At 39.3% G+C, this 57,967-nt stretch overlaps 1 protein-coding gene across 3 annotated transcripts; it reads right to left on the bottom strand.

The window, feature by feature from the left end:
- Positions 1-5,980: 5,980 nt before the first annotated feature.
- On the bottom strand, positions 5,981-51,190 carry Malt1 (MALT1 paracaspase). Of its 3 annotated transcripts, XM_029547153.1 has the most exons (18): positions 50,799-51,190; positions 44,194-44,360; positions 37,544-37,665; positions 34,455-34,614; positions 33,680-33,858; positions 33,026-33,122; positions 32,426-32,458; positions 29,757-29,783; positions 27,454-27,483; positions 24,496-24,543; positions 23,153-23,356; positions 18,693-18,870; positions 17,798-17,872; positions 17,089-17,216; positions 12,555-12,704; positions 9,855-10,012; positions 7,865-7,990; positions 5,981-7,257 (listed from the first exon to the last, which is right to left on the bottom strand). In XM_029547153.1, the coding sequence occupies exons 1-18, from the start codon at positions 51,023-51,025 to the stop codon at positions 6,820-6,822; spliced, it is 2,547 nt and encodes an 848-aa protein (XP_029403013.1). In that variant the 5' UTR covers positions 51,026-51,190; the 3' UTR covers positions 5,981-6,819. The 3 variants fall into 3 exon arrangements, with proteins under 3 accessions (XP_029403013.1, XP_021070367.1, XP_021070366.1); XM_021214708.2 differs by lacking the exon at positions 24,496-24,543; XM_021214707.2 differs by lacking the exons at positions 24,496-24,543; positions 32,426-32,458.
- Between the last annotated feature and the right edge of the window lie 6,777 nt (positions 51,191-57,967).

The following is a 57,967-nucleotide window of genomic DNA, read 5'->3' as shown; positions in this document are numbered from 1 at the left end:
TTTTGAGACAGGGTTTCTCTGTATAGCCCTGGCTGTCCTGGAACTCACTTTGTAGACCAGGCTGGCCTCGAACTCAGAAATCCGCCTGCCTCTGCCTCTTGAGTGCTGGGATTAAAGGCGTGCGCCACCATGCTCGGCTCGGTCCTGTGTTCTATAAGAAAGCAAGCTGGGCAAGCCAGGAAATGCAATCCAGTAAGCAGCACCCCTTCATGGCCTCTGCATCAGCTCCTGCTTCCTGCCCTGTGTGAGTTCCTGTCCTGGCTTCCTTTGGTGATGAACAGCAATGTGGAAGTGGAAGCTGAATAAACCCTTTCCTCCCCAAGTNGCTTCTTGGTCATGGTGTTTTGTGCAGGAACACAAACTCTGACTAAGACAACCCATCTGCAAAAGGATTTTTTTTTAAAACCTGACTTCTTTCTCAGAAAGTTTACTATTGATACATACAAAAACTACTGAGTTTTGTGTGTTAATTTTGTATCCTGCTACTTTGTTGAAAGTCTAAAGATTTTCTAGTAGAGTTTTTAAAGAGTCTTTGATTAGAAAAAAAAAATGGGTAGCAGTCTACCTGCTGGGACCTCTCTTTCCCTCTTGTCACATCCCCAGGGGACTCACAGATCTTGCCCTTCCTTCTTCCTCCCTCATCCCATCCCTTTAACCAGCTGCTCACATCGGGAGGCACCACATTCTATGCCTGGAAGCCACCCCGCTGGTTATGGCGCCTGGTGATCAGGCAGGCATCTTCTTTCTCCTTTCTGTCCTCTGTGTTCAATTCCCCAGTCTCACCCCAGCCTTGCAGCAGATCTCAAAAAGGGATCATTTATTGAACACACACCCTAACACTGATCAATCAGGGCTATAGCTCAGAATTCAGGGGCTGAGCCACAACCATGAACATTTCTCAGAGCTGGTTTATAAAAGAAAAAAAAAAAAAAAACAAAACATGTGCAGGTGCAGTAAGTGCTGCCCAGTGGTTGACTTAGACCAGTGCCTGGCAAATACAGAAGTGGATGCTCATAGTCAGCTATTGGAACACAGGGCCCCCAATGGAGGAGCTAGAGAAAGTACCCAAGGAGCTGAAGGGGTCTGCAACCCTATAGGTGGAATAACATGAACCAGTACCCCCAGAGCTTGTGCCTCTAGCTGCATATGTAGTAGAAGATGGCCTAGTCGACCATCATTGGGAAGAGAGGCCCCTTGGTCTTGCAAACTTTATATGCCCCAGTACAGGAGAATGCCAGGGCCAAGAAGTGGGAGTGGGTAGGTAGACAAGCAGGGTGGGGGGGAGGTATAGGGGACTTTTGGGATAGCATTTGAAATGTAAATGAAGAAAATATCTAATAAAAAATTGAAAAAAAAAAAAAAAAAAAAAAAAGAAAGAAACCCACCAAGCTAAATTTGTTGTCTGTCCTTACAAAGGCAGGCAGATTTCTAAATTCATTTGCAATGTTAAGGAAAAAAAAAAAAAAAAGAAGAAAACCCACGGTGGATTTTCTGTGTTTTTCTAAGAAACAGGGGGCTGGGGTCAGGGGTTGCTGACTCATGAGATAATCAAAAGGGAGTCTGGGGTAATGGTTGAGTTGATATGTAAGTAAAAGACTAGGCTTTTGATTTTGCAAGAGCTGAGCTTTCCAGAGAGTTTGAAGATTTTTTTTTCCCTAGCAAGAGAGGTGTCTCAAGCAGAGAGCTGTCTGGAAAATTGTCTCAAGTGGAACACAGGCTGTCAGCATGTATCCACGATTTGTTCCAGTTGTTTCCCCCCTTCTTCCACCACTCCCAGACACCCCTTCCTCAGAACCCTTCTCCATGCAGAGGCTGGTCCTTGGCATGATACTCCTTAAATTATTTCACAAAATAGAAATAGAAGGAACACTACCTGATTATTTTTATCAGGCCACAGTTACCCAATACCTAAAGAACATAAAGACACAACAAAGAAAAAGAATTACGGACCAATCTCCCTTACGAACATGGTGAAAAAAAAAAATCTCAATTGCAAACTGAACCTGAGAACACACCAAAAAGGTCATCCACCATGATCAAGTAGTCTTCATCCCAGAGATGCATGGGTGGTTCAACATATGCAAATCAATAAATATGATCCAGTATATAAACAGATTGTGGCTATATGTGCGAGGAGACTTGCCAAGCTAAAGCTGGACTACTGAGACTAGAAACTCTTTGTCTGAGAAACTTCATGCAAACCACGGCTTACCTGGAAAGTAAAAGAGATAACAGCAGACTTGTTCTGTGAAGCAGAAGGGGGAGCCCCTCTTCCTTCAAAGGAGAGCTACTAGAACAGTCTGAAAACCACCGGACTCCACTGGGAGGTCAAGTTGTGTCTGAATGAGAAAGTGAGAAGAGCAACAAAGAGTACTTACCTGATGTGAGAAGAGAATGGAGGGCAGAAGAGAAGAGAAGGTCAGATAACAAGGTCAGGATAGTATGTAGCAGATTGTTACAGATTATCAAAATTAGAGACACACTTCGTAATTCAGAAAGGACCATTCCACATGAAGTTGGAATAAAACTAAAGCTTATAAACCTATGTTAAAGATGAGATGGTTTGAATGAGAATGGCCCAAATAGGCTCATATATTTGGATGCTTGGTCAGCATTTGGATAGAAAGGGTGTGGTCTTTTTGGCGATGTTGGGATTTAAGGTAGAGACTTAAGGTTTCAAAAGCCCACACCACTCCCAGTTAGCTCTGCTTTGCCTCCAACTTGCAGGTAAGGATTTAATTTCTCAGTTACTGCTCTGGCACTGTGCTGACCTGCTGCTGTTCTTCTATCCATCCATCCATCCATCCATCCATCCATCCATCCATCCATCCATCCATCCATCCATCCATCCATCCATGTATCCACCCACCCACCCACCTACCTACCCACCTACCTACCTACCCACCTACCTACCTACCTACCTACCTACCTACCTACCCACCCACACCTACCCATCCATCTGACAGTTTCTCTGTGTAGCCCTGACTGCTCTGGAACTCACTTTGTAGATAAGACTGGTCTTGAATTCAGAGATTTGCCTGCCTCTGCCTCCTGAGTACTGGGTTTAAAGGTGTGCCAATACATCCAGTTTAAGGGTTATTTTTAATGTGGCCCATGGTTTTCATCTGAGAGATGGTAAATTATTTTCTTCTGTGAAAATGTCAACATCAATAAGGCTTTTATTTGGTTAGAGTAATGGCTTACTTTGTACAGTGCTTGCTATATAAGCATAAGGACCGGAGTTTGAATGCCCCAAACCTATGTAAAAATCCAGGTGTGGTATAATCCCAGCACTGGGTAGACACCGAGGATCCCTAGGGCTTACTGGCAATTAATCTTGCTGAATCAGTGAGCCCTAGTTTCAGTGAAATATACTGTCTAAAAGAGGGCTGCACATACTGTTTTTACACTGGATTAGTGTTGGATGCCTGAAAAATGGATGCTACTTCAGCTCCGGGGGATCTAACACTCTATTCTGGTCTCTGAGGGTACATACATTCATGTACACACACACACCAGGGGTGGGGGAGTATTCTCATTAAAACTGAGCTATTAAGACACAGTTGACATGTTTTCAGAAACCTGGGCATAATGTCGCATGCCTTTAATTCCAGCCCTTGGGAAACAGAGTCAAGTGATCTCTGAGTTTGAGACCACCCTGGTTTACACAGAGAGCTTCAGGACAACTAGGACTAGAGACCCTCTTTCTAAAAACAAAACAAAACCAAAAACCCAAACCAACTAAAAAAGTTATTTGAAGCCTTTTCCTGTTGTGGTTAGAGAAAACCAAGATCTTGCATGTGAGCTCTCCTAATTCAAGACATCATTCTTCTGCTGTCAAAAGATAATGATTTCTTGCAGACTTCAAAGTTTTTTTTTTCTTTTGTCTCTTAGACATAAAAATCTTTATTTTTTCTTCCATCAAGTGTGAGCACCTGATGTAACACAGCTTTGGCACTGATTTATAGTCATTGCAATACCTCCCCCATCATTTTGTAACAGCAGCAACAGCACTGTGGTCTAGATCTGAGTCATCATTTCAAATCAGTTCAACAATCAGTTTTTTCGTCTGTAGCTCCAAGCCTGTTAAAGGTTAAACGAGGCTGGATAGATGTTCATCTCAGCAAACAGAAAGCAGTGCTGTCCACGGCTCGCAAGCCTAGCCACTTAATGGAAAATACTCACGTACCAGTTTTATTACTTACAATGCGTCGATCCAACATGTTCAAACTTCATGAGAAAGGTGTGTAGGTAAGAGAGGGTTTCCTTTGTTTTGGTGATGTTGTGGACCAAACCTGAGACTTTGGATGTACTAGCAAGCACCCACACCCTGACTGAGCTATAGCCCCAGCTCAGGTTTACTCACATTGTAACATGAATTAGAAACAAATACCTTTAGAACTCATGACATAAAAATATGCATGCTCCTCCAGTGCTCACATATAAGAGTGTGTTTATAGAAAGGTAAACTCAAGAGATGCGTCCTTAAGAGAAAGTTATCAAAACTGAGCATTTTATAATAATTGCATTCATCTGTATTTTAAGTTACACAACAGCTGTTCAGTATATACAATTAGGAAAACACAGCTAAGCAAACAAAAATATAATCCCAATGCAGATAAACTGTTATGCTGTTCTGGGTTGCTACACAGAATATTTTATACATTAACAACTGGTCATATTAAATATGCATTTTTGTTTTTACAAAGTAATTCTGGAGTGAATACAATTCAACTGTAACATCTTTTTTTTTAAATCTTTTTTAAAAAAGATTTATTTATTATTTACAGTGTCCTGCATGCATACATGTCTGCAGGCCAGAAGAGGGCATCAGATCCCATTACAGATGGTTGTGAGCCACCATGTGGTTGCTGGGCATTGAACTCAAGACCTCTGGAAGAGCAGCCATCTTTCCAGCCCCTGTAACATATCTTTTAAAATTAATTTTATCTAGTGCCCACCCCCCATCTTTACAGATGTTTCAAATAACAGGAAACAATTTACAACACACTAGGCTGCTTGTTAAGAACGCCCACAAGAGTAAAACAATAGGTATGTTAAACTTGTGTCCATGTGCACAGCAGCTACCTAAGGTCTGGCTGTGGGATTTGACAAGAATTTGTGACTTATTTACAAGGTCACCTTTGTGCTCAAGCCAGAGACTTGAAAGGTCTCACACTTTAAAGATGTTGAGGGAAACGTCCATACTCTGGCCATTTTTCTGTTAGCTTGACACAAACTAGTCGTTTTGGAAGAGGAACCTCAACTGAGAAAATGCCTTCATCAGATTGGCCTGCAGGGTGTGTGGGGCATTTTCTTGATTGATGAGTAATATGGGAGGGCCCAGCATACTGTGGGATGCTAGTCCTACGTGCTATAAGGAAGCAGGCTGAGCAAGCCCTGGAGAGCAAGGCAGTAAGCAGCACTCATCCATCACCTCTGCACTGGTGACTTCCCTCAGTGATAGGGTATGACCTGAGCTGTAAGCTGACATAGCCGTTTTCTCCCCAGTTGCTTTTGGTCGTGGTGTTCTCTCATAGCAATAGAAACCCCAAGGCAGTCCAAATGCCTATTCTCTGTGCTAGCATTCTTCCAAGACCTTTGTATGTATGTTTTTATGTGAGCACATGTGCATACACACACAACGGGACACTGAAGGTCGACACTGGTTGTCTTCCTCAGCTGTTTTCTACATTATTTTAGACAGTCCTTCACTGACCCTAGAGGTCATTGATTTGGCCAGCCAAACAGCTCAAGGATTTGCCTGTCTATATCCCCAACCTTTTATGAGGTGCTGGGATCCAATCTCTGGTCTTCACACTTTGCAGCAGGCACTCTATTAACCGAGCCGTTACCTTAGCTCTAAGAAAATGTTTTTGACAGGTTTCTCAGTGTAGCCCTGGCTCTCCTGGACTTTCTTTGTAGACCAGGATGGTCTCAAACTCACAGAGATCTACTTGCCTCTGCCTCCCCTCCTGAGTGCTGGGATTAAAGGCGTGCGCCACCACACTCAAAGACTTTTTTAAATGTCTAAACCAATTGAAGAGTAGAAAGCACTGGAAGAGAAATTGGAGACCAGAACTGAGATTTCAACTGTGCTCCAGTGTGAGACAGATTGCCTCTGCTTTTCCCATTGAGAAAATGAAGTTATTAAGCCTGATGACTGAAAGGTTCTTTCTGCGGTTGAGAGATATTAAGAGCACTTGCAGGGGAAGTGGGTTCAGCTCCTAACATTCACACTGAGTGGCTCACACCTGCCTGTAATTCCAGTTCCAATATCTGATGCCCTCTTCTGGTCTCCATTAGTACACATATCCACTCAGGCCTCTACATATACACACAAATAAAAAAACTCTGAAAAAGAGAAAGGGTTCTTTTTCGGTGCTAATGACACAACACAATCTATAATAATGCCATTTTCATGGCTCTATGAGTGGTCAAAATGAAAATATCTGATACACATACATATTTACTCTAATAACTCATTTTCCCCTCTAGTAATGATGAGCAAGCCCAGAACCTTCCACACGTTAGCTGAGCACTGTACCACTGAGCAATATTTACAGGCCCCACACTTCATTCTTACAGAACAAATTAATTCACAAAGTCTTACAACAGGACAAAAGCAAAAGATAGTCACTGCCCAGCTTAAATAACGTAATTCCAATATCTCATATTCCTGAGAGCTTGCTATAGAAAGAGTTGTTGCTAGTTTTCTCTTCATACATACGTGTTTGCCTTTTCACCACACCTCACTTTATATAAGTGTTAATTTATGTGAGATTACTATAACTATTCTAATTTTCAAAACCACGAAGGTCAGTTTTCAGAAATCATAAGCCTGTCAGAAAAACTGAATGGCATTTCATCAGTTGTCTCTACGGGCACATTACTTCTACCAAACTGGCAGTAGTGCTGGGGGGGATAATTTGAAATGAATGCATGCGGAGTCCGGCTGCAATGACACCTGTCTGGTGGCATACCACTGTCTGCATTGCCAAGATGTGAATGGTACACGTCATGGAATGAGTCCTGAGAGGAATGGAAATGCCCCGCTCCCGCTGAGGTAGTTGTGGAGCTGTGGTAAGGCTCATCAGGCATACGACAAGCTTGGAAGCAAGTCTTCCTGCCCAATCCTCGGTGCATGTCTAGCTTGGCAATAAGAGGCTTCCCCACGTTCACCTCCTGCTTCTCCTCCACAGTGTCTTCTAGTCCTGAATACTGATACGACAGACAGATTGTGAAGATCAGATGTTCCTAAAAATGAGAAGAAGTGTACCATGTTTACTAACTGTGGAAACTGTAACGTATCACCCCTGCCCTATCCTAAAGCCCCACTCAGCTCCCTCTCTGAGGTTCCAAATCCTGAAGGCATCCTTTCCAACTCCCCAAAGCAAACAGGCAGGCTGTATCATTCCATTCTTATCTGTTAATAGAATTCTAGTTCTTGCTAAAGTAAGTTGCAAAACCAGAGCTTTCTTCCCACCTCTGCTGACTGTGAAAGGCATTTTCCAGCAGTCGAGGCACTGGGAACTCACCCTTCCCTTAACTAGAAACAGGCTCCCTTAATGTGAAAATGCACACCCCTGCTTTATACACACATTTAAAGCCTAAGGTGCTTGTACTACTAGACAGTAACTCAATCAGATAATGGGAGAAGGGATGAAATAGAATCAGAGTCTCATTTGTTAGTCGGCAAGAATTAGAATAAAGAACAATTCCTATTTTAATTTGAGAAGACCACTGTAGTTATTGCTGCTCCAAGTTAGTTCCCAAATGAAGCAGCTCATTCCTGGATGCTGCCACAATCAACTTTAGCTCCACAGCATTTTTGCTAGCTGCTGTAAACAGGAAAAGCACTAACCTTTAGTTTCTGTAGTGAGCTGAGTCTAGTGTAGAGGCAGTGCTTGGGAAGCTCTTTTGAGACTAAGTAGCTGCCCGTTTCCTCAGGAGTCCCCTTGTTTGCATGTTTTGGATCAATATCTAGGTCCTATATATAAAAAAAAAAACCCAAGACAGTAAATGTCAATGATGCAATCAATGGAAGTTATAACTGTGTATAACGTAAAGTATCTTCACAGATACTGTTCTCTCATGAGCACTGGCTTGAATAGGTAATCCCCTATAGAGGACTAAAGAAACATGAAAATCATTTTCTAGGGCCATAAATTGCCATAGGTATTCTAGATTCTATACATTTTTTAAGTAGCTACATTAAAAACACTTCAAGTTATTTCTAAAAGGATAGTTGCCTTTTAAACTATTCTTTGAAAAACTTTGTAACCTGTTCCAGTTTTTAGTCTTAGATTCTCTCTGTTTTTATTATCAATTTGGGAAGTTGCAGGAAGATTCATATGCATAGAATACTTAGAAAAAATAAATGAGCAAGATAAAAATTAGCTCTTCTTCCTTCTCCTTCTTCCTCTTCCTCCTCCTTCTTCTTGCCAACCTACTATTGAAACACCAGGGGCATTCTGCTCCTCCAGAGGGAAGCCTATTGGTCTTTCTGGACTATCACTAAAGGCAGGTTTACCTTACACACTGTAGCCATGACAGCAGGCAGGGTGGACCTTTCTACTTTGGGGGTTCCATGTTACATAATTCACACTCACATGAAACTATGCCCTTCACGAAGCCTCTATAAGTAATAAGTGATATTTGTGATTTCTTTTTCTCTTCGTCCTTACTTCTTAAATTGTCACTCATACACAGGGGAAAAAATAACTACTTATTGGTTTCTTTAAAGTAGTCCAAAGTGTGATAAGCAGAACTAAATGTTCTTCCTATAGCTACCATAGCTTGACAAGTCTTTCTTTCCTTTTTTTCTGTGTATATATTTATATAATATATAATATATAAATATAATATTTACATATATATATATTAATTTATGTATATGTATGTGTGCCTGGGCGAGTGTATATCATCACATGGATATGGGTGCCTCTGGAGGCCAAAGGATGCTGGATGTCCTGGAACTGGAGCTACAGGCTGATCATGAACTGGCCGATGTGGGTGCTGAATTCTAGTCCTCTGCAAGAGTAGTAAGTGTCCTTAACCTCTGAGACATCTCTCCAGCTCTAGCAGTAAGTTGTATGTTCTAATAATGTCACCCATGACATTTGTTTATACACACATCCACACCCACACACCCCTTCAATATATAAATTACATTTTTCTCACATTTGAAATTCTATTTAGAGAATATACTAAACACATACTTTCTGAGTGAATTAGAAATTAAATTTAGACACTTCTGAACTTGACAAACTTAAGGTATTAATGGAAGTTATTAAACACTAAGATCAGTGTTACACAAGTAAGCATGCATATAAGCACATAAACTTCTTTCACACTTATCACTGACTTTTATGGATTTTGTTTTTTGGTTCATTTGGCTTTTGTTTTTGTTTTCTGGAACAGAATTTCTCTTTGTAGCCTTGGCTATCCTAGAATTCACTTTGTAGACCAGGCTGGCCTCGAACTCACAGAAATACACATGCCTCTGCCTCCCAAGGGCTGGAATTAAAGAAGTGCGCCACCACTGCTCAGCTGAACTTTTTTTTTTTTTTTTTTTTTGAGACAGGGTTTCTCTGTATAGCCCTGTCTGTCCTGGAACTCACTTTGTAGACCAGGCTGGCCTCGAACTCAGAAATCCGCCTGCCTCTAACTTATGTTTTTAGAAGTTTATTATTTAAGTTTATTATTTTCTTCTGATGCTGGGGATAGAACATAGGGCCTTAGGCCTACTAGGCAAGCACTCTCTCCCCAAGCTACAGCCTCATTTCAAAGTCCAGTCTTTAATAAGTGAGAAGTTATCAGTGTATTTTAGACATAAGAAACAAGAGACTTACTAGAGGGAAATCAGTAACATAGGCGTCACACATTATTATCTCAGGAGGTTTGTGGACTATACTTGTGTAGATTATCATGACATTGGAGAACTCTGCGGCAAATCCTAATTGAATATGAACACCACACTGAAATTTAAGGCACATACTTTCTGGAAGTTCTGGAAAAGAACGGTAGAAACAACTTATAAAAATATCACTTAAAGAGTAGTTGGTAAATTTTCTGATAGATAATAAATATCTGCATGGGCAGAACAGGTTAGATTCTTCACTTAAAAATATTATGTAACGTTATTACTGAAACAGTCACACAAAAACCAAAAGCCGAAACTTTCATTTACTCTCTTTGCCATCTGCATATACGGTTTTTCTAGTGGTAATAAAATATACAGAGACTTTTATTAATGACGTGATCTTTATGACAAGAATGTGTGTGTGTGTGCGCCTGGGGTGTGATGTTGGGGATAAAGCCCAGGGTCTTGCACATTCTAGGTAAGCAATCTAAGATTAAGCTAAAACCTCACATGCTAACAAGAATTTTTACAAACTGTAATGTCACCAAGCGGCCATGATAATTTGTTAGTCATTCTGCTACTCCTGAATAGCCTCAGTATTTTGGAGTTTTGATATTTTTCTATTAGTCAATATTTCATAGATTTAATGCTTAGGAATTGTTGGAGACTACTATTTGATTGTTCTTACATATGCCATACTGTTTTTAATTGACATAAAATATAAACATACTAGTTTCACTAAAACATTTTCTTTTTTTCTTTTTATTAGATATTTTCTTTATTTACATTTCAAATGTTATTCCCTTTCTCCTGGTTTCCCCTCTGAAAATCCCCTATCCTCTCCCCACTTCCTTTTTTCTTGAGATAAGGTTTCTCTTTGTAGAGCTGGCTGTCCTGGAACTTGCTGTCGACCAGGATGGCTTTGAATTTACAGATATCTCCCCTGCCTCTGCCTCCTGAGTGCTGGGATTAATGGTGTGTGCCATCACCATCCAACTTACTAAAATATTTCTAAAATAGGGTTATTTTTTAAAAGTCTGTGTGGGATTAAAAATTGAAATAAATGATATACATGATTTAAATATCTCTCTCCCTAGTTTTTGAGATAGGGTGATAGGGTCTGTGTAGCTCAGACTGACCTGGAACTCCCTAACAAGACCAGGATAGCTTTTAACTTTCAATCCTCCTGCCTCAAAGTCTCAAGGGCTAGGATTCAGGTGTGTACCATTATACCCATTTGGTTTTGTTTTATGAAAGGTTTTGTTTATTGTTGATTTTATTTAATTTTATTCCTGTGGTGTGGTGCTGACACCTCGACTTCAGACTGCATCTGTGTCAGGTAGCTATACCCTATCCCTTCATGTTCCTCTTCACCATTATAATTTGTTTGTGGTGTTCAGATAAATATATGTACACATACACACACACACACACATGAATATATACATACATATATATATATATATATATATATATATATATATATATATATATATATGGAAAAGACAATGTTAACTAATTGTGCAGTTATCCAATGGTGATATATTTATAGCATTTTACCCTATAATGTGCTCTAACATTGTTAATTTGCCAAAAATTATGACTTATGAGGACCAAGTGTTATAAAAGATTTTTAAAAACAGAAGTTTAAGGAATACATTATTTTTCAACCTTCTCCATAAGAGATTCAGAGTAGATATTGGAGAATTTTACAGAAAATCCAAAGTCCATCCTTCAGGTAGTAATTCAAGCTTATTTTTTCTATACCATAAAAAACTACCAGAAGGTCATTAAACTACAAATATGATTTTCTCTTCATCTTTTTGTCTTTGCCGCTCCGTCCACCAATTAAGTGTCATAGATAGCATGACAATAATAGTTAGGAGTGTGTTGGCTCCCTAGGTGACCTTGTAGTCACCTAACAACCCTATATGACAGGGACTCTCCTTAACCTTAGACAAGCTGAGTACACAGTAGGCTCCAGGCCTGCTGACTCCTGACAGTTGCATATTTCAACAGTCACAGTGTGAAGAAGTTAAACGCTTGTCTGCATCCCACAAAAATAAAAAGTTATGCTCACTTTGAGAACAGAAGAATTAAACATGGTTACATAAGTTTTGGAGTTCTAGGCTACCTTTTTCAAAAGACAAAAACAAACAAACAAAAATCAGGTTTCACTAATAGTAAAATAATAAATGAAATAACTTGGCATTTCTAGCATAAATCAATGTAATATGTACAACTGAAACATTAGTTTTGGACTTGCGTACTAGATGAACACTTGTTCTTTTGAGGTAGTATCTTGTCATGTGTCCAGACTGGCCGTGAACTCATGATCTTCCTGTCTTAGCCTTCCAAATGCTGGGATTATAGTGCACACCACTATACCTGGCCCCCACCCATCTCAATCTCACTGTAAAATTTAGGAGAAAACTGTTTACTTAGAATAAAAAAGGTTTAGGATTAAAAAGATAAGCTTACAGCTAGCTGAGCATGGTATCACCTTTAATCTCAGCATCCAGGAAGCAGAGGTAAGTGTATTTGTGAACTGGAGGCTAGCCTGGTCTACAGTTCAGGCCAGGCAGGGATACATAGAGAGATGCTGCCTTAAAAACCAAAGCAAAATAAACAAACAAGAAACAAAGTAAAAAGAAAAAGAACACTGTCACAAGAAACCGATTTGGCTTACCATGAGCCTTGGCCCACTGTAGATTGCGCACCAGAGCCTCTGCAGAGCAAGGTGCTCCCTGGACTGGATCAGTAAGTGCTCTCTTTTCAGACAAGCTGCTGCGAATCTCTAGAGCTTGTCTGCCTTTGGTAAGGTGACATTTACCCATATCTGAAAGACAAGAAGGTGAACATTTTTTAGACTGATTCTTTTGTTATATCTAAAATATTTAAGCCAGGCAGAATGGTAAACACTTTCAATCCCAGCACCCAGGAAGGAGAGGCAGGAGGATCTCTGCGAGTCAAGGCTAGCCTGATCTGCAGAGTAAGCTCCAGGGCAGCCAGATTACATACAGAAACCATGTCTCAAAAACAGAGCAAAAACAAAACAAAATTTAGGTTATATTCTCAGTATCATCTACTAACAGATACTCACTCAGTGTTTACTATGCACCAAGCATAGTTCAAAGTGCTGGGACAGAGCAGTGGGGAGACACATCAAGTGATAGAGAAAGTGCCAATGGGGAGTGGGTATAGATACATCTTTTATAAAACATTTTGGTATTATCTCTTATAACTGGAAACTGATATGCACTATGACCCAGCAACTCCAAATCATAGGTTTATAACTCTAAGAGACTCTATGAACATTTCAGGGTATGTGTATGAGAATGGGACAGTAGTTAAAAAAAACAACTATTGCACATTGTCATGATGGAATTTTATATAGAATTCACAATGAAACAACAATATGAACTAACCAGTACCCCCAGAGCTCATGTCTCTAGCTGCATATGTAGCAGAAGATTGCCTAGTCGGCCATCATTGGGAAGAGAGGACCCTAGGTTTTGCAAACTTTATATGCCCCAGTATAGGGGAATGCCAGGGCCAAGAAGTGGGAGTGGGTGGGTAGGGGAGCAGGGCAGGGGGAGGGTATAGGGAACTTTTGGGATAGCATTTGAAATGTAAATAAAGACATTATCTAATAAAAAAAGTTGGAAAAAAAGAGAATTCACAATGAATGAGCTACAGTCATTCAACAGTTGTATTAATGTTAGAATTGAAGATGTTCAAGTCTTAGAGGATTGTACAGAGCACAATTATCTATCATCTATCTATCTATTGATCTATCTATCTTCCTTTCTTTTCTTTTATTCTTTTTTTAAACTAAAAATAATCTAAATATAAAGATATAATTTTGGAGAATATATAAAACTTCTATGAACTGGGGCTGGAGAGATGGCTCAGTGGTTAAGAGCACTGACTGCTCTTCTGGAGGTACTGAGTTCAAATCCCAGCAACCACATAGTGGCTCACAACCATCCTTAACAAGAACCAATTCCCTTGTCTAAAGACAGCTACAGTGTACTTATATATAATAAATAAAGTAAATCTTAAAAATAATAGATTTTCACAAAAAATTCTATGAACTATATAAGAAGAAAATGGAAGAAATGATAAATAAAATCAGTACAATAGCCACGTGTACTGGTTCACACCTTTAATCCCAGCACCTGGGAAACAGAGGTAGGCAGATCTCAAGAGTTGAGGCCAATCTGGTCTACAGAGTGAATAATTCTAGAGCAGTCAGGGTTATACAGAGAAACCATCTTGAAAAACCAACCAACCAACCAACCAACCAACCAACCAACCAACCAACCAACAACAACACTCCAAAAACAAACAAAAAAAAGTCAAAGAAAGAGGAAACACATAGTTGTTACACAGAGGTTACTGGCAAAGTCCCAGATGTAGAATCACTAGTCATTGATAATAAGGTTGTTCTGAAAGGTTCAAAAATACAGGACTAGGCTACAGACTAAAGGCTGCATGCTGCCTTATAAAAGCAGGAAATTTATTTCATATTTCATTTCATTTGTACACAGTATACGGCTGAAATTGACAAGGTATTTCCCCCACCAATAACATACAATCTTCAAACAATTCCCACCATAAATATTTTTTTATTCATTAATCAGAAGGTAAGCTGGGAAGGGCATAAAGCTGTATTTCAAAGTTGGATGATTTTTGAACAATCGAGATAATTAGTTAAAACGGCCATTTGGCTATTTTAGAATGACCTAGAGAGGGGAGTCTCAGTGAAGGGTTAGGAGTTAGGCTGGTCTGTTGGGGGCTATAATGATTATGTTAATTGAGGCAACAGGACCCACTTATTGTTGGTGACATCATTCTCTATGCAAGGGATTCTTGACTGTCTAAGACTGGCGGTAGCAAGCAACAGAATGCACACATTAATTATTATACTACTTTTTTTTTTTTTTTTTGACCGTGGATGAAATTTGAGTAGCTGTGTCAGGTTCTCACCACCTCACCACCTTGTAATAATGAACTGTAACCTGGAATTGTGAGTCAAATAAGCCCTTTCTTAAGTTGCCTTTGTTAGGATATTTTGTGTTACATTGAACTGTTATGATTTTGTTAAAATCTACTAATTGTGTACAGTTGGTTGGCTATTACTCATGACAGGAACAGTGTATCTAACACTGAACTCTACATTCTACACTAGTATGCTCTAATTATTTTTGTCTGGACAATTTTGATTATGGAGGCGTGCCAGGTCTGAGTGAACAGCAAAGCTTAAGAAGCTGGTGAGATGTTCAAACACACTCACAGCATATGGCAACTTGGTAAACATGCCAGGTAAGCAAGCATGTGATTTTTATTAAGTTTTACATAGTTAAAATATACTTTGGGCTCCACCTCCAGCTTTAAAATATACCTCAGTACTGCAACTGGCCAGAGCATGGTGGCTCATGGCCCCCGTATGAATACTTGGGAGGTTGTGGAACATCAATACAACTGCTGTTCCAGGATGGCTTAGGCTCTCTGCCTCCCACAAAGAGAGTGAAAACACCCAGAGAGCCTGGAGCACCTTCAGACCCCTCGGTCTGAAGATAACTGAGAAATCCAAGGGCTCTAGTTTGAAGAAGCAGAATGTTTTCAGATAAAAGCTTAAAAAAGAGGAAACTCAGCATGTAAAAGAGACAAAAGCAGAACTTCTTTGGTTGAAGCAGGCAGGAGGAAGTCTAAAGACCTGGCAGGGTGTGTTCAGTGTTAAGTTTTACCTCTCTCTCTCTCTCTCTCTGTGTGTGTGTGTGTGTGTCTGATGAACAGCTGTTAGTAAAATATTTTATTCTTGATGGGCAATAGTAGTGGCATGTGACTTTAACTCCAGCACTTGGAAGGCAGAGGCAGGAGGATTTCTGAGTTCTAGGCCAGCCTGTTCTACAGAGTGAGTCCCAGGACAGCCAGAGCTATATAGAGAAATTCTGTCTTGAAAAACCAAATAAATGAAAAAAAATATTTTATAGATTAAAAAGATTTATATATAAAGATACATAAAATTCTTAGTGTATATCTCAAATATATATATTCTCTCTCTACATATATAAAATTCTCAATGCATTGTATCTGAGCTGTGTGTGATGGCTCATGCCTCTAGTACCTGTACTCAGGAGTCTAAGACAAGGGGACTGTTGAGCAATTGAGGTCAGCCTGGGCTAGAGTGAGACATTATCTCAGAAATCAAAGACTCAAAAAACCCCAAACATAACCCATCAACTGTGGGGGATCTGTAAAAGTTCAGTTTTTAGGGTTTACAAAGGGTATATCATCTTTTTGATGTGGTTTATAAAAGGTCATTTCAAAACATACACTGCAAAGCACAACACTTGAACAGCTGAGACTGACCGGGACTGGAGGGATGGCTCAGCAGTTGGCTGTTCTTGCAGAGGACCCAGGTTCAACTCCCAAACTCACAACCATCTGTCACTCCAGTCCTAGGGATCCAGTGCCCTCTTGTAGCCTTCTGAGGCTCAAGGCACTCACGTGATGCACAGGCATACATGCAGACTAAACAGCTATACATATAAACACAATTAGTTAAGAATAAATACATTAAAAGACTAGGACAGAAGGACTGTGAATTAGAGGCCAGCTTGGGCTACACAGTGAGACTCTATCAAAAAACAAAAACAACAAAAAAAGTCAACAAAACAAAACAAATTCCACCGCACTGTAACCTACGTATTCAAAAGGTACAGGTTTGGCCTTGTCCTGAGCATCAGCAGTAGTGGGCAGACAGGGACGAGGATGAGAGGAGACGGAAGATATGTAAATACATAAGGTCATGCATTTACAGCAGGACCTAAAAACACCTAAGGTTGGCAATGAAAGAATGAGGGTGTCAATGTCTTTGAAATATAAAGTGTAGACAAAGATAGGTAGATATGCTCACTGCACTTTCCCCACCCTAACAATTAGATTGGGAAGCAGCAGGGCACCAGGTTGACACACTCTGAGGACTGACTCCCATCTTACCACTGCTCAATGCATTCAGCTATGACAGCAAGGAAACAGAAGAACTGAGTAGCAGCAGTGCGGTGAACATTAAGACAAAACTGCTGAAGCACACACTGATTCCAAACTCACACAGTACTGATAAGAATAAAATAACCAACCAGTAGAGGCACCCCGAGGGGGTTTCTCTTCACTGCTGGGATTTTCTGAGTGGATTACACTTTTAAAAATTTTACCTTCTGCAACTTCATCCAGTAACACAGTAATTTTCTTGTCTTCTAATAATCTATCTTTTAAAAATTTCATAAAAATCCCATTTGCCAATCCAGAATGCTGGATTTCAAAGGCTTCTGCTCCTTGGCACCTTAAAAACACCAAGAGAAAAAGGTGAAATAAGGCAGGCACAGAACAACACAACCACGCGCTCACTGACAAAACTGAGCACACAACAGAAGCCAAAGGCAGAATGATGGTATCCAAGGCTGGGAAGTGGGGTGGGAGGGACATGCTAGGCAAAGGGCGGAATGCTTCTTCCTCCTAGCGAGGCTAAGTAGATAGGTGTGTAAGTAAATGGAACCCTAATAGGCTTCATGCAATCAGTCTATGCTGTGTACATTGTAGCACCCTACACCCCACAAATACATACACTTATAATTTGTTACTCCAATAGAAAAGAAACCAACAAAAAGAAAAGCCAGCGCTTGCTAGTGGAGGGCCCACACCCACAAATAAGCTTCTCTTTCATCTGCCTTCAGCGGCTCCCAACTAGAACTCAGCTAGAGGCAGAAGTGGAAGGTTCTGCTGCTCTGTGAGAAGGCACCGAGATGGAAGTGCATGGCTAAAGTTCTCTATCAAGCACACCAAGAAGGGCACCCATGGCCGCTTCTGTCTCTAATTTACAATCAAAACAAAGACACAACGGACATTGAATACAATGATGCTTACGTGGCATATCCAAACACAATGTTGGCAGTGACTTTCAGTGCGTCCAAGATTGGAATGGTATCATCGTAGTCATTTCTATTTATATGCATGGAAAGGTAAAATGGGCAGATGCAAGTATGAGAAATTACACAGTGTTCTTCAGTGAAAAATATGCTACTACTTTCAGTATATATATAAAATATAAAATTACAGATCCAAATCCACCCCCACCCCCACAGGGTTTCTTTGTGCACTGGCTGTCCTGGAACTTGGTTTGTCAACCAAGAAGACTTGCTCTAGGGCACTGCTATACCAGAGAGGGTCTCACTATGTATCCCTGCTGGCCTGGAAGTCACTATGTAGACCAGACTGGCTTTGAACTCACAGAAATCTGCCTGTTTCTACTTCCTGTGTGCTAGGATTAAAGCCAGTCTACACTTGACTTCTTTGTTAGCTTTTAAAAGGAAGTTGCAGCTGAACTCCCCTCATTGAATTCTGACTGGTAAAGAAAGCAGAAAAAAAAAAAAAGTGAATTTGGGAGGAGTAATCACTGCGTCTGACCCTTGGGGACACAAAGGCAGACAAACAGTTCCAAGATTTCCAAAGTCTGTGTCAATGATACGTCCCACTTGTAAGACAAGACTGACTGGTGACTACATGCTCTAGATCCACAGGTGTGGTTTGTTAATGCCTAGAGAGAATCTGCAGTGGCTGCTAGTCACATGGACATGCATTCGAGAGAGAGTATATAACTTGTACCTTTCACAGCAAACAGAAAGTATTTTAACTAAAAATATATTTTTATCAAGTCTGCTTCCAGAAACTCACAATCCCTGGTGGTTCTTACCACCTTACAGAATTGCCTTACATAGAATTTGTCAAGGCTGCTACTTGATAGAGAGATTAGACATTTTACCTTTTCCGACACATATCCAACAGGAACACATTCAGTCCAGTCTCCTTTTCTTGCATTAATTTCAGTATGTTTTGTACACATAGGCAATTTTCAGACCTATACGGGTTTGGAGCATCAACAGGGACCATAAAACTGTTTCCAAAGTTTTCATAACCGTGCCCTGCATAATATAACAATCCTGGCAGTGGGGAAAGGAAAGATGTCAACTCTAAATGCACTTTCAACATTGTAAATAGTCTTATGTATACTTAGGTTTTCTGACAGAAAATGCTCACGTTTTAACATTTATCTTTGTGTAACATTTTCATGGTTTTCAAAGCATTTGCATATACACAACCTTCTTTTAATTCAGATTTATTAAATTTATAATTTTAATTCAATTTATAAAAGATATCTACCCCAATATCATTCTGGGCTATTGAGACATTTTGTAGTTTGGCTACCTGGAACTCTATGAACCCAGGCTGGCATAAAAAATTGTGACAATCCTCCTGCCTCAGAATCCTGAGTGCTGGGATGACAGGTGTGAATTTCCATGCCTGGATCCTATTCCTTGTCACAGAAGAGAAAACTAAACAGCTCTGCCTCAAGTCACATGGCTGGGCTCTACAGGTGGTATTTCCACCATTGTATTAAGTTTGTAATTTTCTCGACTGACCACATCTTTGTCTTTTTCTGTTCTTTACCTGCATCTGTCTTTTGTTTTCACACTGACTCTTGTGTATTTGTAGAGATGTAGCAGGAACTGGACACTAACAGTGCATCAAGACAGTCTAGCAGGAGCCCTCAGGGAAGGACTATTTAGATATCCAATCAGAAAGCCTGGGTGCTGCCCCATCTGGCTTTAGCAAGATTCAGCTTAGGAGAAGCAGCAACGCTGAGGGAGGCTAAGCTTTCATTACCACAGATAAGAGAGGTGTGGTCTATCACACAGTCGCTATAACCTCAGCAACTGCTCACAGTAAGGCACTTAAAACAAACTAGGTGTCCTCCTTTCCAAAATGACGTGGACAAAGTGCAAGCCTTTTGTATCGGAGTCTACAATGATACTATAGCAAGGTGGGATAATCTTTATATTAAAAAAATAGTGAAAATCATTGTATTTTAAGAACTCCATCTCTGACACTGCTAATTTAATTATTCAAGGAAAGGGGAGAATACATCAAGAAATTTAATGTAGTTAGAAATTCAACTATGCAAGTTAGATTATTAGAGAATTTGTTTAGTCTTGGCTGTATGATTTTCAAGAATGTAGTTTGGGGCTGGTGAGCTGGCTCAGTGAATAGGGGTGTTTGTCACCAAGACTGATACTTAAGTTTGATTTCTGAGATCCACCTGGTGAAAGGAAAAAACGAACTCCTGCAAGTTGTCCTCTGATCAGGTACCATGGCACACACCAACATATATACAAATGGACACACACTAAATAAATACAGGTAATTCAATGGGGTTTTTGAGACAAGGTCTCACCATGCAGAACTAGCTGGACTAGAATTCACTATAAACCAGGCTGGTTTTTAACTCAGAAGCCTTATATCTCTGCCTTCTAACTATTAGGACTAAAAGTATGTGCCACCAGGCATGTACCTTATTAATTAATTAATTAATTATGTCTAGCTATTGGTTCTGGACTACAGATAAAATATTTGGTGGCACATGCCTGTAATCCCAGTACTACAGAAGCCTAGCCAGGAGGTGAGTTTAAAAAGTTCTAGCCACACAAGGAAAACTGTGTCAACAGAACAAAGGAAAATAGTAAAATACAAGTAACAAACCTCTCCTAATTAAGTAGATTTGCATTCTACTTTGCATAGTGCTCTGGTAGACTCCATAATCTTCATAACAAGGTAGGCAGTGGAATCATTCCCCTTTTATATACATAGGAACTTGAGACACCAAGAGGTTTAAAGGCTTACCCAAATTTGAAGGATTAGTGAGTCAGAAAACTAGACACTGGATGCAGGTAATCTTGATCATTGTGCTAGTGTATTAAGATCATGCCTGAGATTTCTTTGGGGAGGAAAAAGGTGAGGGGAGAGGGCAGGAGTATAAACTGTAATGCAGTCTACACAATGAAATATCAGTACACTCTCATTAGCAGTATTCACCAGCACAATGATCAAGATGAGTTCAATTTCTCTAGTCAAGCCCAAAGTGCCACTGAGTCCAAATCTCCAATCTAAAGATAAAGGACAGTTTGAATGCTATTAATAATTTTTTGAGTATGTGTGCATGCATGTGTGATAAGTAGATGCATGTCAACATGTCTGTGTTCACACCTGTATAGAGGTGTGCAGGCATGAGTGTGTGCATAAATATGGAGGCCAGAAGTTGATGCTGGATGTCTTCCTTGATCACTACCTCATAGATTGAGGCAGGATCTCTAACTCAAACTCAGAGATTATCAATTTGGTCATCAAGTCAGCCAGCTTTAGGGATCCCATTTCTGTCTCTCAAGAGATAGAGATTATATTTATATGGGTGCTGAGGAACCAAACTCTGGTCCTTATACCTTACGCAAACACTTTATCCACTGAGCCAACTCTCTAGCCCACTTAATGAATATTCAAGAACAGTAAAAAAAAATGGTAACAATGGATACAATAATTTAGGCAGCTTGATTGTGTCAGGAATGAGGGTATTTTTTTTTCTCTGTAACAAAAAATTACCTAACCACAAAATCCAAAGCTATCCAATGGAGTTACATTGAACTAAATGAAGGACTCCAAGGCTGTCATATTCTGACCAAGTTTATTTAATATTCTCTTCCACAGAAGGCATAGGTAAGCCATAGGCAGTGATGAATTTACAAAAACATTTGATGAGGTGAACAGACAACCACACAATTATTGTTTTATTTATCTGTATAACTATTTATACATTTATAAGTAAATTATTTCTATTTTTGTTTTTTGCTTGTTTACATGTTACAAACTGAATTACTCATTTTTTCTGTTCTTCTATAAATTTTCCTTCTTTTTCAATGAGTGGGCAATAAGAGAATATCAATTTGTGTCTACACTTTTCTGTATTTAAAGTTCTTCATGCTGAAACTTTTCCTTCTCCCCATCCCTGAAGGACTTGGGGATATTAGGAGATGTAAAGAGATGCTCCAAAAGAGACATAAAAAGTCTCCTTACGGCAAGCCCTATACCATGAAGCCTTTACCACACTTACATTTAATGTAGATGTGTCTGATGTTTTGGATAGTCACAATACTTCAAAATATAATGCAGCCACCCTGTTAAAGACATGAATCAGGATTTTAAGTTTTCTAGCTTTCTTAAGCTGTCCTTTGTTCAATTATTTATTAATGCTTACTCTTAGACCCCCAAACTGAAACTGTTACAGTGGGGATTATGTGGTAAAGTGTGTACAGTGTCAACCAAACTCAAGTCTTGTCCCTTAACCCATCCTTTTATAGTTCTGGCTCTCTCAGGGGCAATTAAAAGTCCTAATTTAAACAGTTAAGGGGGCGGAGATACAATAACAACTGCAGTAAAAAATAAGAGTAGTTGAACATATAACTATATACATAATTCTCATTCTTTATTTTACCAACCCAGAAACCTAAATTTAACCTAAATCAATATTTACCATTACTTTTTTCTTATACCTCACTGTTTCCAGTAAAGTTTTAAGAACGAGTCACACAGGCTTCTTAAAAACACATAAATCATATAACATACTTAAGCAATCTACTTCTTTTTAAAAAAGAACTTTGACTCATAAAAGTTAAATTCTCAAAAAACACATTTTCATAAACACAATGTATATTCTATCACAACCTTTTATATTTAAAAGAATCTATATAATGTCAAGCATATATGAATGTTTTGCTACCTGACTGTCTATAAAGCCAAGTTTCTAGACTTACTAAATGACTAAATACTGTATGGTAACTTTTACACTCAATAATAAAGGAAAGATAGGTAAGGAATCTCTTAAGAACAATGTTATTTTAACATCATAAAATAACCAGAGAAATAAAGATATTAAGCTAATTAATTATTCACAGTGGAATAAAGATAAAATTTAAAACACGTCAATTCAAAAGTATGTTTACCTACCTTTATTTCTTCTTTACACATACACACATATGATATTATATATATGCATATACATATGCATATAATATATACATATATATACAAATGTATATGTACAAATGTATATCACATATACACACACACACATATATGTATATGTGTATGTATGTATAGATATATCCATATTTTGCCTGTGCACCACTGTATGCCAGGAAATCTGGAACTGGAGTTATAGATGATTGTGAGCCACCATGTAGATATGTAGATGCTGGAAATAGAACTCAGGTCCTCTCAAAGAGCAGCAAGTGCTCTTGACTGCAGAGCCATCTCTCCAGCACATCACTTCCAACTCTCAATGTGTATAATAGGAATGGCATATGATTATAAAAATGAGTATTAGAATTATCTTACCATATACTCCTTTGTCTAAAAGTAGTAAAAATTCATCCACAGCATTACACATCTCATATTCAGTAAGATCCAACAATGAGACAACTTTGAAATCTAGTTGTCTTAATAAGTTGGTCAATTCATATACATCCACCAAAGGAGCTTTAAGTTTGGGATGTTCCCAGTAATTCATATTTCCTATCAAAAGGGCAACTTTGTCCTTTGCTGTAAGAAAAAAAAAGGGGTGGGGATTAGAGGAGGATGTAGGAGGCTAACAACGTAAACACCAAGAGAGAGGTAGGAGAATTCACAGAGCTGAGAGAGGTAGGAGAATTCAGAGCTGAGGCAGGCAGGAGAATTCACAGAGCTGGGTGGGGAGAGACCAAAGAGAAAAGAAGGCACTTCACAAGGACTTTTGTTCCCATAGTAATTGTGTAGATGCACTATCTCCTCCGAGTTCTAAATTTAAAAATATTTTTAATATTATCATCATCATCATTACAGTATACATGAATGTGGGCACACATGCATGTATGTGTGTGGAGTTCAGAAGGCAACTTTCATCTTGCCAGCACTCTTTCTTAACTTTCCTGTTTACCTGGGATCAAGCTACTTGAGGAAGTTTTGAACTTCAATCTTTTGACTTTGCTCAGACAGAAAGAGGTGTTTTAGGGTGGGGGCAGGCAAAAAATATGTACCTATGCCTTGAAAAGTGTCAGCGAGCGTTCATGGCCTGAACAGTTGAAGCCTGGTCAAAGCTTAGAGCTTAAGAGATTTCAACATTGCAGCTTTTTTTTTCGGTCTTGGGGTGGGGGATGGGTGGAGGTAAGCTGTCAAGAGACCTATGCATTGACAGTTGCATAAAATTAGAGCACAGAAAATTACAATAGCACACAATACTCGATAGTTATCATTTAAAGCTACATAACTGGTTTATATATTTACTGTATGTTTCTAATTGTTCAATTTTATTTTAGAAATGATAAATTTCATCATTATTGTAGAGTATATGACTTCTACTCATGCAAAAAAAGGTTACTTCTTAATATTGTAGTATGTCAGCAGCAGCCTTATACACCTGTTTTTACTGCATTTCTTGAATGCATTAGGACAATATTGAAAAACTGACCTGTATGGTCTAGTGATGTATTTCTTAAGGCATAACTCTATCACTCAGCAGTATGTAATTAATTGTATTTGGAAAAAGAAGGATTTTAAAAATACAACAGTCCAAGAATGTGAGAATGTGAAAATATCAATAGTTGCCCAAAATTCTTGTAAAATTTTTTGGTCAATGATAATTTTTAAAAGCTAGATTATATAACTTTTTAAAATGTAATAATATGGAAGATGATGGGTCTTACCTTGACAACTATACTTGGGAAGCAAGCAGTTGCTGGTTAGCAGAAGAGCTGGAGTGGACTTAAGAGAAGCAGAGGTAGGCTGAAATAAGATGACAAGAACCCATTCCAGAAAACGGTTGTGGCAGAAACCAGAGAAAGGAATAGTAAAATTGAATTTGAGGAAATAAGAATAAAGAAAATATCAAAATGGCAAGTATGTAAGTAAGTCATGATAGATTTTAGATGATAAATTCAAGAAATTTACTATAAAATCTTTTACTGTAAGAGCAACCACAAATTCCTGAATACAAATCATCTATTGGAAGAGGGAACATGGGCCTGGGAGTATAGCTCAGTGGTTAAGAGCATGCTTAGCATGTATGATGCTCTGGGTTCAATCCCTAACACCAAGAAAAAGAAAACAAATGAATAAAAATGTTATTTTATTATACAAAAGAACAACAACAACAAAAACTTTAGAAATATACTTACTAGAAGATCCTAGACATTTTCTAGAACTTAAAGTCGTGCACTCTTCCATAAAAACTGGCACAGTGTTATATCATCAATTCCATGTTTAATAGATCTAAGTTACTTATCCAAAAAGACTTCATATTCCCAAGCATCTAGAAAAGGGTCTAGTAATTCTAAGTGCTATTAAGTATTTGTTAAGTCTTTGAATTTTTATAAAGAATGAAGATTTAGCATAAAATCTGATTAGTGCAACTCAGTCTGACTTCCTGTTACTCTGTTGTGATCAATCTTTTAATGACTCTCTAGATCCTTCAAAATAATGTCTGAATTCTTCAGTTTGGCACACAGAGCCATTTACACTCTTGCCACTGTATAGCAGGCCATGAGAAATCATGGTATCTTTGTCCTGGTATGGTACAGTCAGGTTAACTTCTAAGTACATGCTGCCCTCCCTTCGACTTTCTCCAAGCAGCATGTAGTATGTGGGTGACACTGCCAGTTCTGAGCTGCGTATTAAAGAGGTCCTGACAGCCTTCAGTTCTGAGATATCAGCAGCAGCAGCAGCAGCAGCACAGAGGCAGGACAGAGGAGGAGTCTCTCATCAGTCCTCACTCAGGTCCTATGGTGTGAAAGTGAAGCCTTCTTTTGTAGCCTTGGTCACCAACAGACTAAAACTACACAAGAGACTCCAAGAAGGACCATTTGTAAACCCCACAGATTGAGATCGAGTGAAACTGATATACTTTATGAGACGAGGTCTCTCTGAGTAGTCTTGGCTGTCTTGGAACTCATTATGTAGGTCAGGTTGGCCTCAAATGCACAACTATCCTCCTGCCTCTGCCTTTCAAGTGATGGAGTTAAAGGTGTGCTCTAGCACGTCCAGCTGATGCTGTTTTTTTTTTTTTTTATGTAGGGAATTCTGGACTAATATTGCTACTTAATAGATAACTATATCACCAGCCTGATGGCTAGCAGTCCTACCCTAAGACTCCACCCTCCAACAGTACTGATGTATTTGTTCACCCACACTCCACAATTCCACATTCACCAAGTCTGTTTATCTACATGAGAGCTCCTAAAGTGTCCTTGAAAATTCTCATTGAACTTTCCCTCATAAAGCCTTCCCTGACTCCCCTAGACAAATCTGATAACCATATTTAGGAATAATTTAAGATTATTTATCCATTTCCACTATGGCACATACCACATTCATTCTCCTACTAAAAGGTAGCCAAGGAACGAGATGTTTGATGCTTGGTGAACTTTATGATAAAAGTTATCTTGTTCTTGTAATATCAATGTCTGTGAAATGGTATGTGACAGAATGAACCAACAAGGAGCTACGGAATCACTGACCCCAGATACCAACCCCCAACTAGCTACCAACTATATTAACTCTGAGCAAGTTTTAGAGTTAGGTTGGGTTTTTTCTTTTTTCTTTTTCTTTTTCTTTTTTCTGAGACAGGGCCTCACTATGTAGCTTTGGCTGTCCTGGAATTTACTATGTAGGCCAGGCTGGCCTCAAACTCACAGCCTGCCTCTCCCAAATACTAGGAATCAAGGTGTGTTGCACTACACCTTTCAGAAAGTAAAGTAATGGATCATTCCTGCTGAACTTTTAGTCTCTGCTCAGTTACTTTTTAGCTTGTTATCTGTGTGCAGAATTATCACATGTGTTTCTCACGACAGAATACAGTAACTACGGCTTTGTCCTGATGACTATTACAGTTGGTCTTTCTTAGCAAGTGAGTACTGAGAGTGGTGGTGCCTAAGGAAAGAATAGACTGGACTATGTGAAATTTTACCATTAGAATGAAATGTAGTAGGCTTTTTAAAAAAAAGGCAGTTTGAGGTTGGCTTGGGCAATGTTAAGATACTATTTCAAAAACCAAAAACAAAAAAGATAAAAAGGTGTTCAAAATTTTGATCAAAGTCAGTTAGTCATCATTTTAACCTGACTTCTGTACGCCAGTATGTTCACTAAGTCTTTAAGCACTAGGCTACTGAGCCTTTACCTGTGGTTCTCCTGATATGCTGCCTTGTGTCTTGTTCTCAAAGCACACTTAAATGCCACCGTCCACTTCATCTTATCTTACTCCCCTTTCTTCCAATTGTAGGTGGGAAAGCATATTTCCAAACTCACTGCTATCTACACAGCAATTCCTACCTCATCAGAAGGCAGCAATAACCACTTCTTCCCCAGGTAGCATGCATGTTTCTTTTGCTTCTATGTTGCCAGAAACAGAAATCACTCCTTAAAAACTAACTTGAAGCCAACCTCCCCCGGCCAAAGAACCCCCCTCCCCCCAAAAAAAAAAACAAAAACAAAAAATATTTTTAAGGGCTTTCTTCTATAATTTCTTTTATCCAAAATAAAAATCTGATCCAATATCCCTCAAATAATCATAAATCAATCATTAAATATTGTAAATTCCTTCATGAAAATAAAAAATTGAAGTTAAATACTGTAATTACATTTGAACATGTACTTTAAATTTAACTCACCCAAAGGCTGGCCAGTTTGTTCCTTATTATCTGGACAAGGATAAAAGAACAAACAGATGCTGTTAGTCATGGTGTATCTTCAGAGCTAATGAGATAACAAAAGCAATGAATGCAGATAGCAGCAATATCACTAAAAGGCTATAAATAGTAGAGGACACAGAGGCTAGAAAGAGAAGGGGAGATAGTCAGAAGGTGAAGAGGACACAAAAACAGAAGGGAAGCCGCGCCTGGTGGCGCAGGCCTTTAATCCCAGCACATGGGAGGCAGAGGCAGGCGGATTTCTGAGTTCGAGGCCAGCCTGGTCTACCAAGTGAGTTCCAGGACAGCCAGGGCTATACAGAGAAAGCCTGTCTCGAAAAACAAAAAACAAAAACAAACAAACAAACAAAAAAACAGAAGGGAAGTGGATTTAATGTTGTATAGCATACTAGGGCAACTGTGTCTCTAACTTATGAATTTAAGAATAATTAAAGGAGAAGCTCTTAAGGCCCCAACCCATACATTAATAATATCTAAGCAAATAAAAATGCTAATTACTTGGACTGGATCATTTTATATATATTCACAATATGGTGCTTCATAAATAAGTATGGTTAATGAAAGGAAAAATGTAGAATATAGTTACTAATAGCTAATTTATAATTAAAAGAGTTTTGACAAAAATATTATGGGCTTATACTATCATACATAGAATGAAATTATATTCACTCTCGAGTACCACTAGGAAGTGACACAGGAAAAGATGAAGTTCAACCCCCTGTGTGCCCAATACTTGGAGGGAGGGTTAGTTTATCTGCACACTAATACTACAGATGCTGTGGGAACCTATTACAAGCCTCACCACACATCATTTTCTTTAAACTCAAAGGTTTGGTTTCTATGACTCTTGAAGAATAAGGAAACACAGGCCTGAAAAATGTTAAACATTTAGTGGTGGGAATATACTGAAGTTTTTATGAAGCAATTTCACAACTCTTTAAAAGGGCAACGTATAGGGGACACAGGTAGGGAAAGGGCTTCTATCAACACCAAGAGAAACAATTACTAGGATATTTTCAAATAGTCGTTAGTTCAGGAAATTTGAAGCAATTCTTTAGCATCACATGAATATGAAGATACTACAGCAAAAATAACTAATGGTCATGTGGCTTTTTGTTTTGCCTAATTTGCTCACGTACAGTCAGCAGAGACCAGACAGAACTTACAGTAACATGTCTTTGAATGAAATACAAAACTAAGCCAACAGTGCTAGAGGAGCAGCTCAGCGGTACAGTGAGTAAATAGCCAGTGCACACCAGCTCCCGCCCCCAGCACAACCCCAGCTTCATGAAATGAACAAAATCAAGCAAACTAATTATGGTAATAAAATAGAGGGACCATCAGGCTTTCTGCAAATATTAAATATCCTCATGCCTTCTTAATGTACTTCTGTATGATTTGATTAACTCTATTCACAGGTTCTGTCAGTGTCTTTGAGAATGCCCACAGCTTATGTTGATATCCTCTGTCTTTATTCTTTATTACTGAAATGTCCTTTATCACATGTGATAGCTTTTTTAAAATTTTAACCTTAGCTTGTTCAGAAATCCGTTCTGATCAAAGCTTGCCAACAGACTGTCATTGTTAATTTCTTAGTAGTTACAGACCACTGTCTCTTTCTACTGCCAACTCTCTTCACTAACTGCCTTCCAGTTCTGGTGACAGCACCTACCCAACCCCTTCAGGGATGTTCTATGTCTGACAGTTTAGAAATGAACATGCCACTCCATCAATACGGTCCAGTCTTCCACATTAAAAACAATGGACCTCCTTCCTTTATAAGGAGCAACATGAGGAAAAAGCATCACTGCTGAGCAGTTGCAGCTCAGCGGTGAAACACTTGACTCTGCATATACAAGACACTGGGTTTGATCCCTAGGAACACACAAGAACAAAAACAAAATTCTCAATTCTTTTTAAAACACTTATCTACTTACTTTGTTTGTGTGTCGGGGGCATGGTGCACATGTAGAGGTTAGAGGAAAATGTGCAAGAATTAACTTTCTCGCTCCACTATGTGGAGGGTCAAACACAGGTACTCAGGAATGGCAGTAGGTACTTCTACTCACTTGGCTATATTATTGGCCCAAGCATTGACATTTTATTGTTATCCAAAATACTTTTTCAATCTTTATGGTCTTGTAATCAATAATATTTTTATATTTTATGTGCTTTAAATTGAACTTCATGTAAATAAGTTCAATAGTCTAAGAATGTAGGCAAGAATGTCTATAGCACCTTTACTAACTGTTTATAATACTTACCAGGATGCCCCAAATTGTTTAATTCATCTAAAATAGAGTAAGAAAAAACAGATTAAGTTAAAATAATCTAACTGCCAACTTAGCACAAATAGTATGACTATGAGAAAGTAGTTATGAGCTGTTATATCATGTTACAGTTCATTATTAGTTGAGAATTTTTCAAAGTTAAATGAAGCCATACAAATACTGAACAGGTAAGAACAGTTAGGACTTCTAAACTGTTTTACTTTAACTAAATTACAAAAACTAAAATAAACTTATTCACCATTTGTTCAACATTTTAGATGATTATTCATAAATGATCTTTCAAAAATTAATAAACCTTTAAGACACCAGGACATTTGATGAACGACTGTGGACTAGTGCAGAGGATGGTTCCTGTGTGTACCAAACCTGGTTTCCCTATGATTAACATCTTATGTTAGTATGTTACTCTTATTTGTTTTCTCCCCAAGATCTATGTAGGATAGAAGAAGCATATACTGTGTCTCCTTAGACATGCTTGGCTGTGATAGCTGCTCAGACACTCCTTGTTTTTAACAACCATTTTGGTTTTGAGTAGTAGAATGTTCTCCACTTGGGATTTGTCTGTTTTTTTAAATGGGTATATCAGGTATGGTGTGCTTTTGAGGGAGGTAGAACAGTTTCAAGTTAACTTGCATCCTTTATACACTTTTCATACAGAATAGATAAATAAGCTGAGCACAAGCCCTTAAAACAACAGCTATCATCAATTTGTTACTCATTAAATTTTATGAAGACAAAAATAAACATGAAATAAATTACAAGTGATGCAAGATTAATAAGCTATAATACGGATAATATAGCTTTGGTTTGTTTGCTTTAGATGAGGTCTCAGTAGGTAGCCCAGGCTGTCCTTAAGCCCCCTATCTTCCCACCTTAGTTTTCATGAGCTAGATTTCAGTCTTACCACCAAGTCTGGCCAAGAATGGTATTGCCATACTACATAAGATCATCTTAATCAACCAGTGCACAGAGCATGTACAATTTTTGATGTCTAGCTTACAGATTGGCTTTTAGATAGGTAGGTCAGCACCTTACTCCATCTCTTTTCAGTAAGAATATTTTGAACATTTGTAATACAGTTATGTGTTTTGTCATATTTTGCATTCCATCTTGGGTGCTCTTTGTTTTGGCCTCCTAAACTAAATGGTTTTAAATAAACAAAATGAAATAGGAGACATTAAAATGAGATACAATAAAGGACACTGTTCACAGTATTTATCAACCCATCAACTATAAAATGTCTAGTTTCCCAGGTTTCTTGAGAAAAAAGAAAGAGTTGGATATGATGTTTTCCACTTGAAAAATTTGGAACAACTCTATACCTGTATTGTCATCTCTATATTCCAAATAGTTATTTGAATTATTGTTTGACTGTGTTTTTTTTTGTTTGTTTGCTTTGTTTTTTGAGACAGGATTGTAGCCATAGCTATCCCAGAACTCACAGAGATCTGTCTGCCTCTGCCTGTCAAGTGCTGAGATAAAAGGCATGCGTCACCACCGACCAGTTTGATTGTTTTTATCATTGAAAAAAAAAAAAAACCCAAACAAACAACAACTGCATAGTGAATTGTACAATTATAGAAACAGCAGGGCAGGTTAACAATCACATGCTGACTCTGAAGCCAAACAGAAGTGCTCTTTTTATTTATTCTTGAAGGTCTTTTACATTAAGTTTAAAGAAACAAACACACATGCAATTAGGCAAAAAATATAAGAGAGAAAAGGAGTTTGGTTAGGATTTCTGTACATGGCTTCCCATCTATAAGATTAACAGATGTGGGATTAGAACTTCTTATAAGATAATTCTGGTTCAAATTATGATTAGAATCAAAACAGTAATTATTAGTAGTTTACATGCTACCATAGCAATGAATGATAGGAAAATCAGGAAATGTGTGATTTAACATGACTCATCTTATTTTATCCAAGTAGAATCTAAGAAAGACTATGTAACAGTTCAAGGAAGCAGCAATTGAAAAAATACTTTGCTATCCACAACCCTAATTTTTCAAATCAATATGATAGTACACAAAAGGGAGGTTGTCTAAGTTTTAGTATTTACTTATTACAATTTAAGTACAATGTTTTGGCTAATTAAAATAAGTTAGAATTTTATGCCAAGATGGATTTTCAGTTCTCTTTCCATGGTGAAAGTGGCATGTAAATAATCTAGAACACTGTAGTTCTGAAAATGCTTATCAATATTATTTTCAAAATATTTAATTGATAAAATATATCAAATAATATATCCATCCTGAAATTTTTACAGAAACTATGTTTGCCATTAAAATGCATCATAAGAAATAAAATAATGTAAACAAATACTTATTTAATATTTTAAACATATTTTATTACAATTAAAATTAACATTAAGAATTGCAAATATTCACTATTTCAAATAACATATAGAGAAGTTCTGGGTCTTATGTACAACAGGAAATCAGTTGAAGATTACTTTCGAAGTGTTTAATAGTGAAAATGTACAAAACTTTAAGAAGTAAGACACGGTGTCCCTCAATGAAAACGACTTATTAGAGCTAGTATTTTTTCTATCACTGCACATAGTGAGCTAGGACACTCCACCTCTCCCCAGAGTAACCAGCATGCAGGAGACTTGGTCTGGAACCAAAGGATTACACTACCTTCAGTGCACTCCACTGCCTCATCTGTTCTTCCTTATGTTAGAGAAAACAAATGTGAACATATTGTAACTCATAACCTTAAGAAGGGTAGTCATTAAATCAATAGAGATAAACACCACAGAATCAAGTTATCTAAGCAACATATGCATCAATATTCCTACTCTTGACAAAGCCACTGTAAATGTAGTCAATGTACAAAGAACAAACTCCAAAACCACATAATTCACAATAGGGAATACTGATCAATAATTATTTTTCATTTATGTGTCTCTGACTTTATATGTTTTATTTAAAATCTTTTTCACCAAATCAATCTTTTTCTAATTCAGAACTACAAGAAATATATTTTGGTACAAATATTTATGATAAACTGTAATACTTACAAAATAACTAAAATAGGATAAATCATTTTTGTTTTGCTCATTGTACAAAACTTAAAGAATTAATTTAGTATGAATTCTCTAAAATTCCCAGATAAAACAATGTAACTCCTTATATGTGATGTTATTAAATGGCACGGGACAAAAAGCAGTAGGGTTTCTTTGCTCACACCCTCCAGTGTATACAGCTTATATCTTACGCTGTAATAAAACAGCTTACCTATGATGACTTCTACCTTCTTACTATCTTGACTGTCTCGGTCATTATATACATGACACCAATAGGTTCCTTCATGTTCTAGATCCACATATGGAACCTGTATCAATATCAGAACATACATTTTTCTCTTCAACATTAATTTATAAGTTACTTAAGGTAAAAGTCATTGTATTCAAAAAATTTCTCAAATACAGCATTTCAAAAAAAATTATACATCCTTAAATTATCATCATTAATTAAGCTAAATACTAGTAAACAAATAATAAAATTATTCTAACAGTATAAAGTTTGGCACAGTAATATTTGACTTTTTTTTGTTGTTTATCAAGGCAGAGTTCCTCTGCGAAGCTCTGGCTGTCCTGGAACTCACTCTGTAGACCAGGTTGGCCTTGAACTCAGAAATCCACTTGCCTCTACTTCCCAAGGCTTAAAGGCTTGTACCACCACTGCTTGGCAATATTTGACATTTTATAATGAAGCCTGAGCTGAAATCCTGTCCTGTTGCAAATACAAGAAACTTATTAATACTGAAACATAAAGAACTTGAACTAAGAGTACCAAAAACATTCCAAAGAGTATGAATTTAAGCAGTTCTTTTACATCTTAATTATACCATTTATTTTACAAATTAATACCCCCAAATCAATTGCCTACCGTGTAATGCTTTTTTGTCTCATGTGTTAATGGTGATTCATCTTTAAACCACTGGTAGTGAGGCATAGGACTTCCAATAGCAACACACTGTAACAGCAACATGCTGCCTGGCACCAGCCTTTGCGACCTTGGTTCAACACAGATTTGTAACTTGGATTCTGAGATGCCATCCATACTTCCTTAAATTTAAAAAAAAAAAAAAATCTCTGAGTTAAACTTAAACCAAAACTTCCCTATAATTTAAACAGAGATATGTCTAAGTCTATCCTTTAGTTTTTACAGTCTTTAAAACCAAACTTAAAGTGATTTTTCATGAAACTACCACAAATGTTAAGAGACGTTCTAAGGACAAAAAGAATACTGTGGTGAACAAAAAACAGTTTTGAAATACTGAGATAACAGGTGGGTATACTCAAGAATATGGAAGTAAGGGGAGAAACTAAGCTTGAATTATAGATGCCACACTTAAATGGACAGGGCCACAGACATTAGCAGTTCAAGCTGAGCAGCAGGCACAAGAATGAGAAGGGCCACGTCATCTTCAGGAACAGACAAGTAGAGAATGACAATCAAACCATGTGGAGTCGGGGGGAGGGGTATGGGAAACTTTCGGGATAGCATTTGAAATGTAAATAAAGAAAATAATAATAAAAAAAAAAAAGGGAAAAAAAAAAACCATGTGGAGTCAACTCTTAATGACTCCTGCATGACATTTACACTCTGGAGTTATTTCTAAATAAACATGTAAACAAACAAACCTTCACTTGTCACTCACCCTGGAAGCTGTCTGTTACTTCTGCCACATCACACACATCCAGCTGTGACCACTGGCTAAATTCAAAGGTGGAACTATTGTTAACCCGGCAGACATAAAAGCCTGCATCTTTTACATGCACTGTGTTAAAAATAAGTTCTGATGAATTTCCATATGGGATCTGCAAAAGATCAGTAAGAGGGCACGCGTGAAGATTTCATAAAAAATCCAGCTTACGATACATGCTGTGTGAAATCTATGAACTGATTACAGACCTTTGAAAAGTATGTTTCTTTTTTCTTCAAATTCTAAAATGTTTGCTAGTTACAAAGTAAAAAGTAAGATTTTAGGACTGAAATAAATCCACAGTCTTTAACAAATCTATCAGAGAGGTTAACTGCTTCCCAGGTTTTGAGGTGCTCACAATTCATCATTAAAACAGTACACTTATTTATACAATTGCAACTTTTATAAGTAGCATAAAAAACCCCCACTACAATAGAATGAAGAAAACAAACTAGCTATTATTTTCCTTTCTGGCCAAATTAATTATGACTATATGGATAAACTATTTTATCTTGGGACTTCACTTTCTCATCTATAAAATACTTAAGAGAGGCTGCTTAACTCAAACTATATCCAGCTTCTTTGAAGTGTTTGGCTTCATGGAAAGCATAGATGTGATAGGAAGGAACGGCCATAGTAAGGTTTTTTCATTTTGGTCAGAACTTGAAGTAATGGTTAGTTTGTGTTCTCTTCATGTTACTCTCAGATTAGAGTAAATCTATCATAAATTCTCAGTTTTATCTTCATAAAGAAGAAGAAAGACTTTCACAACGAAGAAACATTGAGAGACTTCCCTAGTCTACCCTTGCTCTTCTAGAACACCTTTTCTTTGAGTATATTGGTTTGTTTTTTGAGATAGGGTCTTATAGTACAGCCCTGGCCAGCCTTGAACTCTGCCTCTCTGTCTCCCAAGTACTAACATTAAAGGCATGTGTGATCTGCTCAGAATCTCATCTTCTATGAAGAAACACACTTGATTTCTCATAAGTTAGATATATAAGCCTCTAAATTAATTTAGCAAACTGCCATGCATATGAATCGTTTAAAAACTTTTCTGTGCTTATTTATTTATTGGACTTATGTGTGTCAGGATGCACACATAAGTACTATGAAGTATGTGTGATGGCATAGAACAACTTTTGGGAATCAGTTCTCTTTTTTGATCATGTGAGTCTTAGGGATGAAACTCAGATCATCAGGCTTGTCAGCAAGAGCCCTTTCCTGGTGAATTGCAGATCCATGTTTTTCTTCTGGTAATTCTTTTTTTTTTCTGGAGACAGGATCTTTCTACATAGCCCTGGTTATCCTGGAATTCACTATGTAGATCAGGGTGGCTTTGAACTCAGAGACCCACTTGCCTTTGTTTCTGGAGAGCTGGGATTAAAGGCATGCACCACTATGCCTGGACCCCATCTTTTACAATTTTAAGATATATTTTATTTATGTCACTATATATGTGCTTGCCTGTATATGTGTATGAACACCATATGCATGCAGCACCTGCAGAGGCCAAAAGTGGCTGTCAGATCTCCTGTATCTGCCATATTAGTGATAAAAACCATACCTAGGTCCTCAGGAAGTGCTCTTAACTGCTGAGTCACTTCTCCAGTCCCTCCTAATCCATTTTTACCTACTATTTGCAGGGCCCAAGCTCAGAATCTAAGAGGGAAAAGTTTTTCCTCTTCAATAACCCATCTTCTCTGAAATTGTTCCGCATTTTCTTCTTGGTTTTAGCATGTTTCTTCCCTTTACCAAATCACTTTCAAAAAATACTCTAAATCCCTTCTATCACAAATTAGCCAACAAACACTTTTGTCTTTTCTTCCTTAGCAGCACTGAAGAAGTCGGTCATCCCTTTCTTCTTGAAATACTTTGTTTTTTATTCTTCTCTTTTGACTGTTCCATCTTTTTTTTTTTTTAATTTAAAGGTTTATTTATTTATTTATTATATGTAAGTACACTGTAGCTGTCTTCAGACACTCCAGAAGAGGGAGTCAGATCTCCTTACGGATGGTTATGAGCCACCATGTGGTTGCTGGGATTTGAACTCAGGACCTTCAGAAGAGCAGTCGGGTGCTCTTACCCACTGAGCCATCTCACCAGCCCAACTGTTCCATCTTTTAATTCCTTTCACTATACACCCTCATTGTTGTCTCTCTAGATATCCAAACTGAAAGTGTGATTCACTTGCATGTATAATAAGCATGATCTGAAGTCACACTCTTATTTTTCCTCCTAGACATAGACCTCTCCAGTCTTCTCAAACAAACAAAACAAATAAAAAACATATAGAGTAAACATGGCCAAGATACTCAAGTGGAAAAGTAGGAAGTCCTCCTTAATTTTTCTGTTTGCTTCCTCATGCTCTTCATCTGATTTATCAGTCTGGCTAACCATATCCTTAAAACACATGCTGAAATATGCCCTGTGATTCACCTTCATTAACTCACTGAGATCACACGTCAGGTATTTTTCAGCAACCCAGGCAATAGATAACCTGGTTGTCTTGCTGATCCCTGCCTTCTTCAAGTGACAAGTTTTTACGTAAAAACAAACAAATACACAAAAAAACCCCTCCCCCCAAATATAAATCCTTTGTTTAATCTAGGTAGTGGTGTTACACACTTTTTATCCCAGCACTCAGGAGCAGAGATAGGCTCGTCTCTGTGCGCTTGAAGCTAGCCTGGTCTACAGAATGAGTTCTAGGACCCCCAGGGCTACACACAGAGAATCCCTGTCTCAGAGAAAGAAAAGTTCCTTATTCAAACACTTTGCTGGTTCTTCATATCCTGTTACCATGCTGCTCATATTCTTCCTAGCTCTAAACTCACAAAAATGACCAGCCAGCCAACCAACCAACCAACCAACCAGCCAGCCAGCCAGCCAGCCAGCCAGCCAACTAGCCAGCCAGCTAACCAACCAACCAACCAACCAACCAGCCAGCCAGCCAGCCAGCCAGCCAACCAACCAACCAACCAACCAATTAGGCAAGCGACCAGCTAACTAACCAACCTAAGTAGAATTAAAAGACATTTAAAAATTACCTCTTTATTCATTTTGAACCATTGATATTGTACAAAAGGATGTCCAGTTGCCCGGCAGCACAGTTTTACAAACTGTCCAGCCAAAACTGCCTTGGATTCTGGATTTACAGTGATCTTTAATCCTAAAAACAAAACAAAACAAAACACCCAAAAAAACAAAAGGAGAGTTACAAAGAAGGGTTTGTAGAAAACAACAAAGAAATATTTTCAAAAGTTTTCATATTCATCTTTATCATAGTTTATTTCTTCTTTTCTGTCAGTATGTATCTTCAGCTGAAACCTTTGTAAAACAAGAAAAAACTTAACTGCAAAAGACTTTGATATACTCTACTTCTCCATGGTTGGGAAGAAAAAATATTTGCCACATTTCTCCAATTTTAAGATATACTTTTCCCCCTACATGCTAACATTCTGAGATCAGGATGCACCTTTTAAGACACCTGCCAGGCAGACATCATATCAAAGTTCTCAATGCCAACACACACACAGATACCTGGTCATAAACACTCATATGGCCAGCACTTCAACTGAGTTAGATGTCTAAGTGGTGCATAGGCTAGTTTTTTTTCAACTGGACATGAATTAGAGACCTAAGAAACTGAGCTGGTGTCTGACCAGAAGCTTCACCCCTACTGACTAGTATTCATGGTACCCTGTACACTACCAATTGAGAAAGGTAATTAAAGGTAATTATCAACATCTCCCAGCTACAAACCATGTAACTTCCAACAGTGACCTGTCTGATGGTGCAATTGCAGCACAAATGTCATGGGAGTAACCAAACACTTTTGATTAAATTTAAGGCCTACTCCACGAGATGGAACCCATTGCTAACATCCCTAAAATGATCAAGAACCTGAGACTTGATAAGTCATGGGCCAAGGGGGAATACTATTATTCTGCAAAAAGAACATAGCAATAAAATGACCCCTAATGACATATTGCTATACTCATAGATCAGAATATTGTTCAACCCTTATCAAAGAAGCTGCTTCTTGCAGTAGACAGAAATAACACAGAGACCCCCCCAAGTGGACAATGTGCAGAGTGAGAGACTTTAGAGCATTCAGTTTCTTCTTCTTCTTCTCTCATATATTACATTCCTACTACAGTTTCCCCCCCCCTTCCCTCTCCCAGTCTCTACCTCCTCTTTCTTCCCTCTCCCCCAGACTCTTGCTCTCCCAGCCCCTGACTCCCTTCAGAAAAGAGTAAGCCTTCCAGGGACATCAATCAAACATGGCATAACAAGCTACAATAAGCCCAGGCACATACCATCATATCAGGGTTGAATGAGGTAAAACAGTAGAAAAAGAAGGGTCTCACAAGTAGGCAAGAGTCAGAGCCAGCCCCTGATCCCACTATTAGGAGTCCCACCAGAACACCAAGCCATAGCATATGTGCAGAGACTTAAGTCAGACCCTCACAGGTTCTCTGATCTCTGTGAGCCCCCATGAGTCCGGGTCAGTTGATTCTGTGGGCAGTGTTCTTGTGATGTCCCTGATGCCCTTGGTTCCTCCCATCCTTCCTCCTCCTCCTCTCCAAGACTCTCTGAGCTCACCCTAATGTTTGGCTATGGGATTCTGCAGCAAGCACTCTGTCTTAAATGAGGCATCTCCATAAAGCCCTTCCCCTTAAGGCCCAGGGATCTATGCAAAAGAGGAGGTGGTAAGACTGTAAGAGCCAGAGATAGGAGATGGCTCCAAGGAAACAGTGTCTTCCAGAAACAGAAGGGCTGTGCACATATGAATTCAAAGACACTGTAACAGCATGTACAAGACCAGCGTAGAGCTCCACCCCTAAAAAGTCAGGGACCTCTATGCTACAGTTATCTCTTAAGAGCATCTCTGGTTACAGTTCCGTAATAACTGGAACAAAATATGGCAAAATCAGACTGAAGTTCTTCCTTTAGTCAAAATAATCAAGAAGCTATTTGTAATTGATGCCAGCCAGCAAAGCAAAGGGAAAAATCAGTTTTCTACAATGGAGCTGAATATATCAACCACAGTCCAGGGCAGGCCCTCATGTCTAGTAGCTGGCCAGGTTGTGTGTGTATGTGGGGGTGGGGTGTGTGTTCATTTTATTTTGTTGGTTTTTTTCCTTACTAGTTGAGTTTTACTTTTTTTTTTTTTAAGATTTATTTATTTATTATATGTAAGTATACACTGTTGCTGTCTTCAGACACTCCAGAAAAGGGCATCAGATCTCGCTATGGATGGTTGTGAGCAACCATGTGGTTGCTGGGATTTGAACTCAGGACCTTCCGAAGAGCAGTCAGTGCTCTTAACCACTGAGCCACGTCTCCAGCCCAAGTTTTGCTTTTTATTTTGTTGCTTGCTGTCAGAGAGAAAACAAAGTTGGGTGGGTAGGGAGGAAAGGGGATCTGAGGAGTTAAGGGAGGGGGGAATAACAAAGTAGATTTATGAAAAATGTTAAAGAAAAATCTGTTTATTATTATGTATGTGTATATAACTATGATGCATGTGTGTATGGTGCATGCACAGGTGTGTTTATACATGTATGCACTTGTGATGAATACCAGGCACATCAGAACTAGAAGCAGTTTAACAAATAATTCAAGGAAGACAGATCTCAAGCAAAGTAGTCAACCCCTGTGCTAAAGAAAAGTCCAATGAGAGAGCTAGCAGTAGGGTGAGCTCATTCCCAAGGGCTTCTTTAGAAACTGTATTAGGTGCAAGAACTTAGGAGCACATGTTTCAGAGCAAGTCTGCACTTACCTTCAACTTCATGCTAGTGGCCACTAGAAGTGACTCCCAGCTCTGCTGTAGCTACTTTTAGCTTTCAGAACAAATAAACAGGAATCTAAGTTAGCTTCCCAAAAGTCAGGGACCGTTATGCTACAGTTATCTCTTAAGAGCTGTTTCTGGTTACAGTTCCATAACAAGTGGAACAAAATATGACAAAAATCAGACTAAAGTTCTTCCTTTAGTCAAAATTAATCTAGTTTCTTGCATTTGGATCTGAAAGGTCTGATAATATGCTCATAGCATTATCTACAGAATACATCTTGCCCTAACCACATCTCTCTGCAAAGACTATCAGAAAAAACAAATACAATGCTTTCTATGGAATAAGAAATAATGCTTCCTGTAAAATGGCATAAGTACAATAAGTACAACATAGAGAAAACACTAGCATGCTTTACATCTTCATTAAAATTGATGAATGCAATGCACTGGGCTGGAGAGATGGCTCAGTGGTTAAGCACACTGACTGTTCTTTCGGAGGTACTGAGTTCAAGTCCCAGCAACCACAGGGTGGCTCACAACCACCTGAAATGGAATCTGATGACCTCTTCTAGTGTGTCTGAAGAGAGCAACTATGTACTTACATAAAATAAGTAAATCTTAAAAAAAAAAGAATGCAATGCACTAAGCCAGGTGTGGTGGTGCATGCCTGCCTTTAATTCCAGCACTCAGAAGGCAGAGCCAGGCAGATTTCTGTGAGTTTGAGGCCTGCCTGGTCTATAAATGGAGTTTCAGGACAGCCAAAGTGATTATATACAGAGAAGCCCTGTTTCAAAAAAACCTGAAAAACATGCAAAAAAGAACGCAAAGTACTAAAATGGGAAACTGGAGATCAGATAAACTTATACACACACACACAATTTTCTTTTCAAGACAGGGTCCCACTATGTGGCTCTGACTGTCCTGAAACTTACTACTTAGACTAAGATGACTTCAAACTCAGAGATCTGCCTGACTCTGCCTCTTAAATTCTGGGATTAAAGGTGTGCTCCACTATGCCTGGCTTATAGTTGTTTTCTTTTTTTTAATAGTTGTTCTAGATTTGTCTGTTCTACGGAACAAAGACCTTTTAATGGGAAAAAAATAATTGCCTTGTTCATCTCTGAATTCATATGCCTGAGACCATGAAGATAATAAGTGTTGAATACAAAAAGTGTTCAATTAATAATTCTGAACAAAGTCACAAATTAAACTGATTTTTAATAGAGCTTACATTTTTCTTAAGACAATCTTATTCTCAGATTTGTTATTAAAACATAAAAATAAGTTGGGTAGTGGTGGCGCATGCCTGTAATCCAGTACTTGGGAGGCAGAGGCAGGCNGATTTCTGAGTTCGAGGCCAGCCTGGTCTACAGAGTGAGTTCCAGGACAGCCAGGACTACACAGAGAAACCCTGTCTCAGAAAACCAAAAAAAAAAAAAAAAAAAAAAACCACAAAAAAAAACACAAAAAACCTTAAAAATACAGTTAACAAAAACATAAAAATATTTTCTATACTTATTTTTGTTTGTTTGAGACAGTATTACTCTGTAACTAAAGCTTGTTAGGATGCACTCATGTAGCCCTGGCTAACTCACAGCGATGCTCTGACGTCAGCTTCCTTGGCTGCTGGGATTACAGCATGCGCTATCATTCCATGTGACTCCTGTAATCTGTGAGGCAGAGGATTCCCCATTCACTAAACATGAGAACTTAGTAGATGGTGTAGTGCATTAGGCTGGTGGAGTTCGGTCCTTACACTTTAGGACATTCATTGTTGAGAAATGGGCACCAATTGTATGTGGGACATCTGATTTGCATTTCATTGTTCCTAGTCAACAGGCTCTAGTTGAGGAAGCCAAACACTCAATACAGTACTCTCCAAATAAGGTATGTAAAGGTATATGGTAAACAGAGAATGGCTGGGTCCATGTTTCCTCCCTCATAATCTAGGACCCTTTGTATTTGTGGTCAGGTCTGGTTACATCTCCAGGGTCTGTTGACTCTTTTCCTTATCCAACCAGTCTATTTTTGTTTGGTGATCCACGGGGTTCATGGAAAGCTGACTCAGCCTAATTCCATTCTTAGCTTTAAGCCAGGCATATCAGCACATTCCATGTCCTTGGCTAGAGTGATAGTATTAGGGACAAGCAAGTGAACAGAACTAGTTAACTAGAATAAACCTGCTTTTTGCTTAGAATTCTGGGACAATGATAAATGAGACTAAGAATATCCATCAGACATTCTAGGCTAGGTGAGTGTCAGTCATAGAAGGAAGTCAATATCAAGAAAGATGAGGAAAAACATTAAACTTGTGGCTATCTCTACTTCTTAGGAAGCCTTATCTACTTTTGGGTGTTTCAGGTAGAAATAATATATTACCTTCAAGACATCAATTTGAGTTTGGGTTTCTCATAGGTGTAATTGACAATTTACTACTATATCTTATGTCCCTAATTTCTCATATTAAACATATATCATAGGGCTGGAGAGATGGCTCAGTGGTTAAGACTGTTTAGTGTTTTCACCGAAGATGTACGCTGAGTTCCCAGAACTCATCAGTGGGCAGTTTATAACTACCTATAACTCCAGTTCCAGGGTTCCTCTGCCCTCTGGCCTCTGAGAGCATCTGCATACATGTAGTGAATACAGACTCATGTAGGTGCATACACATAAACATAATAGTACACACAAATAATTTAAAAAGTCATAATCAATTTGGATATATATAAAAAGACATTACTATACCAAAATTATGTAAAACAGAGACCATAGATCAAATCCATAGTATTCAGCCTTTCTAGACTTGACTAGATTCTTCACTGCTAATGGGGACATATGGCCATATGGAATGTTGGAAAGGAGGCTTGCACTGCGGCTGCCAACAGGCAATGTTTGTTTATCTCAAACAGGATCTCACTATGTAGTTCAGGCTGGCCTTGATCTTCCTGGGAACACAGACATCGACTACCATACCTGGCCCAATCAAACAACTTTGATGTCATTGTCCTTCCTCTCTTGATGTTGCTGTCACTGATTAAGTCCATCTGCAGCTATCTGGAGAATAGACTGTTTTCTAATTTTTAAATATCCATTTCTCCAGCCTGTTTCCTGTTTTTTTTTTGTTTTTTTTGTTTTTTTTTTTTTTAAATTTTGCATTGTATTTTTATTTGTGTGTTTGTTTTTCTGTATATAAGCAGGTGAGTGTAGGTGATGTCAGAGGTCAGAAGAAGACATTGTATCCCCTGGAGCTGGGGTTACAAGCAATTTTGAGTTACCCTGACATGGGTACAGGAAACCTTGCTCTGGTCCTATGGAAGAACAGCAAGTGCTCTTAACTGACGAGCTGCTATCTTTCTAGCGCCTTTTTCTCTATTCTTCACATGACTTTATATGTGAAAAGCCTCACTCAATACAGGGGTACTAAGATAAATTCATATAGCTAACATTTCAAAAGTATTACAATGATAAAAAATAGTGAACATCTGATCTCACTTTACCTCATCCTTATATACACATACATAAAAAATGTACATTGTGTTTTGGGCTATACTATTTTCGTGTGTGTTACAGAAACCTAACATGTAAATATGTTAGCATACATTTTCCTAGAATATAGGCATCTTGTGGACTACAATATTATGGCTTAATTCCCTAATATCAAATATGTGGGTTACACTCAAAATTTTTAAACAATTGCTTAAAAATGTTTTGTATAGCTTGCTTCTTGAACTACAATTCAACACTTTTGATGTCTCAACATGGGGGAAAGGGGAATGAGGCTCTTCTATGTACTTATATTTTCCAAAAATATTGAATACAATTTATCTGGTCAAAAAAAGGTATTCTTCTCTAAATTTGACTCCATGAATTTCTGAAGAATAGTCCTGAAGTGGGGGGACCTACCTGGGGGGTTAAGAAGCGGAAGAACCTCAGTGTGCTCCAAAGCCTGCAGGAAGTCGCTCAGTTCTGTGACTGTACATCCTTTTTCACCCATTAGTTTCAATAAACACAAACTTGGGCTTCCCTCTGGCTCCAATACTTTAAGAGAACACTGTTCCAGGTCCAGGCAACTGAAACAACAGATTTAATTCATGATACGTCTAATATGTAGCTGGACCATTCATTGTAGGTGCTGTATAGAAAAAAAAACCTTGGTTGGTAGGAAACTAATTACATTATGAAAGCTAGGGCCCTTTCCTCCTCTGCTCCCTCTTCCAGCATTCCTTTCCCTTCTCTGATCTCTTCACCTCTTTAGCGCCTATAATTATTAAGTCTGAAGGATGGGAGAAAAATTTAATCTTGATACAGATCAAACTTTTATCCTTCAATTAAAAGTGAGAAAAAGGCCAGAAATTTGCTTTACTCTTTCCTTCTTTCCCATTATTTATTTAGAGACAGGGTCTTACTATGTAGCTCTAGTTGGCCTAGAACTCAAAATATAGACCAGGCTGACCTTGAATTCAGAGAGCTATCTGTCTCTTTCTCCCAAGTGCTTAGTGCTAAATCACCACATCAGGCCTCTCTTTTTCTTTTTCCCTTCCCTTCCCCTCCTCTCTCCTCCCCTCCCCTCCCCTCCCTCTCTCCTTCCCCCTCTCTTCTCCTCCTCCCTCTTCCTCTTCCTCTTCTAGTTTTTGTTGTTGTTTGGTGACAGGGTTTTTTGGTGTAGCCCTGGCTGTCCCTAGAATTCTCTCTGTAGACAAAGCTGGCCTAGATTTCAGAGATCCACCTGCCTCTGCCTCCTAAGTGCTGGGATTAAAGGTGTGCACCACTACTGCCCAAACATTAAAAAAAAAAACAAAGAAAGTATTTTTATTTGTGTATCACAGACTCTACAGTTAAGAGTTGCTGTCACAATCAAGGCACAAAAGGTTTGAAAAGCTATAGATGATAACCACTATTGGATTCAACCTCCCTTGATTATTTTAGAGAGCATTTCTGATATACTTCCAGGTGAATCTTAAGCATGATATATGTCCAGGTAACAGAATTACAATTCTGTTAACTTTTTCTTTAAAGATGAAGTAGAATATGACCCAAAATGAAGGCACTAATTAGTAGGCCAGATGCTGCTCTCTGAAAAGAATAAGTCCCTCATCTCATAAGGCCAAAATTGTATGAACAGATATGAACAGTGAGAGAAATATTAAGAACATAGAAGATGATATCTCAAAAAGACACTGAATAAGAATATCAATGTTATAAAGTCAGCAACTGAAAAAGGCATAAGAAGTCCTTGTCAAAGACCATAGATTAGAAATAAGTTACTAAGTTTTCAAATGAATATGAGATTCATAAATACTTGAGTGCAGTATACAAAATATACATTTTAGGACTCAGAAGTTTACCAGGCACTGACTGATACATGAAATTAATAGGCCATCTCATCAGATATAACCAAGGGATGTCTCAATTCATATAGAGAAAAAGCTTAGTAGCCAGTTTTCCTTCCTAACAAAGTACAAAGATCAAACTAAAGTTATTCTGTTCCAAAACAAGGTATAAAGATGAGAGGAGGATTTTGTACCATTTTGTTTTACTGGTTTTCTGCATGGGCACTCACTGGCTTTGGGCTAAGGTAATGTGTTTACATACCCAACTTTTATCTTTCATTTTTTAGTTATGTTTTTGTAAGAGTGTCCTTTGATGTGGTTTCTATAAACTTGAATTTGGAATTTAAAGAATTTCTTTATTATGAAAACAGGTGAACTTTGCTTTTAAAAATTATTTTTAGGTACTAGAGAAATGGCTCAATGGTAAAGAGAACTCAGCACCCCTCTAGAGATCTAAGTTCAGTTCCTAGCACCCATATTCCATAGCTCACAATCACCTGTAACTCTAGCTCCAGAGAATTTTTTTTCACTTCAGACAGAAAAGCAATTGGAGGGTTTTAAGTAGAGGAACAAGCCTAATTTAAGGTTTTTTTATTTTACTGTTTTAGGTTCAGGTGGCTTCTGGCTTAAAATGGTTTGTACCCCATTCTCCCCAGTGCTAGAATTACACGTTGTACTTATCACACCTCACTTAGCTTTTCTCTGAAGCAGGGTTTATATATCCTAGGTGTGTCTCACAGTCCCTATGGAGAGGACCTTTAACTTCTAATTCTCCTGCCTCTACCTTCCAAATGCCAGATACAGGCATTTGCTACCATATGTGGTTTATGTGGTGCTGGGGATAGAACCCATGCACACTAGGCAAACACTCTGAGCTACAGTTCCAACTTGCTTATTAATATTCAGAAATAAGCACTGTTACCGTTGTGTTTAGGACAGGTTGGAATGGGAAGGGAAGGAGAGAGAAATCAAGAAACTATTAGAAGGAATTGGGTGAGATATGTAGGTTTAACCGTAACCTTGTATGGCAGTGGATGCCATATTCTAAATATATATTGGACATAGAGCAATCAGGAATTACTAACAAAAATGATATGTATACAAGTAAAATAACTGGATTTTCTGGTCTGAACAACTGGAGAGATGTAGTAACTTACTTAGATACAGAAAACTAAGGGAAACAGGTTTATAGGAGAGTACCTATTAAGTGTGGGACATGTTACATTTAAGATGCCTATTAATCACTTGAGGAGAGGGCAATAGCTACCTACATACATCTATCTGGGAAAAGCAGATATTTCTCATTGTAATGAGCTTGACTGTATTCAAAACCCTGAATGAAGGACAGTATTAGGAGAAGATTAGGTAGAAAAGCACTTAGAAATAAAATGAGACAGATAATGGGAGACACTTTCATTCATCTTTTTAATATGTTTCCATTTTCATCATCATCTGCTTGAGGGTAGGACTTCTGCAACTAAAGAGCATCTTCTACACTGCGGACAAGCAGCAACAGATGGTTTCCCCTTGGCTCATGTTTCACAGCTCCACTCTCAAGCACTCTGCTTAGAGGATTTAGATACTTTAAGCTTTCTGAAAGTTCTGCCAATCCTTGTAGTTTAGCCATTCCACTCACCACCAATTATCATACGTTGGCACACTAAGAGTATGTTTAAACTGGAAGAAGGCAGCATCCAATTTTATCCAAACAATGTGAAACATGCCTTTAATTTCTGCACCTAAGAACTGAGGAAGATCTCTTTGTGTTCATGGCTAGCTCTGTCTATATAACAAGTTCCAGGTTAGCTAGGGCTATAGAAATCCTGTCTTTAAAGAACCTGATATTAGATCAGTTTGAACAGAATCAGGATCAGTAGCTATTGGGAGCTAGAGTACATGCAAAGAATCAAGCTGAATCACCAATAATCACACCAATAATCATATCATTAATCAATTGTAAAAACATTTTCGATATTCCTAATCTCTGGGGACAATGCAGAATGGACTCTTACTATGATTTATATTATTAAATTCTCATTTAATGTAAAGAAAGATGTAAAGACTGAGGGGAAAATGTGGCAAGAGGCTGAGCATGGTGGCACTTAAAACGCAGAGGGGGCAGGATCATGATAACTTCGAGGCTAGCCTGGTCTATGTAAGTAAGACCTGGTCTCAAATCAATAAAAAAGAAAGAGAAAAACAAACAAACAAGCAAAAAAAAAAAAACAAAAAACAAAAAGGGCAACAATTTGAGATTAGGGCTATGACTTCAATGACTGAGAAAAGTAGTTCACATTCTCCCATAACTTGTTACATACCCTCAACCAGACTCTCACACTGCAATCAGAGGGCAAGGTCTTTACAACCTTCTATCATCAAATGCTTTCCTTTCATTAGTATGACGTCATTTGAACTTTTCAAACAATACTAGATATAATAATAGCAATCACCAGCTGACCCTGCGTATCCCTTTGGCTCATATACTCTAGCTAACTTCTATTATTGTTTTTGCAACAGCGTCTTATGTAGCACTGGCTAACAGAGAATTCACATTGATCTATCTGCCTACCTCTGCTTCCTGAATGCTGGGTTTAGTGTGCACCACCATGTCTGGCTTTCAGTACTAACTTTTAATGGTAACTGATTCTTCTAATCTCAATTGATATGAGTTCAGTATTTCCAGATTCTCCATTCCTCCCAACCCCAATTAACCCATACAGAGCTATCTAACCACCATCTTGGAAGACTCATGAAACTATAAAACATAGTTTTATATAAACTATATAAAACACTTTATCAGACTCTCTACCTTGAATTCTAAGATTCTAAAGATGAACAATAAGTAACTGGCCTTCTTTCTATACTACTCCTTCTAAAGTGGCTTCAAACTTTTCTCTAAGTTCCTCCCAAAACAATAGTTAACACTACAGTTTACTTAGTAAAATTGTACTGAAGGCTTAAGAAGAGAAACCTAATACCCGGCATTAAGTACCCACTCCTTTTGTAGTCTAGTAGCCATGCTTCTTTTAGGCAGCGCTTGGTAGATTGACTTGTACGTCTTCATCACCAAATTGGCTCTCTCCAGGAAGCCTAGGGCCTTCCATAACTGGATTTACAATTAACACCAGAATACTCTGCAGATCTACCCACAAAGGAAACAATTTCTTGTAGTATGAAAGTCTAGACGTTGAGAAATTTATGAAGCTTGAATGATACTTTGGACCTATTTTATAAAACTCAAAGCCCAAGGTATTTTTCCCAGTACAGAACTCAAGTCCTCTGTCTGTTCAGCTTTGCTAGTTCACTGTTTGTCTGACTTTTTCTCTGAGACAGAGTCTCGTGTACCCGATGCTGGTCTTGAACTCCTTGGTCCTCCTGCCTCTACCTCCCAAGGGCTAGGATTATAGGTATGTGTCTAGCTTAGTTTGTCATTCTCTGATTTTTTTAAAAGTCAGGCAACATGAGCCTTTTCTACTTGGGCAATAAACCCATAGCAACATTACTCTTTGCCTCAATCCTAAACTCTGAAGCTCACAGTTGTTGGGAATGTTGAAGTAGATAATGCTTTTAAACAGCACATTGTATATATTACGTGTTCAATAAATGATATTATTTACACTCAACTTAGCATTCCATATGTTACTGTGATTGCTCCAAAATAATGGTTGATTAGAACTTCCAGCTAATAAGAAGCACTCAACAAATACAATCTTGAACAAAGGATTCCTCTCTCTACTTAAAATGTATTTGCCTAAGAGAAGTTCTATGTATAGCACAAAATAAGAAATGACTTCTGTTCCTAAGCTTATAAAGATGTATACAAATAATTACAGTAAAAGTCAAAACTTAGTTATTTGACAGAAAATAGAGCACTTAAAGGACAGCCTGAAATCTTGACAACAGTACAAAGCAGTGGTCTAAAGTTCTGATAGGGAACACCTAGTGCAGTTTCTAAGACTACTTTCAGGTTGTTTATGAGGGTAAAGCATTTTTCATAATAGTACTAAGACCCTATTTTCTATTTATTCTTAAAAGAGAAGTTTCTAGAGTTCTGATACTTATGACACTGTAATAGAATGAATCACATATAGAAAAGAATATAGATCTGCAATTAAATTAAGATACCATAAAGATGTCCAAGGCATTCAGCAGTCTGAGGCAAGGAAACTGCTACAAGATCCAGATCAAACTGGTTGATAGTGTTTCAGGCCACCTCAGGCTACCTACAGTGAGATCCTGTCTCAAAAACCAAGAAGAAAAAGACTTCAATACATGATGATGCCAGTTTGAAATCCCAGCATTAGGGAGACTGAAACAGGAGGTCAGAGAAATCCGTGGACAGGTTAAACTACATAGCAAGATCTTGTTTAAAAACAACAACAAAACAAAAACAAAAACAAAAAAACGAAACCAAAGCAACCCACCAACCAGTCAAGCAAGCAAACAAAAATCTCAAGCAACAGATTTAAAAAATGTTAACCAATGCTCTATTTGTTTTTGGACAAACTTTTTCTGAAGAAAAAAAAAACTGACATTATTTCTGCTACCATGCAAGAATTACTTTTAAGATAAATATTTTAGGAGTTATTAGTTTGACTTTCAAATAGAATATCTGTGCACACCTGCGAAATATATAGAAGGCACACAAAGGCTATTTGTGGTCTTCCATAATTCTCAGGAGGGGAGAAGTCTTGAGATCCCAGATTTTAAGAATCGCTGACTGTGGCACCAAGTCACGTCAGTGTGGTCTCTTTCCTCAGCCGGGAAAGTCGTTTAATTTCTTAGAGTCTAATCTTCATAGTGAAGATTGGTAAACTCGTGGGACTGTAGCCGACGATGAGTTTAGTTCCAGGAACCCCTGCACGCTTCACCCCTCTCCCTGCCAGAGTCCTTTTAGACCACCCTTTGGGTACCGAAGGCTGTGTCCGCATCCCTGTTTTTTGCTTTAAACCCCACTGGATTACAACCCTGCAGATAAGCGTCCCTACGCTTAACACAACGCTTGTGAACTTGCAGAGATCGCTTTCCAGCTTTAGGGGCGGAGAAGGGTCGGGAAGATGTGAAGGGGGCCACTGGGCCATCAGGGCCAGTCCCTTCCCGACCCCGGAGCCCACGTCGGTCTCGCGCGTCTCCGTATCACGGAGCACACCCCTCCGCCCGCCTGAGGGTCCCGCTCACCTGAGCCGGAGGCGTCCCCGACTGCCCGCCAGCTCGGCCAGCTGCCGCCAGCCCCGGCCCTCCGGAGCGCGGTCTAGGCTCTCGCTGAGCCTCCGCAGCAGCGGCTCCGGCAGGCGGTTGAGGGTTGCGCCGGCTGAAGGGGAGGTCGAAGGTCCCGAGGACGCGGTCGGGGGCTGCTGCACGACCAGGGGAGAGGAGGCCTGCAGCGGCTGTCCCCACAGCGACATGGCTACGCCGGTGGCCTCGACTGCCCAGCTCCCGCCGGTCACCTCAGGCCTCGGCGTCCGCGCACCTTCCGCTGGCCTCTCGGCGTCCCGGGAGCCGTAGGAGCGGAAGGAGAAGTCGCTGCACGGCGAGGCCCTTACAGGAAGAAGCACTGCTCCCGGGCGGCGAAACAGGTTCCCCCGTGAAGCCGCGCGGCGCGCCAGCCGAGAAGAGGGGCGGGGCCTGCCTACTCGTGTATGGGCGGGGCTTGGGTGGCGCTTCTCCACTGACAAGGAGCGATGAGTTAGGGGCGGGGCATAGGGCGGGGCACGCTCCTCAGAGCAAGCAGTTTCACCTGTGGCGACCGGGGCCGGGGGCAAGGGGCGGGGCCTGGCTTCGGGTTGTGGGCCGCTGCCTCCGTCACTGGGGAAGTGCTAGCCTTGGGGGTGGGGCATGGTGTGGGCGGGGCATGAGGCCGCACCTCCCCTGCCGCTTCCGAGTCGGCGGAGCAGGAAGGGATGGGTGGGTGTGGTTGGAGGAAGCGGCGGAGGAACTGGCACAGCTAGGAAGCCTGCGGCGTAGGAGCTTCCCGGGACCGTGGGAGGATGCTTACCTCACACCGGAGAGGGTAGCACGCGCTTCCCGGAGGCGCCCCCACGCGCGTCCGCTCTCAGCAGACTTTGGGGCTTGCGAGTGTGCGGAGTCCTCCAGAGGCCACTAGCGCTGCACGTTGGGCAACCTCGGACGCTTCCTCTGCAAGTGGAGGGGGTTTGCCAGAGGGAAGTAATGGAGCTGGAGATTCAGATACTCATAAGGGAACTGACCGAAATCTTTTCGAGAGTTTTTAAAGATTTGAGTTTCTTATCGGAGGATTCAACGGTGCAGTTCGGTGGTGGGGCTCTGGTCTAGCATGTCTAAAGCTCTGGGTCCATCCTTTCACGGGCGTCGACTAAGACCTTTGGAAACCACAGATTTTACATTCCAGTTTATAACAGTAGCAAATTTACAGTTAAGAAGTAGCAACAGAAATTTATGGTTGGGGGTCGCTCCAGCATGAGGAACTGTATTAATGCACTAGGAAGGTTGAGAATCACTGATCTAGGCTAAGCTTGACAGGACCCACTCTTACACTCTCACATCACCTTGTCCATAGCAAAGGCTGTTGGTTAACCCTTTGGAAACTATAGGCTCGTTTGACACAGGAACAAACAACTGGTGGCCAGTCAGGCAGTCCGGAGATACAAGCCTTTCCCGCCCGATTTATCTTGCCTTTAGCTTTCTCATCACTCCAGACAGACAGCAGGGTTTTCTGCAGCAGTTCTTTGAATGACTAGATTCCCAAAATTGTTGGAAGGGTGGGAGTTTTCCGTACGTGTTCCACCAGGTTCTAGTACAGCCAGTCACTGAGGTGTGTTTTTCTTTTTCTTTTTTTTTTTAAGTCCAGTTTTTCAGAGTTCATGGGTGTAACGACTAAGTATGAATGTGGATTCAGAAAGATCTTCTAGGTTTGATTTTATGACTTTACTAAGTTGATTTCTGACCCTCACCAGTTAAAATGGAACTGGATTATATTATATAGAATTATTGCCACGATGAAAACATTTGAAGTTGTTAAAACACTCAATTCATATACCAGATACTCACTGTCTTACCCTTCACAGTACAGAGGCCCATTTCACATTTAACCTGAATTGGAAAACTTTCCCCATCTTAGTGCTTATGTTTTTCTCAATCATTGAACAATTTCCTATTATCTATGTGTGCATTATGGACATTAAAAACCTTCTAGATTGTGTGTGTGTGTTTGGGGGATAGAGTCTCATGTAGTCCAGGCTGCCCTTAAACTTCTTCCCTGCTTCACCTCCTGAGAGCTGGGATTATAAGCATTCGCCACCGTGCATAGTTCTATGTAGACCTGGGAATGGAACCCAAGGCCTCTCATGTGCTAAACAAGCACTTTTTTTCAGCTGTGTTACATCCCCAGCCCTAAGTTTTCTAATCTATTGGCACTCTACATTTTAATTTAAATTCGATAGACTTATTTCCCCTTCCAGACCTACACATCCACTGGTGCAAGCTCTTGCTGATGCAGCTTCTTCTATGTGAAAGGGTCCTGAACGATTGCTTACATGATTTACCCTGTGGCTATCCTTTCTGGTTTCAGCCCAGTTTTACTCAGCATAGCTCAGCTAAGTACCATGTCGACTCCCTTCCCATTCCCCAGATTTCCACATTGTGCCTCTCACATCTCCCACCTCCTAATCTACTCAGTCCCCTTTCCCACTACTCTCCACTCAGTACTTTGACAGACATTGCATTTTAATGGTTGATCTATTTCTCCTCTTACTGAAAGTCCTCATATTTCTATCACCTAATTTTCACTTCTGGGGCATCTGTGTGTGTTCATAGTTTGATGCCACCACTTATTACTGATATCCACGTGGATGAGTTATTGAACTTGTCCGTGCTTTAATTTCTATGCCCTTAAAAGGTGGAAGATACTGGTACCTATCAAGATAATGATTGGGAGAAGTAGGCAAAGCATTACTTAAGGGTGGGAATGTCTTCTGAGGAATGCAGCATGAGATGACTTGCTGCATGAACCAAGTCTCGTGGGACAACAGGTGCAGTCTGTTGTTAATCTAGTTCGATTTCTGTTGCTGTGGTGAACTCCACTACCAGAAACAATTTAGGGAGGAAAGGGTTTATTTCATCTTACCATCATCGAGGGAAGTCAGGGCAGGAACCCATGCAGAGGCCGCACAGGGAAAGCGGCTTACTACTTCACCTCCATGGCTTGCTGAGATTGTATTTTTGTACAGCCGCGCAGCAACGACACTGCCCGCAGTGAGCTTGTCCCTCCTACACCAATCAAGAATAAGTCCCTCAGACTTGCTTACAGGCATTCCGATAGAGGCTTTTCCCAACTGAGATTTCTTCATCTCAGATGACCCTAGCTTTTCTTTTTTCTTAAAAGAGACGGCGTCTCGCTGTGTTGCCCAGGCTGTCGAGCAGTGGCTAGTCTCTATTGTTACTGCCGTTCACAGGTGCGATCCCATTACTGTTCAACACGGGAGTTTTGACCTGCTCCTTTTCCGACCTGGGCCGGTTCACACCTCCTTAGGCAACCTGGTGGTCCCCTGCTCCAGAGAGGTCACCATATTGATGCCAAACTTGGTGCGGACACCCGATCAGCATGGCGCATTACAGCCCAGAACTGGACTCAAGCGATCGTCCTGTCTCAGCCTCCGGAGTAGCTAGGACTACAGGCGTGCACCACCGCACCAGCGACCCTAGCTTTTCTTAAGCTGATGAAACAAAACAAACATAAAACAAACAAACAAAAAAAACCCCATAAAATCAAAACAAATAACCCCAAAACCAAAGGGAAAAAAAAAAAGAACCTAATCAGCTTAGTTGTGGACCACAGTGTTATGTGGTGTGTATCGATCTGTTTTATTACTTTTTAAAATTTGATACATTAATTTTAGGAACAATTTAATAATTTAGCTTTTTCTCTATCAACAATTATATTCACGTAAAGACAGGAGAAAATTTGTGAGTGGAGATATGGCTTTGATTTTTTAATTTTTTAAATCTTTCATTAAAAAAATCCTTTTACTCACCATGCGTGTGTGTTCACAGAAGAGCAAACATGTAGAGGACATGTTTCAACTTTCGAGAGTCGGTTTCCTTCTTCCCTATGAGGGTTCCTTGAATTGAACTCAGGTTGTCAGGTTTGGCAGCCAGTGCCTTTACGGACCAAGCCTTCTCACTGGCTGTTAAATGTTCCTGAAAGATCATGCATGTGGACAGATAATAGATATCCTTGGGAGCTTCTCTTATTAGCTGAAAGGGATAAAAACCTTTGTGAATCCAGACAACTTGCTGGAAGCTCATGGTTGCATTCTATAAAAGTCTGATGATGTAATCCTTATAAGACTCATGGGTGTGGACACTGACTCATAGTTTGTTTGTTTTAACATGATTTGACTGTAGATGTCAACCAAAAAGAATAGATACTATAGTTCATAACTGAAATGGTCCTACTTGGTCTGGTGCCACGGACTGGACTCAGTCAGTCCTTCCACCTGTGGGGAACCAGGATACTGGTACAAGTGAACAAGGAGTTGGCAGGATGACAAACAGACACAGACACCCGAGAGAGTGCTGTATCTGATTGTAATTTCTCAAAGCGAGCACCAGACTTATATATTACAGAAAACAAAGAAGTTAAGTGACACACCAGCCAAGGTACATCAAAGTTATCTGACACAAAACAGAGAAATGCATACAAAAGACTGTCAGGAACCAGGCAATGTTTACAATTGAGATAAGATCAGCCCTATCTAGAGTCAGTTATTGACAGGGGCTAGGTGAAGATTGCACACCGTAATCACAATTTATGCTATTTCTCTGATCCTTGTGAAAGCTTGCATAGGGGGTTCTGCTCTGGCTGACCTTTTCATGAATAATGCAATACTGTAGTTTTTTCTTAAACCACAACCCTCCTTCTTCCTAGGCCACTGTAAATTCTTGCATATGGGAGTAACTTGGCTGCTCTTTTAAGTGTCTGTAGGGAATCTCCATTTGTCAGAAGAACTCACCAACTTTCTCCTAACATGCAATGTAGTCTGCCATAACTGACTAATGAGAATTCTAAGTTTACTATTTTGAACTAGTCCTGAGAATACTAGCTCCTATCCAGCAAACCGAGATGCCTGATTACCAACTGTCAACACTGGGGCATTTTGTCTGGATGAATAACATTCTTATGAAATTCCAAGCCCAGGGTCAGCTCAGTACTGCCTAGGACATTGGTGAAGGCCAGGCAGTAGAGTTCAACCTGATTTAGGCATTTGTAAAATCATTTCTCAGAGGCACCTATAATAAAACAACATTGAAAGAAAGCACACAGATCTATACACCGACTAACACAGGGACAGGTTTGGCACATTCGTGCCAAGGTTCCAGGAGACTGAGTTTCTGTGAAACTCTTTGCCCCGGGACTGCATCCAAGCCCTTAGGCCTGTCACGCAGACTTCATGGGCCTTTGGATCTGTATATACTCAAAGTACTATGAAGACTACAGTTGTCTAAACTCATCCATTCAGTTACCATCCAATATTCACCCGGTGCCTACACTGTGTCAAATGCTGTTGGAGGATAGTTTTGTTTTAAGTTGAGTTCATGAACCTCAACAAATCTACAATGAACATATGACAAAGATTTCAACTTAACTCATTATCTAGTGAGGGAAGATATTCCAAAGATGTGATTAATAGTGATAAATACACAAGTGTTGTTGCCTCACAGACACAAAACTGGCTTTTTTTTTCCTCCACAGGGAAAGAGGGAATCAGTGGGTCTGCCACTTTACAGAATTTACTATCGAGCATGAATTGCTTACATTGCTGCCAGGTTTCCAAGTCACCTTCTGCTTCCCAGATTTATAAGACGGTCTAGTCAAAGACAACTCTCTGAAGTTGAGTAGGAAGAAGACCAAGATGAAAAGCACAAGGAAGCAAATTACCACAGGAAAGTTGTTGAGCTGTGCTTGGTTCAGAAGAGTGGAAGGCACACAAGACAAAGGGCAGAGACCAGGACAAAGAGTCAAAACACAATATGTCACACCTATGGACTAAGTCATCATAGGTTTGTGACTGCTAGATCAGGTCAGTAGGTTATACAAGGTACTTTTTAGTAGCACCTAGTTTTTTTTTAAAAAAGAATACATATATATATATATATATATATATATATATATATATATATTCCATTGCTCTCTTCAGACACACCAGAAGAGGGCACAGGTCCCATTACAGATGGTTGTGAACCACCATGCGGGTACTGGGAATTGAACTCAGGACCTCTGGAAGAACAGTCGGTGCTCTTGAACACTGAGCATCTCTCCAGCCCGATTTTTTGTTTTTAAACTTCATAGTACTTAAAAGGAAAAGTCTGTCGAGTTACTCACTTTCCAGTAGTTTAACTAGGGTCATGCTAAATTTATTGATGTTAAAATGTGATTTTTCTCTGAAGGGATCTATTAAATTGCCAAGACCACAAGTGGCATGTGAAGATGTTGAAACCCTAAAAGTTGTCAGAACTCTAAAGTTTGAGAAATTCTGATCTCAGTGAGTGACAGGGGATGTTCGAAATACTGTAATCATGATAGTTCTTTCACTTTTGGATTTTGGAGAACTCAGGCTGTACTGGAGAGAAGACTGGAAGTTCAAGAAGTCTTACAGCTGGCTTTGGTGGTGTAGACCTGAAGAGAGAGTCCTCAGGAGGCGGAGACAGGAGAGTCTAAAGTTTAAGATCAGCCCGGACTTCACAGTGAGACTCTGAAAAAGCAAACTCTAAAACAAGGACAACAACAAAAAGCATTACAATATGGTATAGTTGAAAAAAATAGTGGTTGGGCTTGGCAAGATGGCTCAGTGGCTAAGACTGCTCTTCTGAAGGTCCTGAGTTCAAATCCCAGCAACCACATGGCGGTTTACAATCACCTGTAATGAGATCTGACGCCCTCTTCTGGTGCGTCTGAAGACAGCTACAGTGTACTTAGTTATAATAATAAATAAATCTTTGGGCCGGAGTGAGCAAGGTCTGAGCTAGCAGAGTTGACCGGAGCAAGCAGGGCCGACCAGAGTGAGCAGGACTGACTGGAGCGAACCGGGTTGACTGGAGCGAGCAGAAGTCCTGAAATTCAATTCCTAACAACCACATGAAGGCTCACAACCATCCGTACAGCTACAGTGTACTCATATACATCAAATAAATAAATAAATCTTTAAAAAAAAAGAAAGAAAGAAAGAAAAAAATAGTGGTCTTTGCCAAGCATCATGGTGTCCCGCGCTACCTTCTCGCCAGCAAGAAACGATGCGGCACACAAACAGGATCCTTCTGCAGCAAAGCTTTAATGCTCTTGAGAGGGAGAGCATAAGCTTCCAACAGGCAAA

Source organism: Mus pahari, chromosome 15 (genome assembly GCF_900095145.1).
Source record: "Mus pahari chromosome 15, PAHARI_EIJ_v1.1, whole genome shotgun sequence".
NCBI lineage: Eukaryota > Metazoa > Chordata > Mammalia > Rodentia > Muridae > Mus > Mus pahari.
This window is presented reverse-complemented; position numbering and strand designations above follow the sequence as displayed.

What these genes read in the sequence shown, in the direction of transcription:
- Malt1 (XM_029547153.1), bottom strand. Translation starts at nt 51,025, where the DNA reads ATGTCGCTGTGGGGACAGCCGCTGCAGGCCTCCTCTCCCCTGGTCGTG. An exon ending in GGTTCAAAATGAATAAAGAG is followed by an intron (nt 34,615 to 37,543) that starts GTAATTTTTAAA and finishes GATCTTTTGCAG; the next exon opens with ATCCCATATGGAAATTCATC. An exon ending in AGTAACAGACAGCTTCCAGG is followed by an intron (nt 33,859 to 34,454) that starts GTGAGTGACAAG and finishes TTTAAATTTAAG; the next exon opens with GAAGTATGGATGGCATCTCA.